The sequence below is a fragment of the Camellia sinensis genome, chromosome 13, assembly GCF_055761805.1.
Source record: "Camellia sinensis isolate YWXY chromosome 13, ASM5576180v1, whole genome shotgun sequence".
Classification (NCBI taxonomy): Eukaryota; Viridiplantae; Streptophyta; class Magnoliopsida; order Ericales; family Theaceae; genus Camellia; species Camellia sinensis.
In genome coordinates this window covers 3,044,272-3,116,360 of record NC_138973.1, presented here as the reverse complement: position 1 = coordinate 3,116,360, position 72,089 = coordinate 3,044,272, and the positions used below count along the sequence as shown (strand labels likewise).

General features: G+C 40.8%; 1 protein-coding gene and 1 pseudogene across 2 annotated transcripts; both read left to right on the top strand.

Annotated features, from left to right (window-relative positions):
- The first annotated feature begins 32,974 nt into the window (after positions 1-32,974).
- LOC114267630 (protein BIG GRAIN 1-like B) lies at positions 32,975-33,859 on the top strand. Its single transcript, XM_028208687.2, has one exon. The coding sequence runs from the start codon at positions 32,975-32,977 to the stop codon at positions 33,857-33,859; it is 885 nt and encodes a 294-aa protein (XP_028064488.2).
- An 8,289-nt stretch (positions 33,860-42,148) lies between these two features.
- On the top strand, positions 42,149-57,854 carry LOC114267631 (LRR receptor-like serine/threonine-protein kinase FEI 1; annotated as a pseudogene). The gene is made up of 10 exons (XR_014349250.1): positions 42,149-42,231; positions 42,472-42,543; positions 44,471-44,542; positions 44,880-44,981; positions 52,902-53,050; positions 53,182-53,487; positions 55,568-55,582; positions 55,967-56,227; positions 56,993-57,126; positions 57,485-57,854. The product of XR_014349250.1 is annotated as an LRR receptor-like serine/threonine-protein kinase FEI 1 (transcript).
- The last annotated feature ends 14,235 nt before the right edge of the window (positions 57,855-72,089 follow it).

Here is a 72,089-nt window from a genome sequence, read left to right as displayed (position 1 = left end):
GATAATAATCAGTGTTTGAAGACAGTATGTATTCAGCTTATTGACTGTGTGTTGTTATGCCTGGCTGTGTGTCATGCATTTTATTTTAAGCTGTTATGCTGTCCGTTTATCTGTTTATTTATTTCCTTTTCGCTTTATTTATCTTTTGCTAGGTCAGTTCTAGCACAATTGCTTCCAACCCAGCAGGCATTCCCCAAGCACCTTGGACACGAGGTCGTCGACTCAATCAATCTGAGGATCTAATCGACGGACAGCCAGTGTTCCATTCTCTACCCCCCGTTACCAAAAGAAAGCCGAAAAGGCGCAGTGTGTCAGAACAGAGGTTGTTAGAGCAGTGGGTTACTTCATCAGAGGACTATAGGACTGAGGTCTCAATTACTGCTGTAGAAATAGACATACCAGTTAGACAGATGGATCAACAAAATACATCAGGGATGGAGGCTCTAATGCGCCAGATGCAGGAGAGCATGAGACAGATGCATGATGATGCCGCCCGTCAAATGGAGTTCTCCAAACAGCAGGCCGCGATCATGGCCCAACAGGCTGAACTAATCACCAGACTGCAACAGCAGAATGCGGCATCTGCTTCACACCAAATTCCTCCTCCGGCAGGGGCTCCATTACCTGAGCAAACGCCTACTGTTCAGAACGCTCCGCCAAACACCCAGAACGCTGTGCCAAATCTCCAAAACTTACAAGAGGACAAAAATCTTCCAACGGGGCCAGCTCCGCCCCCACTTCTACCACAACTGTCCAAGGTCCATGCACCCAATCGCCCCGACTCTCCCTTCGAGTTCGAGGTTGATCATACAGCTCTGAAATTGAGCAAACTTGAGAAGCTCTTCAAGAAATCCCAAGGGGTCAAGGTTATGCCGGATATCGAAGACGGATATACCGAGGAGGCCGTGACACTCCCCGATAGGTTCAAAATGCCACAAATCGACCGCTTTGACGGGTCCGGCGACCCCATGGTCCATCTCCGACTGTTCGCAGACATCTTGCGGCCAATGGGCCTAACACGACCACAGAAGCTTTCACTATTCGGCCGAACCCTGTCGGGTGTGGCCGCCACTGGTACGCAAAGTTAGAGGATGAAGTGAAGAAGAATTGGGATGAAATGGCTGAGGCCTTTGTCGCGCAATATTCGTACAACACTCAGATCGAGATTACAACTCGTGATCTTGAAACGACAAGGAAAGAGCCCAAGGAAACTTTCTCGGACTTTGTAATCCGATGGAGGGCAAAGGCATCAATGATGACTCTAAGGCCCACGGATAAGGACCAAATCCGGATGATTGTGCGCAATCTCCACCCAAAGTTGATGCAGAGAATGATTGTAATCCCCTTTCCTACTTTCTCAGATTTACACGAGATGGGGGTGCAAATCGAAGATGCAATGAAACAAGGTCTGTTTGACCACGACAGGGAACAACCGAGGAGGACTTTCAACCGTAACAACAATGCGGGCCCGAGCGGCGCTGCAAATACAAGAGCCTCAGAAGTCAGTATGGTCACCACCATTCCCCCTCCCCCTCCAAGGCCCATGGCTGCCACACCCTTCTCCGGCGCGTCCGGAAGCAACACACAAACCAATAGATTCCAACCGCGAGGCCAAAGAACCTTTACCCCACTATATATGCCCCTGTCCAAAGCTCTAGGGGTATTGATCAGGAAAAAGCATTTGAAACCCCTGGAGCCGAAGCCACTACCGAATCCACTCCCTCCCTCTCATGACCCAGCAAAGTACTGCGCGTATCACCAACAACACGGTCACGACACCGACCGTTGTTACAGATTGCGTCATGAGATCCAGGATCTTATTGACAAGCAGGTGATCGCGCCTCCCGACAGACCCAATGTCACGACCAATCCTTTTCCAACACATAACCAAGCTCCTCCTCCCAATAGAATCAACTTTATCCAAACTGGGGTCGCATCTTACGATCCTAGTATCTATATCACCCCATCCCACCTACTCAAGCCGGAGGTGTTCCTCCCCGATTGCACTGACTTCTTGTACATGGTGGACATCTCCAAAACCCAACCAGAGCCGATGGTGGTGACCGTCGAAGATGGGACAGGGCAGATTTCGGGAGAGAATGGGGTTGTTGAATCCGGGACCGGACAAAGTTTTGCTGGGGGAGCCTATGATCCAAGTGAGTACATCCTATCAACGAGCCGAATTGGGCTAGGTATAGAATTGCCAGAGACAGGAGAGCTATGCATGATCCGGGGGGATGGATCTGGGCCAGGGGCAGATGATCTGACAGCCGTAGAGGAGGACTTTGCCAACCTGCAATTTTTCGATGACCAGGAACCGGGGGATTCGGCAATCAACTGGTTCGACTATGAGGAATCGGCAGAGGCCACTGGATGGCTCGAGGATCAACCAGATGAAGTGGGGGAAGCCCAACCAAAACAGAGCCCGGCAGGGGCAGAGGTATCAGCTGTGGCCGGAATGGCCGAAAGTCAAGTTGTATCGCCGGAGAGCGCCGGTGTTAAGAATTCCGCTCGAGACTTGGGCATTATGGATACAGGAATTGTTGAACAACCAGCTGTACTGATGCAGCTGGAACGAGAAAAGTTTGAGGATGCCGAGAGAATTAGGAAAGCTAAGGGCCCTGAGGGGACTGAAAGTGCTGTGTGCACGAAGATGGAGAATGCTGCGAGCATGTGGACAGAGAGTACTGCAAGTACAACTAAACCGGAGCCAGACAGGTGTCTGTTGGCTGCCGACGGAATGTGGTGGGAAGACGATGACTTATGTCTTGCCCACACGGATGAAGACTGGGGAAATAATCAACCGGATGACACTTGGTACCTCGATGAGGTTGACCATATGACGAGAAGTGGGCGGTACTTCAAACCCCCACACCTGGACCAACCCGAGGCATCCGGGAAGGATAGAGAAGCGGAGAAACAGAAGGAGAAACAGATTGAAGAGGAAGCTGTGCTGAAACAGTTAAAAAAGATACAAGCAGACATCTCCATCTGGGGACTACTAATGGCATCACGAGTACATAGGGAAGCTGTCCTGTCTGCTATGGACAAGTCCAAACTCTCCATAGACACCACGCCCGAACAGCTGGTTGGGCTGGTTTTTCCGGGAGGAGGTTCCCCGGCATTAACCTTTTCGGACAAGGAACTACCGCCTGAGGGCACAAATCATAACAAACCTCTCTATATTTCTGTGGAATGTAGAGATAAGTGGATACCGGTGGTACTTGTTGATACCGGGTCTGCGATTAATGTCTGCCCGACCAGAACGGCATATGCAATCAGGTTGAAGCCCGTGGACTTCGTCCCAACTACCCAAGTGATCAGAGCATACGACAATACCAGCAGAGAAGTGATGGGGACTGTTAAAATTCAAACCAAGGTTGGTCCAGGACAACACAGCATTGAATTTCATATCTTGGACGTTCCCGCAACCTTTAACCTACTTTTGGGGCGACCGTGGTTGCACCAGGTCAAAGCAGTCTCTTCCACTCTACATCAGATGCTAAAGTAGCCTCACGGGAAAGGGGTAGCGATCGTTTTTGGGAATTCATCAATCCATCCGCCGCCGGAAGTGTCCACACCTGTCTTGGAGATCGAGCATGGCACGGAGGATGTGTTTTTGTCGGGGTTCACTTTGGCCGAGGCTCAAGTGGTGCAGAATGTCATGGCTGTGAATGAAGGTATGTACGTCAGTGCTCAATCTGTCTACCTCATGAACAAGCTACAACATATCCCCGGAATGGGATTAGAAAGAAGCGGCCGGAAGGGCGTCGCGGTATCGGCCGAAGTGCCACACAACCCTCACACCTTTGGATTGGGTTATCTGCCCACCAAAGAGGACTAGGTGAGGAAAGGGAAAGAAATGGCCGGAAGGGCCAGAGCAAAGAAGGCTGGGAAGCCATTTAAGTTAATGCATAGGCCCATCTAGGGTACCTTAAACGGACGCTTCGTCCGGGAAGGGGAAGACTTTCCATTCTGCGGCTTCCCAGAACCATGGCTGAACGCGGAGAGGAAGCGCGTGCCTGGTTTCGAAATCTTCTTCGACGTACAATTACCTGGGGATGACGTTGCCGAAGCGCAGACAGACCCACCAACTGAGGTTGAGCAGTGTAAAGCAGTAGATTCTGGGAGCACCGAGCTTGAAATGGGGGTAGCACTGGCTTGTCTACTTTCAGATCCTCCGATCGACCAAGAGTGCTTGGGGGATAACTCTTCAGTTTCTATGATTGGAGATGAAATAGCTGCGGGCTTTCCAGCGCCGATCTTGGATGCATCTATCGCACCTTCTCTCATCTGGCAATATGAAGAAGGCTTTTTATCTAGCAGCTCCGGGTCAGGTAGTGAGCCGGAATCTGATTCCACCGAATCTTGTGCGTCAGAATCAGATTCCAGCTCGACTGAGTCTGAGTCCGGTATTCCTGGGGGTGATAACCCGGATGCCACTAGGGGTGCAACTCGGGCGGGCTCAACCCGAGCAACCCGAGCCCAGCCCGAGTTTTTTTAGGGCTTGGGCAACTATATCTTGTAATCTGGACGGGCTTGGGCAGATTTTTTATGCCCGAATTGCAATTCGGGCCGGGCTTGGGCAGAACCAATGGCCAACCCGAGCAACCCGAACCCGAATTCAATTTAATATATTATATAAATTATATAATATATAATATATAATATATATATAATTTAATAAATTATATAATATATATAAATTAAGTAAAAGAGTTAGTCTTAATTTTTATTTATTTATTTATTTTTTGGTTAGTCTTCTATTAAGTAAAAGAGTTAGTCTTAATTTTTATTTTTTATTTTTTTTTGGTTAGTTTTCTACCATTAGATTATCTTTTATGTCTACCCTTAGATCTACCTACAGGTTTCTGAACTCGGGCAATTCGGGCAATTCGGGCAACCCGAGTTCAAAATACAAAGCTTGGGCCGGGCTTGGGCAACAATGTTCGGGTTCATGGTCGGGCTTGGGCGGGCTTGGGCAGTGCCAAATACAATTCGGGTCGGGCTTGGGCAGACCCCCAACCCGACCGAATCCACCCGAGTTGCACCCCTAGATGCCACAGTCCTGTCTAGGTCGTCTTTTTCATTTTCTTTTGAGTCTGTTGTAACAGAGGAATTTGACGGCTTGGAAATATTTAATGAGAATGATGTGGATGTGGTTTCTGAGTATTTTTCTGTGCCTTTGATTTATTGCTTAAATCAGGATTTTCAAAATTTTGATGAAAACAACGAGGAAGAAATTCCTCCGGTTTTGTAACGATTAATTGATCAAGAGCAGGAAAGATTTGTTAAACCTTTAATGGATGAAATCACTACTGTGAATGTTGGTACTGAGAAGGACCCGCGGCTGGTCCAGATCGGGTCCACGTTGTCTTTGGAGGAACGCGAGCGCTTAGTCGCTTTATTAAAAGATTTCAAAGATGTTTTCGCGTGGTCCTACGAAGACATGCCTGGAATCAATCCTGAGATTGTACAGCACCGGATCCCTTTTGATCTTGAGGCCCGCCCTGTCAAACAGAAACTCAGAAGGATCCACCCGGACTGGGCTCTCAAAATTAAGGAAGAAGTCACCAAGCAAATTGACGCAGGGTTCCTGCTGGTATCTGTAGACACCCCATTTTTGACCGACCTTAAGACTCAGATGTCACCAGTTGAGCACTTGGTGATATTGCATAATATGCTTGTTCAGAAGTTTCAGAGTTGTGGCCGTGAGCCCTGCCTCCGGACTTCCGAACCCTCTTTTGTACCTTGCCTCAGTTTGCGAACCAGACTCGGTTTTCTCTATTTCTTTTCTTGAGGGAAGGGAGAGGTCCCGTAGACCATCTCTCAATGTCCGTAGGCTACATTTGGTGGCCGTAGGCCATTTTGCCCATTTCGGAGTCTGGTTTCCGGTTTTCGGAGCCGTCGGGCCGTGTGCCTCGGTTCGGGACCGCTTAACCATCTCCTATTGCTCCGGTTTTTGGCATACATCTTATTTACTCCCTTTTGAGGGACACTGGGGGCTGAGAAACCCACTTCGTGGCCGAACGCCACTTTCGGTGCTTAACAGCCCATTTTCGGGACCCCGAACTGCGTGTTTTGGCCCCGGAACTTTCATTTTGCAACGGTTTTCGTTCATTTTTGGCAGGTACCTCTGTTTTAGCACCAGGAAGGTCACTAAAGGGTGGGAGGCCAGCAATTGTTGCAACAACCAGTTATACATCCTCCGACGCCCTCCGGCGCCCGTTTTTCGCACTTCCGGGCTAATGTTGAACACCTTGAGCCCATTTTCTCGAACTTTGAACCACATATTTATGATGTACACACATGAGAGGACCCTAAAAGTTGGTGGCCGGCCAGTAATTCCACCTGACCCTTTTGAACCCCTCTTTCCGAGCTAATGTTGAACCCCTTGGACCCACTTTCTTGGACTTTTAACCACAGGGTTGTGTTGTACACACATAGGAGGACACCATCAGTTGGTGGCCGGCCAGAAAATCTGCTTGACCCTTTTGACCCCTAGCCGGCCGGCTAGGGGGTGTGGCCGGCCGGCCACCTGCAGCAAAAGTAACTGGCCGGCCGAAATCTTGGCACTGTGCACTTTACAGCTGTGGAGCTTTATCCCCTAGAAAAGATCTTTATCCGGAGGATATTTTGTGGGGGAAAGTTTGTCTCCTTTTCCCCCACCTTTACACCCCCTTGTTGGCCTATATAGCAAGCAAGATATATCCTTTGTTGGGGTTAGAAAACTTCACCTTCAAGCCTCCATACATAACTCCATCTCTATACCTCTCATTTCCTTGAAAAACCTTAAGTCCTTAAGCACCATTTCTTCTACACCACCAAGCTCTACCACCACCACCTCATTTCCAGCAACAAGGAAGGTTTCTCAAAGGCCAAAGAAGCTGTAAATTGATCCAAGAAGCAACAAAAGTCTTAGTCTTCAAGGGTGAGTAACCTTTCTCTTCTTTGACCCCTTTTCTTGATCCATTTGTAAGTCTCACTTGCTTTTTGTTTCAAGCTCCGGCCCTAACTGAAAAGGGCCCTCATTTGAGCTCATCTTCACTTTTCATTAAGGGCTCAACCCTGTTTGAGCCCTCCATGATACACTTTCTTCATTGATCCTCTTATATGTCATAATTTTGCATGCTATTTTTGGCCCATGAGCAATCTGTTTTTGAGCATGTTGTAAACTGATATTAGGCTTATTTTGAGCCCCTCTTCAACATTGAAGAAGGGCTCAACACCATTTCGGACTTCCATGTTATACCTACCTTTATACTCCTATTTTCTTCCCCATTCTTGCATGCAATGGCAGCCTATCATACTTTTGTTTTTGGCCATTTTACAGTTCTGAAAAAGTGCTTATTTTGGTCCATTCTTCATGTTTCATTTAGGTCCTTTCATGGTTTGGGGCCTCCATAGGTCACTTCATGTTATATCTCTCTTTTATTCCCCATTCTTGCATGTTTAGTTATCCTACCATGCTTTTGTTTTTGGCCATTTTACAGTTCTGGAAATAGTTCTATTTTGGCCCATTCTACATGTTTTATTAAGGGTCTTAGGCTGTTTGGTGAATATTTTGCATACTTCATGTTATAGTCACTTTTGAGCCTCATTTTGCATCACATTTCTATCATGTTTGTATACTGATTTTGAGGCTGCCATATACTGTAAATATTCATATTTTTGGTCCCTATTCAATGTTGTAGAAGGAAATTTTTCAGTTTGGGTTTTGCTTATATCACTTGCTTCATTACCCCTCTTTTGGCCCCTATTCTTGCATGCCATTTTTGCCATACCTATGCTTGCTGTTTGGCCATGTTTATAACTGTGAAAGTGCCTTTTTTGGGACTGCCTAGCTTCTGTCTTTGCATTGCATGTCCATGTTGTGCATGTTTGGCATAGCTATAGGCCATTTCGGGTCCCTAAATTCGCATTTCGGGACAATTCCATGCATTTGGTATCATTTCGCTTCATTTCGGGACTGTTTTCCCCCATATTTTAGTGCTGAAATTCCATTAGAATGATTGCATGCCATTTCCATGTCATTGCATCACATTTTGCCATTGCCTCGGTTTGCGTGCCCGTGTGCACGCATTTCGAGGCACCTCATTTTTATCCGACGGCATCCTATGTGAGTGTGGCTGAGGCTCACTCATGTTGGTATAAGCCCATATCATGTTTCCATGTCATTACATCGCATTCCGTCATCACCTCGGTTTGCGTGCCCGTGTGCACGCATTTCGAGGCACCTCATTTTTATCCGACGGCATCCTATGTGAGTGTGGCTGAGGCTCACTCATGTTGGTATAAGCCCATATCATGTTTCCATGTCATTACATCGCATTCCGTCATTGCCTCGGTTTGCGTGCCCGTGTGCACGCATTTCGAGGCACCTCTTTTTCATTCACCGGCATCCTATGTGAGTGTGGCTGAGGCTCACTCATGTTGGTATAAGCCCATATCATGTTTCCATGTCATTACATCGCATTGCATATACCATTGCCTCGGTTTGCGTGCCCGTGTACACGCATTTCGAGGCACTTCATTTTCATCAACCGGCTTCTTATGTGAGTGTGGCTGAGGCTCTCTCATGTTAGTATAAGTCCATGTTTCCTTTTCCATGCCATTTTAGTCATATTGTATTGCGTATACCATCGCCTCGATTTGCGTGCCCGTGTGCACGCACTTCGGGGCATTTCATTTTCATAGCATTGTGCATACTAGGTTGTATCTTAGATTGCATTCTGTCATTTTTCTCAGTTTGCGTGCCCGAGTGCACGCACTTCGAGGCATCTCATTTCCATAGCATTATGCGTGCTAGGCTGTATCTTAGTTGCATTTCATGCATATCATGCATATTGCATCGTGTCCGGAATAGGAGTTAGCCCGGGCACGGGAAACGAGGTACATTTCGTACTCCGAGTGACGGAATGTGTCTCAATTCCCCAGTCACCGACACTCCGGATTATCCATGATGGAGTTAGGTTTTAACTGTAGTTTCATGTGCATTCATCCTACATTGAGTTGTGCATTTTGACTCCTCGGCCATCATGCCTCGGTATGCGTGATTGGTGGCACGAGGATCGAGACATGCATATATCTGTGCAAATACATTGCTATGCCCCTTTCCTGCTCTCTGTTGCAGCAAAACGAAGAATCAGCAACTTTTTGGGGCTTGGCACGCATTTCAAGAACAGGTGTAAACAGAGGCTAATTGGGGCATTCCGGTGGATTTCCGCGCAAGACAATCCGGACATGCATCATCTATCAGAAGCAAGGCAGTCTCTGGCTTGCATGCCAGTTTTATTTATTTTCTTAGTTAATTTGTTAATTAATTAGGAATTTGTATATTATTCGGACTGTAATATTCTTTTATTCGGGACTGTATATTTATTTGGACCCTTTGCGCGAGGGCATAACTGTAATAAGTGTGCGTGAGTGTGATGTATGTCTTCCAACCCCACGTCTTTCTCCCTTTTATTTATCCGCTTATGATGGTTAGATTAGGGCATATTTAAATTAGCATACAGTATGACAGCATGTTTGCATTCATTCATCTGTATTGCATGCACCGGGCTCGGCGCATCATACTAACTGCATTGTATTTTCAATTTCAAAGTTGAATACATGATAGTTGTAACATTTCATATGCCATCTTAGAATAGCCGAACCTGCTATAATTGCATTTTGCATGTGTTGCATTAGGCATTTCTGTATACTTTGGATTCATGCATGATTTCTAATGTGGTTTCCATTTTGGCTTGGAGTACCCGGTAAGTTTTATGCTTTAGCATCCTCGCATGCGTGTGAGTGACTGCCATGAATAGCATGCTTACCATGAGGCTAATTGCTTATGTGATATAACTGCCTGAATGCCTGTGGGTGAAGGTTGGGTTACTTGGATTAGAATAAATCATCAACTGTTTGTTTTAAGCCCACTAGATAGTGGCAAAATCATGTTTTCTAAGCCCACTCGAGGGTGGCAAATCCACGTCTTAGCCTACTTGCGAGTAGCACCATCAAACCATTTTCAAACAAACAAACATGAAATGTTTTGTTCCAATTCAGGCGACCCGGTCTATATTTGTATGTTGTGAGCATCACATAGTAATCTAGGCTAATAACCGGAATAAGAACACACAATGTTTTCAAAAATAGATATCATGGTTAGTAGAGGCCGATCTTTGATCGGGCGAGCGGGGGTGCTCACGAAGTGACCTTCCCCAATCGTACCCAAGTTCCCGAGCTGAGGCAACTTTGGTGATGACGGACACGTGGCCTTTGGCACCGAGTCAGGGTTTCCTAAATTTCCCATTAAAAAACATTTAGGTGGCGACTCTGTATCTGGCAAAGCAGTCCATGTTTGGCACTTCTTTCAAAAAATCTGTTTTTTCTCAAAACGATTTGCCGGATTTGGACTCTTTGGTTCAGACATAGAACCGTGACAAATTTGAGAGTCCTGAGCTGTAGTGACCCCAAAATGAACAGAACGGGAGCTCGTTCCTCCCGGGCCGTTCGGGGACGTCTACAGTATCTGAATACCCAACTTGGTTGGCCAACATTGTTCCGGTGCCAAAGAAGGATGGCAGAATTCGGGTCTGTGTAGACTTCAGAGATTTGAACAGGGCCAGTCCGAAGGATGACTTTCCCTTGCCACACATTGATGAATTGGTGGATTTCACGGCAGGACACGCTTTGCTTTCGTTTATGGATGGTTTCTCAGGCTATAATCAGATAGTAATGGCACCCGAAGACCGAGAGAAGACTGCGTTCACTACCCCGTGGGGTACATATTGTTATAGAGTGATGCCATTCGGGTTGAAAAACGCTGGAGCTACTTATCAGCGGGCAGCAACTACAATATTGCATGATATGATCCATAAAGAGGTCGAGGTGTATGTGGCCGACATGATTGTCAAGTCCAAAGAAAGAGAGGGCCACTACACCGCCTTACAAAAATTCTTCCAAAGGATCAGAGAGTTTCGGCTGCGATTGAATCCCCAGAAGTGCACGTTTGGTGTTACAGCAGGGAAGATGCTAGGGTTTTTGATTACACAAAGGGGCATCGAGGTCGACCCTTCCAAAATCAAGGCCATCTTAGAAATGCCACCACCAAGGACTGAAAAGGAGGTGCGAGGCTTTCTGGGTAAAGTGCAATTCATAAGACGGTTTATTTCTAAATTAACCTTGACTTGTGAACCACTTTTTGGTCTCCTGAAGAAAGGAAAGAAATTCCAATGGGACGGCCGATGTCAAGCAGCTTTTGAGCAGATCAAAGAATATCTACAGAACCCACCCGTGTTGTCACCACCAGAGCTGGGGAGACCGTTGATATTGTACCTTTCGGTAACTGAGACTACCATGGGCTGCATGCTCGCGCAGGAATCAGAAGACAAAGTAGAAAGGGCCATTTACTATCTGAGCAAAAAGATGCTGGATTACGAGACCCGCTATACACCGCTGGAGAAGGCTTGTTTGGCCTTGGTATGGGCTACCAGGAAGCTGCGGCACTACCTGTTAGCTCACTCTGTAATGTTGGTTTCACGTTTGGATCCCATCAAATATCTTTTCGAGAAACCAGCACTTACGGGTAGGCTAGCTCGTTGGCTGCTGTTGCTTTCCGAATTTGATTTGAAGTATGTAACGCGCAAGTCAGTAAAAGGAAGAGCGGTAGCAGAGTTCCTTGCCGACCACCCGGTTGAGGGGGATGAAGCGGTTGAGTACCTATTCCCAGATGAAGCCATTCTGCACGTCGAAGATGAAACCTGGACGATGTACTTTGACGGAGCGTCAAACCAGTATGGGTATGGGATAGGGGTGTTGCTGATAGCGCCTGACGATTCCCGTATCCCTTTAGCATTCAAGCTCCAGTTCAAAGTCTCGAACAATGAGGCAGAGTATGAGGCATGTATTGCTGGCCTGGAAGCAGCCCTAGAACTAGGGGCAAGACGGTTGGACGTCATTGGGGACTCAAACCTAGTTGTATCTCAAGCAAAAGGAGATTGGAAAGTCAAGGAGGAAAGGATGATAATTTACCACCAAACCTTGGATTCGTTAATTCCTCGGTTTGAGAAGCTAAATTTCACCCACCTCGTAAGAGAGAACAACAGGTTCGCAGATTCACTAGCAACTCTATCTTCTATGATAGACATCCCGTCCGGAGTCCGGATGCGTCCAGTCATCATTGATCAAAAGTTTGCGCCAGCATACGAGTCGATTTCCGCCATAGATGAGGCTCAAGACGACAACCCCTGGTATTACGATATCTGGAACTTCTTGGAAAAGGAGACGTATCCACTAGGGGCAAAGACCAAGGATAAGAGGGCCATCAGAAGAATGGCTGCTCAGTTCATCATCTGCGGGGGTAAGCTGTACAAAAGGGGTCACCTGGGAATGCATAAGCTCTGTGTAGAAGCTGAAGAGTCGAAGCGCCTGATGGAGGCCATCCATGGAGGGGAGTGCGGTGCACATATGAATGGAGTAATGCTGGCCAGAAAGATCCTCAGACAGGGCTAATACTGGTCAACCATGGAGGAGGATTGTATTAGTTTTGTTCGGCGATGCCACAAGTGTCAAATTCATGCAAACCGCATGAACATCCCGCCGTCAAAGCTGTACAACATGACTTTGCCATGGCCTTTTTCAGTTTGGGGAATTGATGTGATCGGAGCTGTTACCCGGAAGGGGTCAAACGGGCATGAGTTTATCCTGGTAGCGATAGATTATTTCACAAAGTGGGTCGAGGCCCAATCATATGCGGTGTTGAAGGCGTCGCACGTCGCAAAGTTCATCAGAAACAACATCATCTGTCGCTACGGGGTGCCAAACGAGATAATTTCAAATAATGGTTCCCACTTCAAGAAAGAAGTGATAGACTTGTTGGAAAAATACAATGTGGCTTTCCATAAGTCATCTACATACCGGCCGCAAACCAACGGAGCGGTTGAGGCCGCCAACAAGAATATCAAGCATATACTGCAGAAGATGGTGGGAACCTACCGGGATTGGCCAAACAAGCTGCCATTTGCTCTGTGGGGCTACAGGACTTCAATCAGGACTTCTACTGGAGCAACTCCGTATTCATTGGTCTATGGAATGGAGGCTGTTCTACCCATCGAGATTGAGGTTCCGTCGTTACGAGTATTGGCTGAGTGCCAAATAGCCGAAGCAGATTGGCAGCAGAGTAGATTCGAAAAACTCATGCTCTTTGATGAAAGAAGACTGAAAGCACTGTACCACATCCAAGGCTATCAACGCAGAATTGCCTGGGCTTTCAACAAGAAGGTTAAGTCCAGGAATCTGAAAGAAGGAGATTTGGTGCTCAAAGACAACCGAGCTCCCATCCACGACCCAAGAGGCAAGTTCAAACACAATTGGACTGGTCCTTACATCATCAAAGCTATCTGGTCAGGTGGAGCTGTGGTTCTGATGGATCTAGATGGCTTGGAGTTCTCACAACCGATCAATATGGACAAGTTGAAGAAATATTACCCTTGAGAGGCTCGCTAGGCCGAAAACCCGAAAGGGCGACCTAGGCAAAAGTCAGAGCATAAAAAAAAATTTTAGAAAATATAAAAACTGAGCTCGCAAGGTTGAAAACCCGCAAAGGGCGGCCTTGGCAAAAGTTAGAGCGCAAAAGGAGAATGAAAATACTCGAGTGAACCTAGGCCTGAACTACGTAAGGCTTGATTCCCATCTTTGGGATACGTAGGCAACTTCACCTTGAAGTTCAGCCATAAACTTTTCCCCGATCAACTCTGTCCATTTTGATCATCTCAGTCATCTTTATCCATCAGCATTTATCGCGATCTCCGGTACAGTGCTGTTCAGACTAGGGGCAACTTTCTGTTGCCGCAACGGTGCAAAGTTACTCAGACTAAGGGCAACTTTCTGTTGCCATGAAGTGCCGCTTTGTTCTTCAGACTAGGGGTAACTTTTCAGTTGCAGGGACCTGGGGTTGTGCATCTCAGTGACAGATCTTCGGCGTGTCCTGTTCTGACCCACATCGAAAATAGTTTTGAAAATTTTTAATAAAAGTTGACTTTGTTCAAATTAATCTTTTTACGACTAAGACCATTTTTGGACCAAAGCGGAAAATTTTTAGTACCACAACCTTCAATTTCATTGATTTCAAAACAGAGTTCTCCTGCTCTTGCATTACAAATCGAGGTTGCTTTTTAGTACATTCATAAAGAAAACTTGAAAATGCTAAATAAGCAATAAATTTGGGGCATCGTTGAATCAAGTATCTCTGCGTCCCCTCCCAGAGCTGGACGAAGCATCTGATGCCAAGCTAGGTCCAACCTGTGCCTCCTCATTGAGCCAATCCAAGCACTCATCAGACAAAGTGCAACTGAAAGTAGAAGCAGGGGCCAAGAGCTCTCTAGTCCTCCATGCTGTGGCATATCGGGCAAGCTGTGCACCCCGGACCGGGAAAGCAGCTGGGTACTCAATCCCCTCCGGTGGGCAGGTCTGATCATGACCGAACTGACGAAGGAACTGGAACGGAAAATAGAATACGCAATGGGTTAGACCAATCAATTGGATCCCAATCAGCCAGGACATACTATAGCTCATTGCCGGGAGGTTGAGCCAAGGACAACGCCAAGCGATGCGGTCTGCGGACAAATTACACATCCAATCAAACCACCACCTTTCGTCAAGAGCATTGACTAGGCGCTGCCGAAAGAAGTAGCCTCGAGCTGAATAGACCGGGCAAGAGTCCACAACCTGCAACTTGTCCATTAACCATACCTAGGGGAGGGATGGAAAATGAGAGAATAAAGAATAGAGAGATGTACGATGAGAGAAAAGTAAGACAAGGGTTTTGTGAGAAAAACCGAGCCTGAGGGTCGAGCGATGTGAGCAAATATATATGTAAGGTTGGGTGGGAAACATTACCTGCAGCAGCAGTGGACTCCCAGCAAACCTAGTCGCCTCCCGGCGATAGACAGAATCTAAACCCATCAGCGTCTCGGCCAAGGTCATAGCGACGCAGCTCTTTTCCTCTCTCAAGCCTTGGGCAACTTCAATCAGGCGAATGCTAGCTCCGCCGAAGCCTGAGGAAGGCAGAAAGTGAGACAACAAACACAAGCAGAGGGCGTGTTGCCGAAAACCCTGCCAATAATGGTTGCTGCGATCACCGGCGTCGGAAAAACGATAGATCAAGCCGAGGATGTCCAGTTCCCCACTGCAGATCAGAGATCGAGCATCATGCGCCGTGAGCCCACACATCCGCCCTAAAGCCTGGGCGTGGCCAAAACGGAGTTGGGGCAAGATCACTTCAGAGCATTCAGACTCCATCAAAACCTGAAAATCTTCGAAAGTGGGACATACCTCTTGGCCGCCGAAGCTAAAAACGTGCGTCACTGGGTTCCAGAACCTTGCCGCGGCATGGAGAAAAGGGAGATGTAGCGGAGTGCGGCTCAGCGTGAATAGTGCATTCAAGCCGAAACCCCGGAAGTTCAGCTTTTCCGAGCCATCTAGAGAAGAGATCCAAGATGTGAGATTTTCCGCGAGAAACGCCTCCATCTTTGTGTAAAACTAAGATAAAATGAATGTTCCCAAAGTTGAGGCTTTTATAGAGGGAAAAACACTATTCACGGGGACACGTGTCAAAAACCAGGTGGCTGCAGGAATAAGTGGCCGGCTGGCCACCTTTTCTGGCTGGCCGGCCATTCTCTTTTTCAAAAACTGGCCGGCCGGCTCCCATTCTCCATAAAATTGGCCGGCCGGCTCCCAAAGGTGGCCGGCAATGCTCCAGTATATTTCCTTGGCCCTGTTTTACCCTTCGAGGGAAAGTTTCAAGCATTCCCGTGCAACGGGAGAGTCAAAGGCCTTCATTTCCCTCTGTTTCGGATGCGTTCCGGTGCCCAGATCGTCCGAAGTACACTCTGTCGTTGCTGAGTTTTGTTTATCGAGTTGTTGTTTTGATTATCGAGTTGTTGTTTTGCTTATCGAGTTGTTTGTCGAGCGGACGTGTTTCGTGTTTTCGAGTCATTGCTCTCTGATTAAACAATCTTTGTTTAAGCCTTGTTTATTTACGTTGTCAACACTGTTGTATTTTGCTTATTGAGTTGTAAACTTCCTAGGGTTCTGTTATATCTTAGTAAGTTGAGTTGCTTAGTTTGTTGCGTCGGTTCACTACCTGACTTGGTGATTACACAATGCGCATTCCCATTCAATTTCATTTTGGTGCAAAATAAAATGATGCGATACGATGTTAAAAGTTTAAAATACAAACACCTTTTCAAAAGCTGTTTCATTCCATCATGCTTTACAATGAACAAAGGTACAAGTTTTACCAAAAAAAAATATAATAATAAAACTGCCTAGCAATGTGCAAAGTGCTACAAACTACTAGCAAAAAGAGAAATAAAGCAGGAAATAGCAGCATCAATGTCCTCGGGAGCGGGAACGAGAAGCACTCCTCATCCTCTTCTGCGGGACAACCTCTGCACCATCATCATCATCCGGGTCGGAGCTGTCATCCTCAGAATCCCCCTCGGCCTCGCCTCTATTCCCTGAACCAAGACCGGAGCCCCCCTCCTCAGCAGATGTTTCCGACTAACGGTCGGTAACCTCCTCCTCCTCCTCCTCCTCGGGCTCCACCTCTACAACGCGTGCCCTACATCTGCGGGAGGACCCTCATCGAGCTCCTCGAAAAGGCCTGGATGGCCCAGCTCCTCGGAAAGGCCTGGATGGCCCAGCTCCCTGAGAAGGCCCAGATGGCCCAGCTCCGTAAAAAGGCCCAGATGGCCCAGCTCCCCAAGGAGGCCCAGGTGGCCCGGCCCGCGGCGGAGCATATACAGGAGGCATCTGAAAATGAAAAGTTCAATACATCAGTTCAAATATGAAAATCAAATACGAGTACAGTATGTGAGTGGGGTGTGTGTCAGATGTGCTCTATAATACAGAAGAATGCTCAAAACCAGTGTGTCATCAGAAGTGTGATAAATGCAAGAAAAATGAACGGTACCTGCACACCCATAACGGATAGGTGTGTCTCTCTCCGAAGAACCATGCCCTCAAGTGCGGCCATCACCCCGAGAATCTCGTCCACATACTCAGCCGGAGGCTGCAGATAAAAAGGCAAAACTATTAGTAAAGGAATAAATGTCTAAGTACTCGACTGATAAATCAAAGCTATAAATCATACCAGTAGTGAATTAGGATCCCTGACATATCTATGGTCAGGAAGCGGAGGCTCTAGCGGAATCTAGTAAGGAGTCCCAAAACGCCATCCCGTCAACTCGGACGGCATGTCCGGCCATCCAGGATGAGGATAAGTTGAAGGAGTCGAAGGAACCGATCTACCCCCACCACTCGATGTACCAGCCCTACTAGTAGAAGGGGCGTCTGCAGCCCGAGCCCGGGCCTGGCCCGAGGATGACATACCGGCAGACCTCATCATCGGGGTGCGAGCTCCCGTCAATGGAGGCATCAAATATGTGTGACGGTAAGTGGCGTAGTCCCCCTCCTCAAGATATAGTAAAGCATCACTACCCAGCATGGCGCCGACTACCTCCGAGAAAGAGAGCCTGTCAGCAGTCCGCATACTGACTGGGGGTACTGCAGGAGGATCCTGAGAAAGATACCCCCATACCTGACGCAGAAAGCGTTCCCCCAGAAACCATGCCCTGCCAACAGGTCCTTCGAGCAGGAACCTGTACTGGGAGGTGCCCGATCCTCCGGGATACTGAAATCGAAGACCATCGCCCAAGGGTGCCCAAGGCTGCCATGTGATCTGCGGATAACAAATACATAAGCCAATCAGAAATCGGGAATACACAGAACAAATCAAAGATGAAAATGAAAAGAACTGAAAGTTCTGAAGTACCTCCGATGGGCGCACAGTGTCAAAATACTGTCGCAGATAAATAAGAGTCTCTCGGGGTCTCGGCCGGTGCGGGCCCTCGAACACCAGTGAATATGGGGTCATGGGGGGTCCTACCACCTCCAACTCTGGGGCTAATGCTGGGAAGTATACATAGACCCATAGCTGAGAAAAGCAGTGCAGAATGTAAGTACAAAGTGCTGAGAGCAAAATACAGACTGTAAAGTGCGCTGTGTGTGCAATGCACAAGTAATGAAGAGCAGAAATGTAAATTAAGGGGACAGAAAAGTACCTCCCAGGCTCGCCAATAACCGCCAAGTAAGTCTCCCCGCCCGCGGGAGGTGGCGCTCATATAAAAGTAAAGGGTAGCCAAGCCGGCGCCACCCCAGTCGTATCGACTGACCTTTGATAGGTCAACCAGAGCGCTCAACAGATATAGCCCGACTGTGTTCCCTCTATCGGCGAACAGGGTAGTCCCGAAGAGGAACATAAGGAAACCACGGGCGTACTGCTCCGTCTCCTCAGGAGTCTCTGGCACCATCTCCGCCCGCCGGAAGTGGGAAGAGAACCAAGTATATCGGACTCTCCCAGAAACCCTGTCAACAGGCGGGCGAGCCCCCAGCAGATATGTCCAAGCAGCCTCCCACTCACCCATGTCCTCGTCATAGGGGATGGACCAACCTCCTATGTCTAGGCCGGTCAACACAGCGAAGTCTAGAGGGGTCATAGTCATGTCTCCGGTGGTAGAGAAATGAAAGGAGTTGGTGGTGTCCCACCATCTCTCTACCAATGCCGCCATCAGTGTCCTCCTGGCAGAACAACGTGACAACCCAATGCAGAAGGCCCCGAACCCTGCCAAGTCTACTAAATCTCGGACACCCTCCGGGAGCTCAGCGTACCAGTCCCGCACGGCGGTGGAACCATACCTCCGTACACTGCGAGAACCAACCTGCATTCAGAATGAATACATGTGTCAATAATGGAAAATCTGGGCTGTGTGCCAATGAAATGAAATGGGCTGTGTGCCGATGAAATGAGATGGGCTGTGTGCCGATGAAGTGAAATAAGCTGCATGCAAATAAAATGAAGTAGCCGTGTGTTCAGAAGTGAAGTGTTCGAACTGTGTGTTCAGTATAAGCAACTTTCAATCAGTGTGGGCTGCGTGTTCACTATTCTAATCTGGGCTGCGTGTTCAGAAAATTTAAAGTTTGGGCTGCGTGTTCAACTTTCAATCAGTGTGGGCTGCGTGTTCACTATTCTAATCTGGGCTGCGTGTTCAGAAAATTTAAAGTTTGGGCTGCGTGTTCAACTTTCAATCAGTGTGGGCTGCGTGTTCACTATTCTAATCTGGGCTGCGTGTTCAGAAAATTTAAAGTTTGGGCTGCGTGTTCAACTTTCAATCAGTGTGGGCTGCGTGTTCACTATTCTAATCTGGGCTGCGTGTTCAGAAAATTTAAAGTTTGGGCTGCGTGTTCAACGTTCAATCAGTGTGGGCTGCGTGTTCACTATTCTAATCTGGGCTGCGTGTTCAGAAAATTTAAAGTTTGGGCTGCGTGTTCAACTTTCAATCAGTGTGGGCTGCGTGTTCACTATCCTAATCTGGCCTGCGTGTTCAGAAAATTTAAAGTTTGGGCTGCGTGTTCAACTTTCAATCAGTGTGGGCTGCGTGTTCACTATTCTAACCTGGGCTGCGTGTTCAGAAAATTTAAAGTTTGGGCTGCGTGTTCAACTTTCTATCAGTGTGGGCTGCGTGTTCACTATTCTAACATGGGCTGCGTGTTCAGAAAATTTAAAGTTTGGGCTGCGTGTTCAACTTTCAATCAGTGTGGGCTGCGTGTTCACTATTCTAATCTGGGCTGCGTGTTCAGAAAATTTAAAGTTTGGGCTGCGTGTTCAACTTTCAATCAGTGTGGGCTGCGTGTTCACTATTCTAATCTAGGCTGCGTGTTCAGAAAATTTAAACTTTGGGCTGCGTGTTCAACTTTCAATCAGTGTGGGCTGCGTGTTCACTATTCTAATCTGGGCTGTGTGTTCAGAAAATTTAAAGTGTGGGCTGTGTGTTCACTTTCAAATTCGGGCTGTGTGTTCGACAAATTAGTGTTTGAGCCGTGTGTTCACCTCTAAACTAATGCGTACTGTGTGTTCGCAATTAATTAATGAGCCAAGTGTTCAGAAATTCGAGTGTTTAAACTACGTGTTTAGGATGCAAGCAAAGTACTATGTCATAAGCTAAACTGCGTGCTCAAGCATGGCAAAGGTGCGAAATGTACGAAAAATGCAGAAAATGAAGTAAATACCTCTCGGGCCTCATGAGAGAGGTGGTGCTCTGGCTCTCGGAGAAGCAGATCCCCAGGTGCTCGCTCATCAAAATCAGTGAAATGACGGAAAACAGCACAGGGAAGGACATGTGCTGGCGGGGCGTACCTCCCGGGAATAAAAGGTCGGACCCTCGGGGGCAAAGTCATAGGATCAAAATCGTCTCCGGCACCTGGAAAGCCTCCACCATGAGGAGAATGACCCGTCATTTTCAGAAAATCTGCAAAAGGAGCACAAATGAGCAAAAATGAGCCAAAGTTGGAAAAAGTCAACAAAAGTCAACTCTCGGGAAATGAAAAAGTCAACAAAAGTCAACCCCCGGGAAAATTTTCCAAATGTTGAGACAAACTCACCTCAAGTGGCGGAAATGAGAAGAGAAGCTCCGAAACCAAAATTTAATAAGTTCAAAGTGCTTGAAACTGAATATTTTTGCGGAAACAACTTGCGTGGGGCGTTGGAAAACGCGTATGGAACTCAGATCTGGAGAAGAAAGTGGTGTAGGAGCCAAGGGAAGAGAAGATCTCGGCTGCATTTATAGGCTCCAAGTCTTGGGATGAAGGAGCATGAAGAAAGGAGGTGAAAGGACCAAAATGCCCTCGGATTTGGTCATATAGCCGGCTGACCACCTTTTCCAGCCGGCCGGCCATTTCTTTTTTGGAAAACCGGCCGGCCAGCCATTCACTTTTTGTAAAACCAACCGGCCACCTCCTATCCCTCATAAAACTGGCCGGCCATGTCCCTCACAGGCTCACCTAGCTCCCTGCAAATTTTGAGGAAGATTGGAGTTCCCGGGACCTGAAAAAGTTCAAGAAAAGTACACTTCCGGTCGCGAAATTGCTCCGCCGGAACTTCAGCTTCAAGATCTGACATGTGTCTCATCATCATTCATCAAAATCAAAGTGTATCCTTTTTGAATGAGTTGTAGCCTTTCCAGGAAATGGATCGGAGGCCGTGACCTTCGCCGAAACACGCATTTCCGTACCCGTTATTTCATGACAAACGGGCACCCTAATTTATGCTCGTTTTGCACTATCATGCACATAACTTGCATTCTCATGAGCATACTTACTTTTTTATGCACATTTCTTGATATTGGCATACCTCTATGCTTGAGCATACGTTGTCACGCATGTTCCACTCTTGCATTGCAATGCGTTCACTCGCCGGCACTGCGTGTGTCAGACTTCCAGAATCACATTGGATATATGTTGGTAGTGTATTGTGCTTGTTGAATTTCTCTCTTTTGCAGGCACGATATTGTATGTACGGTTTATTTGAGGCTGGTGCGACCAGACGAATCGCGCAGGTATCGTATCTTCTCCGTGTGAGACGTGGCGAGGATTGAATAATTCTCCACATTCTTAACTGCATGAAATGTAGTTGTTGCTTTGCATTCTTGCTTAAAACTGTTGCATCTATTTGCGAATACTTGCATCATTACAGCTTGCTGCATTTGCATGATCATTGAGTTATGTTCGGCTTCTTGCATATCGCTTTGCATTTTTCCCCCCCTGCCTGCGGGCACATCTCTGTTTACTTTGTACGTTTGTCTAAGTCTTCGGCCTTGTCAAAAATGGGTCGTCTCTGGGCTTTGACATTCACTCCCGTCACTTGTGACTTTCGAGTTCTGTCAAAGAGGGGCAACTGTAGACACCCCATTTTTGACCGACCTTAAAACTCAGACGTCACTGATTGAGCGCTTGGTGATGTTGCATAATGTGCTCGTTCAGAAGTCTCAGAGTCGCAGCCGTGAACCCTGCCTCCAGGCTTCCGAACCCTCTTCTGTGCTTTGCCTCGGTTTGCGAACCAGGCTCGGTTTTCTTTGTTTCTTTTCCTGAGGGGAGGGAGAGGTCCCGTAGACCATCTCTCAGTGGCCGTGGGCTACATTTGGTGGCCGTAGGCCATTTTGCCCATTTCGGGGCCCGATTCCCGGTTTTCGGAGCCGTCAGGCCGTGTGCCTCGGTTCGGGACCGCCTAACCATCTCCGTTTGTTCTGATTTTTGGCATACTTCCTTTCTACTCCCTTTTGAGGGACACTGGGGTCTGAGAAACCCACTTCGTGGCCGAATGCCACTTTCGGTGCTTAACAGCCCATTTTCGGGACCTCGAACTGCGCGTTTTGGCCCCCGAACATTCGTTTTGCAACGGTTTTCGTTCATTTTTGGCAGGTACCTCTGTTTTATCACTGGGAAGGTCACTAAAGGTTGGGAGGCCAGTAATTGTTGCAGCAACCAGTTATATATCCTCCGACGCCCTCCGACGCCCGTTTTTCACACTTCCGGGCTAATGTGGAACACCTTAGGCCCACTTTCTTGAACTTTGAACCACATACTTGTGATGTACACACGTGGGAGGACACCATTATGTGGTGGCCGGCCACTAAACCAACTTGACCCTTTTGACCCCTAGCCGGCCGGCTAGGGGGTGTGGCCGGCCGGCCACCTGCAACAAAAATACCTGGCCGGCCATGATCCTCACACTGTTCACTTTACAGCTGTATAGCTTTATCCCCCAGAAAATATCTATATCCGGGGGATATTTTGTGGGGGAAAGCTTGTCTCCTTTTTCCCCCACCTTTTGCCCCTCTTTTTGGTCCATATAACCAAGGGCCAACACTTGTATTAGGGGTTAGAGAAATTGCCTTCAAGCATATACATTCAAACCTCCCTCTATCTCTCTCATTTTCCTCAAAAACATCCAAGTTCTATACTTCATTCCTTCATCACCACCAAGCACCACCACCACCACTCCATTTCCAGCAACAAGGAGGGCTTCTCAAAGGCTAAAGGTGCTGCAACTTGGTCCAAGAAGCAACCAAAGATTGGTCTACAAGGGTGAGTTGCTATTTCACCCTTTTTGGGCTTATTTTTGTAACTTTTCTTAACCATATATGCTTTTTGCTTTGAGCTTAGGCCATAACTGAAAGTGGCCTTGTTTTGAGTTCATTTTCACTTCTTCTTAAGGGCTCAACCCTGTTTGAGCCCCCCATATTGCACTTGCTTCAATACCCTTCTCAAATACCGTTTTCTTGCATGATTTTTTTAGCTTGTGTGTGATCTGTTTTGGAGCATGATGTAAACTGTAAATAGGCTTATTTTGAGCCCCTATTCAACATTGAAGAAGGGATCAACACTGTTTGGGACCTCTATGCTATACTTGCCTTTATACTCCCTTTTTGGTCCCATTTTTGCATGCTTTGGCAGCCTATTGTGCTTTGGTTTTTGGCCATTTTACAGCACTGAAAATAGTCTCATTTTGGTCCATTCTTCATGTTTCATTTAGGGCCTTTCATGGTTTGGGACCTCCATATGCCACTTCATGTTATATCTCTCTTTTGGTCCCCATTCTTGCATGTTTTGTTAGCTTATCATGCTTTTGTTTTTGGCCATTTTACAGTTCTGAAAATAGTCTTATTTTGGCCCATTCTTCATGTTTCATTAAGGGTCTTTGGCTGTTTGTGGAATATTTTGCATACCTCATGTTATAGCCTCTTTTGAGTCTTATTTTGCATTGCATTTCTAGCATGTTTGTATACTGTTTTGGAGTTCTGTAAATATGCTTATTTTTTGTCCCTCTTCAATGTTGTAGAAGGGAATTTTTCAGTTTGGGCTTTTCATATACCACTTGCCTCTTTGGCCACCTTTTGGCCCTTTTTCTTGCATAGCAGTGCAGCCATACCTGTGTTTGTTTTTGGAGTTTTTACAGTTCTGTAAATATGCTTATTTTTGGTCCCTCTTCAATGTTGTAGAAGGGAATTTTTCACTATGGGCTTTTCATATACCACTTACCTCTTTGGCCACCTTTTGGCCTTTTTTCTTGCATAGGAGTGCAGCCATACCTGTGTTTGTTTTTGGGGTTTTTACAGTTCTGGAAAACATCATATTTTGGGCCCCTCTTCAATTTTGTTGAAGGGTCCTAACCCATTTGGAGTTAGCAGCCGTGAGTTGCTTCATAACCTCATGTTTAGGGCCATTTTTGCATGCCATTGTTGCCCTATCCTTGCTTGCTGTTTCGCCATGATTTGTACTGGAAAAATGCTTATTTTGAGGCTGCCTTTCTTCTGTATTTTCATTCCATGTACCAATTATGCATGCTTTGTATAGCTGTAGTTCATTCTATGCGCCTAACTTTGCATTTCGGGAGAGATTCCATGCATCGGGTGTGTTTTCGCCTCATTCCGGGGCTGTTTTCCCCCACATTTCAGTGCTGAAATTCCCTTAGCATGTTTGCATAACATTTCCATGCCATTGCATTGCGTATGCCATTGCCTCGGTTTGCGTGCCCGTGTGCACGCATTTCGAGGCACTTCATTTTCATCCACCGGCCTCTTATGTGAGTGCGGCTGAGGCTCTCTCATGTTAGTATAAGTCTATGTTGCATTCTATACGCTATTTTCATGCCATTGCATTGCGTATGCCATTGCCTCGGTTTGCGTGCCCGTGTGCACGCATTTCGAGGCACTTCATTTTCATCCACCGGCCTCTTATGTGAGTGTGGCTGAAGCTCTCTCATGTTAGTGTAAGCCCATATCATTTTTTCATGTCATTTACATTGCATATGCCATTGCCTCGTTTTGCGTGCCCGTGTGCACGCATTTCGAGGCATCTCATTTTTACAGCATAGTGCATACTAGGTTGTATCTTAGATCGCATTCTGTCATTTTCTCGATTTGCGTGCCCGTGTGCACGTATTTCGAGGCATGTCATTCCATAGCATTGTGTATGTTAGGATTGTATCTTAGTTGCATTTCATGCATGTCATGCATAATGCATCGTGTTCGGAATAGGAGTTAGCCCGGGCACGGGAAACGAGGTACATTCCGTACTCCGAGTGACGGAATGTATCTCAATTCCCTAGTCACCGACACTCCGGATCATCCGTGATTGAGTTAGGTTTTGTCGTGTTGATACGTGCATTCATTCTATATTGAATTGTGCAATTCGACTCCTCGGCCATCATGCCTCGATATGCGTGATTGGTGGCACGAGGATCGAGGCATGCATATATTTGTGAAAATACATTGATATGACCCTTTCCTGCTCTCTGTTGCAGCAAAATGAAGAATCAACAACTTTTCGGAGCTCGACACGCTTTCCAAGAATAACTGCCAAACAGAGGCTAATTGGGGCATCCCAGTGGATTTCCGTGCAAGGCAGCCCAAACATACAGCATTCATTAGAAGCAAGGCAGTCCCTGGCTTGCATGCCAGTTTTACTGCTTTCTTAGTTAATTTATTAATTAATTAGGAATTTGTATATTATTCGGACTGTAATATTTGGACTGTAATATTCTTTTATTCGGGACTGTATTATTTATTCGGACCCTCTGTGCGAGGGCACAACTATAATAAGTGTGCGTGAGTGTGATGTATGTCTTCCAACCCCACGTCTTTCTTCCCTTTTATTTATCTGCTTATGATGGTTAGATTAGGGCATATTTAAATTAGCATACAGTATGACAGCATGTTTGCATCATTCATCTGTATTGCATGCACCGAGCTCGGCGCATCATGCTAACTGCATTGTATTTTCAAATTCCAAATTGAATAAATGATAGTTGTAGCATTTCATATGCCATGTTTAGAATAGCCGAGCCTGCTATAGTTGCATTTTGTATGTGTTGCATTAAGCATTTTTGTATACTTAGGATCATGTATGATTTCTAATGTAGTTTCTATTTTGGCTTGGAGTACTCGGTAAGTTCTATGCTTTAGCATCCTTGCATGCGTGTGAGTGACTGCCATGATAGCATGCTTGCCATGAGGCTAATTGTTTATGTGATATAACTGCCTTGAATGCCTGTGGGTGAAGGTTGGGTTATTTGAATTGGAACAAATCATTGACTGTGAGTTTTAAGCCCACTAGATAGTGGCAAAACCATCTTTTCTAAGCCCACCTGAGAGTGGCAAAATCTGCATTTTAAGCCTACTTGCGAGTAGCAAACCATCTTCCAAAAAAGCAAACATAAAATGTTCTGTTCCAATTCGGGCGACCCGATCTATACTTGTATGCTGCACGCATCACATAGTAACCTAGGCTAATAATCGGAATAAGAACACACAATGTTTTCAAAAATAGATATCATGGTTAGTAGAGGCCGATCTTTGATCGGGCGAGCGGGGGTGCTCACGAAGTGACCTTCCCCAATCGTACCCAAGTTCCCGAGCCAAGGCAACTTTGGTGATGACGGACACGTGGCCTTTGGCACCGAGTCAGGGTTTCCTAAATTTCCCATTAAAAAAAAAACATTTAGGTGGCGACTCTGTATCTAGCAAAGCAGTCCATGTTTGGCACTTCTTTCAAAAATCTGTTTTCTCAAAACGATTTGCCGAATTTGGACTCTTTGGTTCAGATTAAGAACCGTGACTACAAATCGAGTCCGAGCTGTAGCGAGGTCCCCCGCGGGCTTGTTACAGACACCCAATATGACAAAACCAGCTCTGGACAGAGCCTATGTAGGTCCTAAAACTCCTCAAAAATGTCCTGGAACATGATTTGGAAGCATGCAAATAAGGGCTCCTTTGTAAGGCCAAAAATGCTAGAAAAAAAAAAACAAGGAGAAAGAGGGTCACCCCTCTCTGATTTTGGCACCCAAAACAGCATTCTAGCCACTGAAATTCCACTGGATTTCAGTGGTTAAAAGGCCAAACAAAGGCCAACACAAATGCTCTAAGGCATGGCTCAAAACAAGGTGAAATGAAGCATGCAAGGGGGGTAGATGACCCCCAACAGAAAAATGATCTTAAACAAACATGTTAAGGGCCTCAAAATAAGACTTGTTTCAGTTTACACCAAAGCTCAAATATGCTTGCAAGTATGGCTAAAAGATAGAGCAAAATAAAGCTTAAAAAGGGGGATAGTGTGTTACCCTTGAAGCTCAAGAACTCCATCAGCTTCTGGACCAAAAATGCAACCTCTCAACCTCTGAAAATGGCCTCCAACAATCTTAGACTAATGGTGGAGGTGTGTGCTTAAGAGGTGGTATGCAATAGGCCAAGAACAAGCCCCTTTCTAAGCCTAAGTGTAGAGATATAGAGAGAAGTGTATGCACAAGCCTTAGACCAATTCTTGAACCCTCTACAAAAAAGGGGAGGCCTTCCTTTATAGAGCAAAGGGGCCAAACTTCTCTTAGAAGCTTCAAACCAAGGGCAAACATCCTCCATACACGTGTATGGAGGATCCAGTCTGTGCCCTCCAGCTGGCACAGCTGGAACTAACTCACTGAGACAAGACTGCAGAGAGCTGGCTGACCAGTTCAGGTGGTCAGCCGACCACTTCCCCTGGTCGGCCGACCAGTTCAAAAGGTCCAAGTTGATGAAAGGTGGTCAGCATCCCTGATTGGTGGTCTTCACCTTGAATACAAGCTAGTGGTGGTATGGGAGACCAGTAAATGTGGCTCAAAAGTGAGGAAGACCAGTTACATGACAAGAAAATCGGCCGGCGAGAGAGAAGTGGTCCCCAAGGAGAAAAGGTGGTCTCCCACCCTCGTACCACCTTCCAAACAATGAAAATAGGGTCCATGCCAAAAATGAACCAAGACGGATGCAAAACAAGGGTTCAGGGGCCAAAACGCGCAGTCGGGTGCCTCGAAAACTGACTGTTAAGCATCGAAAGTGGCGTGCGATCACGAAGGTGGTCTCTCGGGCGACAGTGTCCCTCTAGAGAGAGGAAACAAGGTGTGTGCCAAAAACCAGAGCAAACGGAGAAAGTTAAGCGGTCCCGAACCGAGGCACACGGCCTACGACTCCGAAAACCAGAAACTAGTCTCCAAACAGGAACAGTGGTCTACGACCACGAAAAGTAGCCTACGGCCACTGAGATATGGTCTACAAGACCTCTCCCTCCTTTCGGGAAGAGAAAACAGAACCTGGTTCGCAAACCGAGGCAAAGCACAAAAGAGTCCCGAAGTCCGGAGGCAAGTCTCTCAGCCGAGACTCCGTAACCTCAGAACGAGCACAACATGTGCAATCACCGAGTGCTTAATCGATGACGTCTGAGTCTTGAGGTCGGTCAAAATTGGGGTGTCTACAGCAGCCTCATTGTAGGTAGTGAACATCTTCTTGTCCGCACATATGTGACGAGTTGTTCCAGTGTCAACGCACCACTCCTTGGGATTTCCAACCAAATTAGCCTCAGACACCACAGCAGAGAGGTTGATGTCATTCACTCCGTCAGAGATATAATCTAGTTCAGTTACATATAATCTAGTTCAGTTACATTGTCCTGGTTGGTAGTCTTCTTACTTGTACTTCCGTGATCCTTCTTAGAGTGGTGGCAGTCAAAAACTCGATATCCAGTCTTGCTACAGTTATAGCATTTTCCTTTGAACTTCTTGTTGCCATTGTTATCGCCTTGTTTAGGACCATCTCCAGTAAACTTCCTCTTTTTGTTATGTGGTTTGTGAACTTATTCAACCACATTAGCCTTGAACTCAATGAGATTTTTCCCATTCCTCTTTTTAGCCTTTCAGTTATCTTCCTCAATTCTCAATCTTACAATCAATTCATCCATGGTCATCTCCTTGCGTTTATGTTTTAAATAATTTGTGAAATCTTTCCAAGCCGGTGGTAACTTTTCCACTAGAGTTGCGACATGGAAAGACTCGCTAAGAGGCATACCTTCAAAAATGAATATCATGCAAAATTATTTGAAAATTTTGAACTTGAGAAATGACCGTTTGGGAGTCTACCATAACAAAGTCCAGAAATTTACCAACAACAAATTTCTTCGTGCCGGCATCCTCTGTCTTGTATTTCTTCTCCAAAGAATCCCACAATTCTTTTGCTGACTTCAGAGGGCTGTAAACATTATACAGCATTTTGTCAAGGCCATTAAGGATGTAGTATCTACATAGGAAATCTGAATGTTTCCAAGCATCTATAGCAGCAATAACTTGCCAATCACTTTCACCCTCTTTAAGTGTTGGAGCCTCTTCATGGAGAAACCAGGCCAAATTTAGAGTTGTAAGATAGAACAACATCTTCTGTTACCATCTCTTAAACTCAGTACCGTTAAATTTTTTCGATTTTTCTCCATGATTTATTGGTACTTGAACATGGTTCTGGATAGAGATCGGTGTTGGTGTAACAATTAGAGTACCACTTCCAGTTGCAGTTTCAGTTTCAGTTGCAGTAGCCATAATATCTAATTACAAAAATCAGAAAAAAAAAAGTAGATTCTAAATTTTTTAATTTTAATTAAAAAGAATATACACCATCAAAATTTACGACATTTTTAAGTTTGAATCAAACAAAATAACTAACTTGATGTTGTTGAGTGTGCAAGTAAGGGGCTCCCACTAAGGACAAATTGTTTTGAGTTTGCATTAAAATTTGAAGAATAAAACTTAACTTATTAAAAAAAATAAAATCTGAGGTGATCTGGAATTGCCAATTGTATGCCTATCACAGTTTTTCTATTTAAATACCAATGGTGGAAGTTGGTAATAATTAAACAACAAAATCTCTCTTTTTAAATAGTTATGACTCATATCTACATTTATACCTTATGTGATATTTGTTTATAATTCATTTTTTTTAATAGTTATGAATCTCATGTGATTGAATTATGTCATAAATTACATATGGTATAACGTTACCCTTACAACATTATTGTAAACTTGGTGTATTAGTAAATCATATTAAAATGAATCTGGTCAATACATTCCAAATTCAAAATAATTTTTATGAGCGGGAGGCACTATTAAGAAATGACATCATAAATACAATCTTGAGAGATTTTACATTATTTTCTTGTTTCCAATGTTTTTGGTCTATAATCACTCTAGTGAATGCACCATAAACTCACCCTCTGACCTTCCACAAATTAAATCAAAATATTTGGAAGGTTCTTAACTTTTATTATGAATTTTAAAATTTTGAGAGTAGTTATATATGGTATAAATATTATAGTAATATAGTAAGAAAAAAGTAAGAAAAATAGTAATATAGTAAGAAACATGTTTTAATTTTTTATTTTTTAAAGAAATAAAAATCAATGGGAGATGATTAAGTTGGAGAGATATGGAATATTTTTTTATCTTTCCTTTTGAAAACTATAAATTATAGAATTATTAACATTTTGAAAACTATATTACTTTAATGGATTAGCCAATTTAAATTTATTTTTTAATTCAATAAATTGACAAATTTATTATGAAGTTTTGGAGCTCCCACAATATTCTTCACGAGTGTACAAAACAAATCAAAAAAAGAAAAAAAAAGTGTACAACATAAATTAAATGTTTGTAATTAAATCAAAATATTTTGAAGGTTCCTAATTTTTATCATAAATATTTTGATTTATTAAGTCATTTTGTTTATTTAATTTCCCTTGATATTCTAAAAATTTGGAGCGTCACATTTCCAGTTTTAAAACTGATAACATTATCAATGTTTTCATTTTTAAAGTTTTTTTTCTTTTCAGTTTTGCACATTAATGTTCCATCATCAAGGTTCTTTATAGATACAAAATTTTCAATTTTGCAGAAGAAAATAATTCAAATTTTTCAAAAAAAAAATTACTTTTTTTTTTGGCACACACGCATATATATATATATATATATATATATATTTTTATGTTTTTTCAATTTAAAAGTTGATGTTTTAAAGTTTTTAAAATCAAAATAAATGCCAAATTATTATATTCTTTTATAGGTAATCATAAATGATAAACAATTATTATTTGAAGAGCAACTTAAACTATTAAAAACTTAATGGGACTTGAATGTCAAAAAAATCTTAGCTAAAACTTAATGGAGTATAAGTTCATAAATTAGAACGTGCGTGTAAATACCCCTTAAAAAAAAAGTGAGGTGATTTGGAATTGCCAATTGTACATGCCTATCAGAGTCTTTCTATTTAAATATTGATTGTGGAAATTGGAAATAATTAAATAACAAAATTTCTCCCTTTAAATAGTTATGACTCATTTCTAGGTTTATACCTTATCTGGTATTTGTTTATAACTCATTTTTTTTTAATAATTATGACTCTTATATCATTGAATTATTTCATAAATTGCATAGGGTATAACATTACCTTTATAACATTATTGTAAACAATTTTAACTTGAAAAAATAATCAAGAATTAACTATCATCGATGCATATATATATAGTTGGTACATTATTGGCAAATTAACCAGAATCGTCTCATTCTATGCACAAAATTCATAGAATGAGACACGAATAACCATAATAAGCTCTACTCAATATTTTCTTAATTTAAAAATTATTCATAAATTATGCTTAGAAAAAATTATCAAAAAGAAATATTTAAAATATGAATTTATTATGTAAATTTAAACTTGGTGGTGTATTAGTAAGTCACACTAAAATGAATCTGGTCAAAACATTCTAAACTCGAAATATTTTTTATGAGCAGGAGGCACTACTAAAAAATATCATAAGAATTTACATTATTATTTTGTTTCCAATATTTTTGGTCTATAACCACTCGTGTGAATGCACCATAAACTCACCCTCTGACCTTCCATAAATTAAATCACAATATTTGGAAGGTTCTTAATTTTTATTATGAATTTTAAAGATTTGAGAGTAGTTATATATGGTATGAATAATCTACTAATCTAATACGAAAAAAGTTTTAATTTTTTTTCAAGGAAATAAAAATCAATGGGAGATGATTAGCTTGGAGAGATATGGAATATTTTTTATCTTTCCTTTTGAAAACTATAAATTATATTAATATTTCGAAAACTATTACTTTAATGAATTTGCTAATTTAAATTTATTTTTTAATTCATTAAATTTACAAATTTATTATGAGATTTTGGAACACCCACAATATTCCTTACGAAAACCTCATTTTACTTATATAATATATATGAATAAAAAAATTTATAATTTAGGCATAAACTCACCCTTTGACCTTCCATAAATTAGATCAAAATATTTGGAAGGTTCCTAATTTTTATCACAAATTTTAAAAATTTGAGAGTAGTTAAATATGGTATGAATAATATAGTAATATAGTAATATATTAAGAAACAAGTTTTAATTTTTTTTAAAAGAAATAAAAATTAGTGGGAAATAATTAGGTTGGAGAGATATGAAATATTTTTTTTATCGTTCCTTTTGAAAACTATAAATTATGGAATTATTAATATTTTTAAAATTATTACTTTAATGGATTAGCCAATTTCAATTTATTTTTTAATTCAATAAATTTACAAATTTATTTTGAGGTTTTAGAGCTCCCACAATATTCCTCACAAGAACCTCCTTTTGCTTATATAATATATAGATAAAAAAGTTTATAATTTAGGCATAAATAGTAGTACATATGAGTGTACAAAACAAATCAAAAAAGAAAAAAAAAGTGTACAAAAGAAATTAAATGTGTGTAATTAAATAAAAATATTTTGAAAGTTCCTAATTTTTATCATGAATTTTTAAAAATTGAGAATAGTTATATATGGTATGAATAATATAGTAATATAGTAAGAAACAAATTTAATTTTTTTTAAAGAAAATAACAATCAATAGGAGAAAATTAGGTTGAAAAGATATGAAATATTTTTTTATTATGAAATAATAACCGGTGATTTAGCACTGAAAATGCCAAACTGGCAGTGGCAATAGCTTCAATCCCGGACGCCCCACCCGCAATTCCTTTCCCTTGCCTTTATAAAGCCAGACTCTTCACAATTCTCTTCATCTTACTCACGGCATCTTCTTATTGTTCTTCTTCTTCTCTTCTTCTTTGCTTCTTCACTGTGTTCATCATATGCTACTAGTCTTGCCTCTTTTTTTTTTTTTTTTTCCTCTTTTATTTAAACTGATATATATAATGGACATGCACAAAAACACACATATGTACCCATCATTTGCTACCAGTATTCTCGACGAAATCTACCGTTCCATGGATGGCGGGAACAAGAAATGCCACGAATTGAAGTTTTACAATGAAGTCGTCAAGAAACAGAATCATGGCAGTAGTGTCATGGACGAAGACACGGCGAGCCTCCGCCGAGCATGTCTCCTCGAGAACGAGAAATCGAGGACTTCTTGTATCACCGCAAAGAGGCCAAAGCCAGTGAAGACTACTCATGTTTCGGAGAAAATGGGGAATTTGAAGAATGAAGATGGTTTGATAAAGTTAAAATTGAGAGTTTTAAAGAGTTTCAGCAATTCAAAATTGAGCTATTTAAACTCTCTGTTCAGTAATGGAAATTCCAAGAATACGAATAACTCAAGCTCATCATCAACTGGAGGTTACAGGGATGCACGTGTGGAGAGAAAAGCAAAGTCCACTCAAGCATCTACTCGTTCATGGCTATCTTCATATTTCAGGTCATGTTTATATAAAACCTCAATGAATTCGAAGGGGAAACCCAACAATGGTGTGAAAAAGACTGTAACATTCAATCCGGTGAGCGTGATCGTGGACGAAAATGGTCGTCCTTGCGGCCATAAAGGCATATATGAAAACAGTTCCGGCAAGTATGGGATGGAAGAACTAAACCGCCGGCAAGCTCTTGTGGAAAAGAGTAGGAAAATTGAAGAGGCAGCGGCCACGAGAGAGATTTTGAAAGGGTATGCAAAGAATGCTATGGTGCTCAACGAAGACGACTATGACGATGCGGTTAGTGATTCGAGCTCGGATTTGTTCGAGGTTGATCACTTGGCATTTACTGGGAATAACAGTAGTAGATTTTGTGAGGAATTTCCAGTTTATGCTACTGGCTTGATTCGTTAGTTTCATAATTGTTCTATTTTTTTATAATATCATTTTTTTTGAATTTATAGATATGCTTTTGATTAAATCAAATCTGTTATGAGTTGTTATTATCATTGTTAATTTTTTTATGGTGATTTTGATTTTGATTTTGATTTTGTATATATATCTTTCTCTAGAATAGGAATTGGAATTGGAGAGAATATTTGATTTTAGTTACCAAAGTTTTTTAATGGGAATATGGTAATTATGTATCAAAAAAAGGTAGATGAAATGGAAGGTTGAAATTAGTTACCCCAAGAAGGAAAAGGAAGTGATAAAACAACATTAAGAAATGGAAGGTTGAAATAAAGTTCGATGGCTCAACAAAAAAAAAATAAAAATAAATAAGTAAATAAATAAAACAAAATGCAATTTACCTCATTATATAAAACGTAGGGAGAAAAATACTATTATATAAAACAAAAATGTTGTGTAATTTTTAGATTCCAAAGTATTAATTCATCTTTTTTTTGAAAATTCAAAATTTACGACACATGTTATTTAATAATTCAATCATATATATTGTGATTTATATTTAGTTATTTTGTGATTTATATTTGAATGATGAATTCTTTTAGAATTATCTCTACTTTCATTATTCCAGTCCAGTGATTTTACAAGGATCTGCATCAAAATTCGTTAATTAGGCACTGTTTTTTTTATAAAAACTAATTGGTGTGATCTATTTAGAGCATTATGAATTTGACTTGGCCTTTAACAAGAACATTTAATGTGATTACTCTTTTGAAGATTGTTAAGATTTGAGATCTTTTATGGTATTGGCTGAATGAGTACTTCGTCAAATCTGCTGTGAAGCTACTTCGATTAGTTGAATCGAATCTTTATTTTTTAATTTACCAATGCTATAAGAACAAAAATTAATTGGGAATAAGGATGAGAATTTTTGACACAACTCAAGCAATATATAAAATTAACAAGTTAAGGTTGACTATTTTCAACATGATTCTAAGTATGACACAACTCAATAACATGAATTATTAGTTATATATTTGAATGTTCACTAATGGTGTGATTGGTTGGGGGATTTGGGGAGAGATTTAGAAAGGGAAAGGGAAAATGTCTGTGAAACTATGTGAAATATATACATATTTTATTCACATTTTACCTACCTTTTCCATTTTTCTTTCCAAATCCCTCCCCAAATCCCCCAACCAAACACAGATCTTTTATTTAACTCTATCTAACTGAATAAAAAAGTATGCAAAATAATAATTAAGGCTAATATATTTTTTTCATTTAAGATATATATTTTTTTGTTACCTATTTTAGAGCCAATCTAATAAAAAATATATAGTAATGAGATACAATTTTTTTAATTAGAAAAATGCAATTGAATTAAAATCAAACATTCTATGAATAATTTCATTTAGTTGAAATAAATTTTATAAAATTCAACTTATGAGAAAAATTTTAATCTCTCAATACACTTGCTAAGTTATTTTTAACTAAAAGTGAAAGTTTTCACATTAAACATCAATCGAACACGAATCAAAATAACACCACACGACAACATAAAAATAAATAAATTGAGTTAATATTAAAATAATTATGAAATAACATGACATGATACACTCTCCTAAATTTTGTTCAAAATTGGAGGCCCGAAGCGACCGCCTCAGTCGCTTCACCCCAGGGCCGGCCCTGGTTTGCACCTCACAGTTCAGATTTCTTTTGGTCGGATGAAGGTGGTTTATTATTTAAATTTTGTGCTTGTGAGAATGAAACTGAATAGGTTTTGAGCATATAGGGAGGAGGTACACAGACCAAATAAGTTGTCTGCGTCAACTTTTCTTTTATTTCTGTACTGGTTGACCTCTCTGAGTTTCAATTTTAATGTATCTTCTTTACAGATATTTTCAGGGTAACTACTTAAGTGGATTAATTCCTAGTGATCTGGGAAATCTTTTAGTGCTCGAAAATCTGTAAGTTCTTTTTCTTATACAAATTAGTGGTTGCTGTTATGCATGGTCAGGAAATTAGTTTTAGTGAAGCGGCTGACAAATATCCTTTCAATAAGGTAAGGTTGTGCCGAAACCTAGATTCAGATTTTTCCAATTTAAAAACAAAAATTAGCTAATCTTTATGGTTTTCATGCGTGTCTTTCTTCTAGAAGTGAGACACGTGGGCGTTTAAACCTAATTACCCTGTAGTCATGAACAATATGAAACTTGGTACTATGCACAATGGTTTTGAAAATCCTCTTCTCTTTTTGGGCTGTTGGAACTTACTATTGACAGTGAAAAAAAATTCTCAATGGGAATGAGTATATTTCAGACAAACTGTGAAACATCATAATCAAAAACTGAAACTGACACTCTGCTCATCTAAAGGTGTTTTTTCTTGGATTTATGTTATGGTCTTAACTCCAGTACATTCAAACGAAAAAGAAGGGAAATATACCATTTAGACAGTTTGAATTCTATGAATTTTCCCTACTGAACAAGAAAAGTTTCAATTATTTCGACTTAAAGAGAATGATCTTTTGAAATGTCAAAACCATCCAATTTATAGCCCTCTCTGTGGTGTACTAGTTTTGACTTCATTGAATTTGTTTCATATGAGTTCACAATTCGGCTTTGATCATTGTGGACCGGTACCAATATTGAGTCCTAGGCAAGTTGACCTAATTCTAACAAAGTGACCATAATAGAAATAGATGGGCACAACGAAAATGGCTCCTTCGCTGAAAAACTTTGAGCTAATGCCTGAACAAAAATATTTCATGGCTATGGCTGAAATAATAGTTTGAGAAAGTGAGAGAGGATAGAGAGAGAGAGAGAGAGAGACAATGAATTGTTGTTTGTCTGTCAAAACTATGTGTGTATTACAAAGAGAAGGCACTCTCTTTATAGAGAGAATTATGGTTCATTGGATGCTCACCGAAAGCATAAAGAATAAAGTAAAGTGCTAATAATTAAAGCTATACACTAATATTAATATTACAATTATACACTAACATCCTCCCGCAAACTCAAGGAGGGAAAGCATCAACCAAGTTGAGTTTGGAAACAAGATCACTGAAGCGGCCAGGAGGATAAGCCTTAGTGAAGATATCAGCGGGTTGATCAACGGAAGCAATAGGGAGAAGATGAACAGTACCACAGGTAACATGCTGGCGAATGAAATGACAATCAATCTCAATATGTTTGGTGCGATCATAAAAAACATCATTGTGAGCAATCTGAATGGCACTCTGATTGTCACAATAGAGAGGGGTAGGATCAGAAGAAGAAACACCCATATCAGCAAGGAGCCAGCGAAGCCAGAGAAGTTCCTGAGTAGTATCAGCAAGAGCTCGGTATTCAGCTTCGGTGCTAGAGCGGGCAGTGAGGGATTGTTTTTTGCTATGCCAAGCAAGAAGAGAATCCCCTAAGAAGAAGCAGAATCCCGTGGTGGAGCGTCGATCTGTAGGATCTCCAGCCCAATCAGCATCGGAAAAGGCACGCAGTTCAAGAGATGAGGAAGCAGAGAAGTGAAGGCCATGGAACAGAGTGCCTTTGAGGTAGCGAAGGATGCGGAGTAGAGCAGTATAGTGGGGAGTGCGAGGAGCCGACATGTACTGACTGACAATGTGAACAGCATAGGCAATGTCAGGACGAGTTACTGTGAGATAGACAAGACTGCCGACGAGCTAGCGATAAAGAGTAGCATCAGAGAGAAGAGTCACATCGAGAGGAGTGAGACGAATCTGAGGATCAACTGGAGTAGAGGTAGTTTTGCAATCAGTAAGACTAGCACGAGCCAGAAGATCGGATGCATATTTGGCCTGGGACAAATAGGAACCAGTAGAATCATGAGAGACTTCAAGGCCTAAGAAGTAGTTAAGAGTACCAAGGTCCTTCATCTCAAACTGTCGGTGGAGAAACTGTTTGAGGTGGAGAATACCAGCTTCATCATTACCAGTGATAATCATATCATCCACATACAGAAGAAGAAGAGTGGTACCATGAGAAGTAGTCCGGATAAAAAAAGCAGAGTCATAGGAGCTAGAGGTGAACCCGAAGTCATGAATGGTAGAACTGAACATAGCAAACCAACCACGAGGCGCTTGCTTGAGGCCATAGAGAGCACGCTGTAGTTTGCAAACCTGATGAGGTGGAAAAGTGGACCCAGGTGGAGGTTGCATGTAGACCTCCTCAAGAAGATGACCATTGAGGAAAGCATTTTTGACATCCATCTGAAAGAGCCCCCAGTGGCGAGCAGCAGCAACAGCAAGTAAACTGCGAACAGAGGTAAGCCGAGCAACATGAGAGAATGTATCCTCATAATCAATACCATATTCCTGGTTGAAACCCTTGGCAACAAGACGAGCTTTGTAGCGTTCAATAGAGCCATCAGAATGTGTTTTGATTTTGTAAACCCATTTGCAGCCAATCGCAGTCTTGTCAGGAGGAAGATCAACAAGATCCCAAGTATGAGCTTTGTCCAAGGCTTAGAGTTCATCAGTCATAGCTTGCTGCCAAAGGGGATTAGTACAAGCCTCACGATAGGAGGTAGGTTCATAAGTAGAGAAGGCAGCAGAGCCAACAATATAATCACGAAGATGGATAGGAGGTTGAGTTACCCGGCGTGGTCGACCCGTAGGAGGATCGGTGGAAGGAAGAACCGGTGAAGAAGGAGGTGTGGCAATAAGAGGTAGACCTTCAGGGAGAGCAGGCTGGACAGGATCAGGAGTGAGCAAGGGCGTCTCGATGAAGGAGGAATCTGTATCAAAATCAGCAGAGAAAAGATCTATGGAAGGATTAGTAAACAGAACAGTAGTGGAAAGTGCAGGTAAGTGAAAGGAGGATAGCGAGGAAAACATTTGGTGCTCCCAGAAAATGACATGGCAGGAGATACGAAGACGGTTAGAGAGAGGATCCCAACAGCGAAAGCCTTTATGTCCAATTCCATACCCAAGAAAGCAACAAAGACGAGAACGAGGTTCAAGCTTGGTGTGTTCATGGGATTGAAGTAGAACAAAGCAGGCAGAGCCAAAAACCCGGAGATTGGCGTAAGGAGGGGAAGTGCCATGCAGACATTCAAAGGGGGTTTGATTATGGATGACAGGGGTAGGAGCACAGTTGATAGTGTAAACAGCAGTGAGGGCAGCTTCCCCCCAAAAGTTTTCAGGGCAGGAAGAAGAGAGAAGGAGAGCGCGGGTAGTGTCAAGAATATGCCTATGTTTGCGTTCAGCGCGGCCATTTTGCTGGGTCGTGCCAGCACAAGAACGATGAGGCAGTGTACCATGATGTTGAAGAAAGGAAAGGAAATCTGAATCCCGATATTCCATAGTATTGTCAGAGCGAAAAATTTTGATGACTTTGGAGAATTGGGTGTGGACCATTTGGGCAAATTTATAATAAATGTGTTTAAGTTCAGACTTATTTTTCATGAGAAAAAGCCAAGTAAACCGGGAAAAATCATCAATAAAAACAACAAAATAGCGGGATCCCCCTATAATAGCAGTAGAAGAGGGCCCCAAATATCCGAATGTATAAGATCAAAAGGTGCAAGGGAAACAGAAGTACTTTTATTAAATGATAAAGCAGGTTGTTTGGCAAGTTGACAGGATATACAATCGAAATTATCGGGAATTACATGACCCAACTGACCACTAGAAACCAAAGACTTTAAGCGATTAACAGAAATATGCCCTAAGCGACAATGCCAAAGATGAAAGGGAGATAATGAGGAAGTAGATGTAGGAGCAGCGATCTGAGGAGAGGCAGGAACATGAAGGTGAATGAGTTCATAGAGACGTCCATGCTTACGGCCGATCCCAATAGTCTGCCCCGTCTGAGGGTCCTGTACCAAACAATCAGTAGCAGAAAATGTGACAGTTAGACCAAGTTCACATAATTGACCAATGGAAATAAGGTTTAAGGTAAGAGCAGGGATATGATAAAGTTGAGGTATAGATAAAGAAGAGGTGGAAACAGTACCAACATGACGGACAGACATGAGGGAACCATCAGCAGTATGTATTGGGGGAATATGAGGAGATGAAGATAAGGAAGAAAAGATAGTAGAACTTGAGGTCATATGATTACAACAGGCAGAGTCAAAATACCAAGAAGAGTTACTTGGGATTACAGACAAAGCAGTAGGAGGAGGTGTACCAGATGGGGAGAGAAGTTGTTTGAGCATGGCCTCGACATCCGTTGGAGAAAAGCGAGGGGTAGACGGAGCAGGTGACTCAGAGAACCCCGCAGAAGCGGCAGTATCAGTGTGATGAGACTGATTCCCGGAAGCAGCAGCAGCAGTGTGATGAGACTGATTCCCGAAAGCAGCAGTAGCAGTGTGATAAGACTGAGTCCCGGAACGATGAAAGCTTCCCCGGGAAGAGCTACCGCGAGAGGAGTGGCTATTGGAGGATGAGCGGGATGGATTGCGAAAACAATCCTGTTGCAGATGACTAGGACCAAGTTTGTTGCAGTAGCGGCAGGATCTAATGGGGCAATTGACCAGGAGATGGGTTGAAGGAAGGCCCCGATTCTGACAATAGAGGCAAGCAGTGGTCCGCTGGGTAAATGATGGCCGGTACGGAGGAGTGGCAAGAACAAAGTCCACATGATGAGTTTGAAGAGTACCGAGACGAGTCTCCTCTGATAGCAACTCAGAAATTGCTTGTTCAAGAGTGGGCAATGGATGGCGATGAAGCAGAGAGGCACGTACGGGCTCAAAGGAGGAAGTAAGAGCCATGAGAAAGTACACCAACCTTTGCTGGTTGCGATAGATAGTAAATAAAACAGCATCTTCGGGGTTATGCCAAGTTGGTTCTGAAAGAGCAAGCTGATCCCAAACAGAGTACATTTGAGAAAGGAAGTCATTAATGGACTGAGTGGATTCTTGGCGCATGCGGTGAAGTTGGGTCTGAAGTTGATATTGATGGGCAAGACCAGTAGTCTGGTATCGTTCTTTCAAAAAATCCCAGATGTCTTTTGCAGGAGTTGCTACAGGGTCAAGCTGAAAGCGACCAAACTGAAGACTGATAGAGGTAACAGAGGTATTACGAAACCAAGTAATGATTTGGTAATTCTTACTGTCCCATTCCTCAAGTCGGTCTTCAAATGTAGCAATAGGAGCAGTAGTTTCATTAGTGTCACTGTCTTTCACTGGTTTAGTCACATCCCCGGTGACAATTCGCCAGAGCTTCTTTCCTTTGAGGAAGAAGGACATGGCTTGGGCCCACAGAACATAGTTTGAACCATTCAAAATAACGGAAATGGGATGGGAGACATCATGACGATCCATAATACTAGTTGAATAGGGTTTAAAGTAATAGGAATAGACCTGTAGGAGCAAAATTAGGTAAAACAGAGTGTACCAGTGAGTCCAAAAGGGCGAAAATAGCAAGGAAATGTATGCTGGACAGAGATGATGTCAGCAATGATGTCAACGGCGCACGTTAGCAGAGTGCAGGGAGGAACACGTTAGCAGGAAGCGGCGGCACACAGTAGCGGTCAGGCGCAGGCGCGGCGCACGGTAGCTGTTTTGGCGCACGCGGGTGCACACTAGTGAAGCGGCACACGAAAGGCGTACAATAGCAGGCGCGGCGTACGGGAGAGGCAGGGCTGAAGTAAGCCGCGGGCGTGTGGGCGTGTGGGCGCGTGTGGGCGCGTGGCGGAAGTGAGCAACAACAGATGGCGCGTGCGGGCGCATGCGAGAGTGGTGGCGGAAGTGGTGACGCGCAGAGGACAAAGGCAGCGCGTGTGGGCGCGTGGAAGGTTTTCTGAGGACGGGCTTGGTGCCGTTGGAATCGTGAGGAAATTCCGAGCGGTTTGATGTAGTGCCACTGTGTACAGGACTAAACACCAAAATCGAAAATTGCCAGAAATGTAACACTGGGCTCTGATACCATGAAATAATAGTTTGAGAAAGTGAGAGAGGATAGAGAGAGAGAGAAAGAGAGACAACGAATTGTTGTTTGTCTGTCAAAACTATGTGTGTATTACAAAGAGAAGGCACTCTCTTTATAGAGAGAATTATGGTGCATTGGATGCTCACCGAAAGCATAAAGAATAAAGTGCTAATAATTAAAGCGCTAATAATTAAAGCTATACACTAATATTAATATTACAATTATACACTAACATGGCCTGTGAGAACCTTCACTATTACAAGAGGGGCATTCTGTCAGTACCGATAATCAGGGAGTCAATAAGCAAATTCCTGTGGATGTCTATTTTCCAGGTTGCCTCCCTAAACAAGTGGGAAGTATATACTATTGAATGAATGAAACCTAGAAAAATCAGGTCTGAGTAAATGAGAAATGCTGAGAATGAGGATTTAGTTTTCACTTCTGAAATTTTATCTGAAGACATCTGTCCTTCAAGCAAGTGTGATTGGTAAAAACCTTGAAATTCTGGAAAGAAAGAAATTCCAGTGGCTTTTTCTTGGGTTAGAATGGTTCTCTACCATTGTTAGCTGGAAGGAAGGTGCTGACCAATAATAAGATATAGGTGCCGGAAATCATTAAGGTGGTATCTCTTTAGGAAATCTGAGTCGGTTTAGCCATTTTTAAAAATACACATGATTTGACATTGCACATTAAAACTAATTCAATATTACATCTCCTGTTGTGACAGGGATATCTCTAGTAACTCTCTAAGTGGATCTATTCCACTATCACTTGAGAAGTTGTACAAACTCTTAACTCTGTGAGTAGGCCAACTTCCTTCATGATTACTGTTTGATTGATTTCATTGAGCCTGAAATTAATCGTCACAATCTTATTTAATGTATGAAGCAATGTTTTAAAATTCGGACCGGTGAGTGAACTGGAAAAATGATCGGGTGGACGGCAGTGACGGATCTAAGAAAATAAATCAAAGGGGCACTTCTTAATTACAATATTGAAAATATTTACAAAAATATTTCACATAAATTTTTATGATTGACTTCAAGAAAGATAAAAAAAAAAAAAAAAATCAGTGTGTTTGGTTTGAGTTTTTTGAATTAAGTTTTTTGAAAATTAAGTTTTTTATTCTTTATTTTATTTTGTTTTTTTTTTTGGTGAATATTTTTAAAATTTTAAGTATTTTTTTTTACTTTTTTAGATGCATGATGTATCTAAAAAAAATAAAATATTTGTGAAAAAATATTTTAAAAAATTAATAAATACATAAAAATATAAAAAAATGTACTGATTTTTTGTATTTTTTATATTTTTGGTATTTAGTGAATTTTTTAAAGATTTTTTTGCAAAAATTATACTTTTTAAGTATATTTATGTTAGGTGTATCTAAAAATTACTTAAAATATTAAAAAAAATCAATAAAAACAAAAAAATACGAAAAACAAAAACGTAGAATTTTTTGAAAAGTGTTTTTAAAAAACTCAAACCAAACAAAGTGAATATGTTATTTGGAATTAGTGTATTATGGACAACATTAAAAAAAGTCATGGATATAAAGTTTTAAAATGAATTATATAATGATAAAGTAATTTTTTATACAAAATATATGTAAAAATTCAATATAATAGTCATACCACGCAATCATTGACATGTGATATTACCAACTAATAATAAAAAAACACATGGAGGATGAATCCTGCATATTAAATGTAACTGACAATTCAATAAATTCTATACTTTCATTAAGATTAATTATGTTTGCATATCAATAATGATAAAGATTACCATTATATTGAAATTTTCATAGATAATAATATCGTAGTCTCTTTATTTTCAATCAAAATAATTATTATTGTTCTTATAATTTTAAAAATATCATTGACATTTCACTCTAAATAATATTTTTATAAACATTTTTATATAAAATATTTTTTTTATGTTTGTAAAAAAAAAAAAAAATTCCAAAACTCAAGGGGGGCCACATGACCCCCTAGGCCCTCCTTCCTTCCGCCCCTGGTGGACGGGTCACCGGTTCAACCGTCGACTTGAACCAGAATTGAACCGTGACGTTATAAATATATTAAAATTATATTTAAATAAAATATAAGTAATAAAATTATAAATTAAAAAAATTAAATAATCTTAAATATTTCTCCTAATACTTTTTTTACTTAAAAATATAAAAATATATTTTAAAATATTATTAATTTTAATTTTCGAAGAAGAAATCAAATATTCAATATTCTCTTCATATGATTTTAATTCAAATAATTAGATTGAAAGAAGAGCAAAAATTTTGGAGAGATATCAAAATTTTAACTTTTCTTCCAATAAATTGATTGAATCTCACATAGATTTCTTGAGTTTTTTTGAAAGAATTTTTTTCTTATAAATAAGTAGAGGCTTTCACAATAATTTCAAGCTCTTAATATGATTCCTCACAAGAGGAGACCCTTAAAAAAGAGTTTTCAATTAAAATTTTCTTATATAGTATATATATATATAAGAAAGAAAAAAAAAACGAAGATTCAATTTAATTGACCCGGTGAATCGCCCCCGGGTTGACGGGTTCGGCGGTTCAACTGCCGGTTTTCCCGGTTCTCGCACAATAGGCAGGTTTTTTTTTTTTATATTTTGAACGGTTTAGTGGGTGTATCTGAACCGGAACCCTGACCGGTTGACGGTTCAACTGGCTGGTCCGGTCCGGTTTTTAACACCTTGGTGTGAAGAAACGTGCCGACCAATTTTTTGGTAGGGCCAATTCTATCTGATGGTGTGCTTATCAACTTCACGGAGAGCTCGTAAGTACAAAGTGTTGATTTTATTCCCTTGTCATCAAAGATCTGTTATGTTTACATTCTGTAACTTGACATATAATGTGGTTCCTTGTATTGTTTGTTTGCATATTTTTTCAATAATTGCTTTTGTGTGGCGTGCATGTAATTGCGTAATACCGATGAGACTCCTAATTTTAGAACATCTTTTTGAGTATGTATAATTTTTTTTTTTTGGGTGTGTTTTATGGTTTTCATGGTTCATTAGTTCAAAACTTGTGATCATGATTGAACATCATTTTAGTGCCTAAAGAACTGCAAGACATTGCCATGCTATACAGTTTAATATAAAGCACTTGTGCAGCTTTGTGGATAATCGTGGTTTCTGTGGGAAACAAGTCAACAAGAGATGCAATGATGCCGGAGCTCCTGCATCAGACTCCCAACCCTTTTCAGGTAAACCTTTGTAAGAAAGTGGTTGTATAGCGTTCTATACTGTAAACTAAAAACACAGAATATGCAGCGGATAAAATAATCAGATCATACCTTCTTCAATAATAAAACCTTCTTGGATAAATCACGTGCTTCCAGGGGACTTCTTGATGAACCAACCCAGCAGTGGAGTGATATCACAGATTGAATATCACCCACACAAACCACAATGTCAAAGACTTGATCGTTGTTTTGTGGGAGAGAGTCAGTATATGGGTAGAAACAGACTATACGTTGTTTCTCACTTAGATTACCCATAACCATATATCAGATATATAATATATTATAATATCTATCCATATCAGTTAAAACTGATAACATCTGTATCTTGAGTGGTTATCCTAAATAGGTTTGAATTCAAATTCAAAACCTATTTGGATAATGATCAAATTTAAATTTAAATGGTCATGCCACATGGGCGCCCATTACTAACATCTCCCACTCGCACATGAGTTGGCATGACACTACCACATCTCTATCTCAATCTCCCCAAAAAGAACAATCTCATACTAGCCAATGCACCGTGCGACCGCTGAGAACACCTGCAAGTGGGAGCTCTATACTAGAAACTCAATATGAGTCAGCATAGAGACATCAACCCAAAAAGAACAGAAATAGTGTCTCATGTACCCAGACCCATCTAGCTACATCAGTCCAAAAAACATCTCTAATCCCTCAAAGAGCATGTTTGACTCTCCTAGGTCCCGCATTATATTCACACCCAATCAGCATCCTATAAAGAGCGATGTGAGTTGTCGACAGTGAATATAGAGCAGAGATGTAGAACTAGATGATCTTCCCTTCACCCTCATATCATTCAATTTGAAATTGACCGCTTTCCCAGTAATATCCCTTAAAGCCGAATCATACATGACCGCAGGCAACATACCAAAGTAGTTGAACATCAACTTCTCATCTTATGACATAGTCAAAGGTCACAAAAGGCACAAAGTAAAGTCATTTAGGAAAAAATGACTTTTAGGACTCACACGGTGAAGAAGCAGGGATCCATTCTTTCACCTCGCTAACGGGTCGATAAGCACATGCAGTATGAATGCATGTTATAGTGGAGTTACTCTTCCAAAGAGTGATGTTAAACTCACACACCATACAGATCTTAGTCTAGTCGCTCTTAAGCTCACGAGTCGCTTCCTAGCGTCTAACTCGAATTCTTTATTTGCTCGCCTCTCAGGCATCAAATGAGATCTCGCATCTGGCTATCCATAACAGACATATCATGGAAAAGTGGGTACTCTCATATCCATGGTCGGTCTCTAACAAGACCTCATCTTGGCTCCAACCAAGGCGACATAACTAGTGGATAATTTTAGCTTCTAGTCTCATCCTTACTCGCTACCCAGAGCTAAGGGCGATTGCTCGTGTGAGTGAGCCAATCTTGCCTGCTAACATCAATTTAATTGTTTTGTGTATGCTAATTCACAAACCATTACTAAAAGTAGTAAACATAAATGTGTGATAGAAACAAGTATGAATACTAATGGCATAAATATCCCCAAAAAATGAGTTCAACTGAATACACATAAAAAAAATATCACCACCTACGTAGTCCTAAAGCCCTAACATGAGTAAGATAAACATCTCTAGCAATGGGCTTAGTCAAAGGGTCCGCAACCATGCGACTCGTAGGGATGTGCTCCAGGATCACTTCTTTCTGTGCCAAAATATCTCTGATAAAATTGAACCTCACATCAATGTGTTTGGTTCTGCCATGGTATTTAGGATCCTTAGCGTAAGCGAGTGCAGCCATGCTGTCACAATGGATAGTCACAGGGTCTGAAGTGTGTGTGACAACATCCAAATGCTGAAGGAATCTCCTCAACCACACGGCTTCCTGAACGGCAGATGAACAAGCCACAAACTCAGTCTCCATGGTCGATAAGGCGATGCAGGATTGCTTCTTACTGCTCCAAGAAATAGCACCATCGCTAAGCATGAAAGCATATCCTGAAGTAGACTTACGCTCATCTAGGTCTCCTCCTCAGTCAGCATCACAATAGCCAACTAGATGTAGATCTGAACTCTGGTAGCAAAGTGTGTAATCTGCAGTTCCTCTAAGATATCGTAATATCCTCTTAACTGCTTTCCAATGAGCTGGTCCTGGGTTGGATTGGTAACGACTCACCAATCCGACTGCATAACAAATGTCAGGACGTGTACACATCATAGCATACATCAAGCTTCCAACAGCATTTGCATAGGGAACACGGGCCATCTTTTCATTTTCTTCTTGAGTCTTAGGACCCATATCAAGGCTTAGGCTCTCGCCTTTTGCAACAGGAGTGTCAATGGGTTTGCAGCTCTGCATCTGGAACCGCTCTAGAATAGTCTTAATGTAAGTCTCTTGAGACAAACCAAGAAGTCTCCTAGAGCGATCCCTAAGGATCTTAACACCGAGCACACAGCTCGCCTCACCCATGTCCTTCATTTCAAATGTAGAGAACAACCACATTTTAGTGGCGACAATCATCTCCTTGTCATTTCCAGCCAATAATATGTCATCTACATATAATGACAATATCAGAAAAATGTCCTTGGACCGCTTAACGTACACACAGTGATCTTCATCAATCATCGTAAACCCATTTGAAATAATGGCTCGATGAAATCTCAGATTCCACTGTCTGGATGATTGCTTTAAGCCATAAATAGATCGTTGAAGCTTGCAAACTTTGCGCTCCTGACCTACTGCCACAAAGCCTTCTGGTTGATCCATATAGATCTCTTCATCCAGTTCTCCATTGAGAAATGCAGTTTTAACGTCCATTTGATATAGCTCTAAGTCCAACTGAGCTACTATGGCCAGGATTAGGCGAATAGAGGCAAACCTTACAACTGGTGAAAAAGTTTCCTCATAGTCCACACCCTCTCGTTGGGTGTAACCTTTCGCCACTAGGCGAGCCTTATACCTTTCTATGGAACCATCCGCCTTGCGCTTGATTTTGAGAACCCATTTGTTCCCAATAGTCTTGCGCCCTTGCGGCAAATCAACCAAGTCCCAGACATGATTTTTCTTCATAGACTCAATTTCTTCTTCCATTGCAGTACTCCATTCTTTACTAACAGGGGATGAGAGAGCCTCTTTGAGATTCTTAGGCTCCATTTCATCACTCGAAGCAATCATGAATGCTTCCCCTTCAATCTCAAAACGACGACGGGGTATAGCTCCACGTTTGCTTCTACGTAGTTGAGAATCCTCATCCATTGGATCTAATCCATGGGTAGGTAGATCGCTCCCACTGTCCCTAGGAGCTTGAGGAATTATTTCCTCATTCTCTACTAAGCTACTAGGTGCGCCTTCAAGTAGATCCTCCATCTCGTAGAATTCTACTTCTCTAGTTACCTCACCTCTGCTAGGGAAATCCTCCTCTAGGAAATCCACATCTCGCGACTCAATTTCAGTCATACTTCCATCCGGATGCTCCCCAACAAACACATAGCCCTTAGAATGCTCACTATAGCGAATGAAGATACACTTCTTTCCTCTAGGGCCCAACTTCCCAAACTTATGAGAAGCGTTGTGTATGTAAGCTGCCGAACCCCAAGGCCGCAAATTGCCCAAATCAGGCTTTTTGCCAGTCCACATCTCATATGGGGTGGAAGGAACTGATTTGGAGGGCACACGGTTAAGGACGTAGGCAGCAGTCAACAAAGCATCTCCCCAATAAGAAATTGGAAGATTAGCTTGCGCCATCATTGATCTAACCATGTCAAGCAATGTGCGATTCCTTCTCTCCGCTACACCATTTTGTTGCGGAGTCCTAGGAATTGTCAATTGCCTGATAACTCCTTTTTCCTCACAGAGCACTTTAAATTGCTCAGATAGATACTCACGTCCTCGGTCAGTCCTTAGAGCTTTAATGCTCTTGTCTAATTGATTCTCAACCTCATTAACATACCGTCTAAAGCAATCCAATGCTTCTGACTTGTGAGAAATCAGATAGACATGACCAAAACGTGTGCAATCATCTATAAATGTAATGAAATAAGGGGCTCCATGCCTTGCCCTCACATTCATTGGTCCACATATATCAGAATGAATAAGTTGCAATGGGATAGATGCCCTTATGGCTTTCCCAAATGGTTTTCTTGTTGCCTTTCCAGCAAGACAGTGCTCACAAGTAGGCAAAGTGACTCTAGCGAGTGGGCCTAAAAGACCTTCTCTAGCTAATCTAGTCATCCTGTCTTGCCCTATGTGGCCTAATCTAGCATGCCATCTCATAGAATCATTATCACAAAAAGATGCAATATTAGAAATAGATCCATTGGCATTTTTATTAATACTAGAATCATTCACATCCAAAACTAAAAAACCATCTGAAAGATAACCAAAACCATAAAAAATTGTTCCCAAATAAATGCTAACACCATTATTCTCAAAACAAAAGCTAAAACCAAGGCTCATCATGCTAATAACTGAAACTAAGTTTCGCCGAATATCCGGAGCATAAAGAACATCATGAAGATACAAGGTGCGCCCTCGTCGCATTTCCAGCTTGAATGTGCCAATGCCAAGCACCTCCACACTGGACTCGTTCCCCATGTAAACTTTTCTGCTCCCAGCAGGTACTCGGCGATACTCAACGAACCCTACTCTGTCCCTCGCGATGTGGTCTGTTGCTCCGGAGTCTACAACCCAAAAATAAGGAGAATGAGCAATTAATGCTTGACTAGACACAAAGCATTGAATGCGAGAAATTAAGTAAGGGAGTACCTTCTTCTGCTCAGGGCAATCCCGAGCGAAGTGTCCTTCTTTGTTACAGTTAAAGCATGTCATCTTAGCCTTTGCCTTCTTACCACCTCTCTTGCCCCTACGCTTGAAATTTCTAGCGCCATTGGGCTTAAGCGCAACCGCTGCTTGCTTCTTAGGGGCACCTTTTGCTTTTCCACGTTTGAACTGAGAAGTCCTACGTGAGCTTGACTCAACCACCATAGCAGAACCATCAGACTTAGCCGCCTCAAGGCGCTCAGCCTCTAGCTCCAAATGACGCGATATGTCTTCGAATGTTTTTACACTCTCATTATGCATCATGTTCTGCTTCATCTGCTCCCAAGAATTTGGCAGAGAGCGTATCACAGCCTGTACTTGCTGCTCTTGAGTCAAATTATGCCCAGCAGCCGCAAGCTCACGTATCATGGCTGACATGACTCTCAAATGCTGCTTCATCGAGTGATGCGCCCTTTTCTGATATGAGTCAAACTTCATAGTCAGCCCACGTAGCTTTGCCAAAGAGGTAATACCAAACTTTTGCTTGAGAGCTTCCCACATCTCAAATGCAGTCGGGCAATGCTCAAACTCACTAATCAAGTCGTTGTGCATGCTGCTTAACATAGTAAAGCGCGCACACCGATCTTTGTTACGCCAAGTCTGAAAGGCTTCAAGATCACGACGATGTTGAGCTGTATTGCCCTGCTCTGGCTCAACCATCACTTGTTCAAGTGTGGTCAACACTTCTTGCTCATTGAGGAGGTATTGGATCTTACGGCGCCATATGTCATAATTGTCGCCATCCAATTTCTCTCCCTTAGTTAAGTCTGCCACCACTGTCTTAGCAGCCATTTCTACATACAGAGTAAATAAATGCGCAGGGGATATTAATGATAGCAACACAAAACCAAATATTTTGCAGCAAAAAAGAATCTAAATTAAATAATGATAATTTTACACATGTCTCAAGATCGAAAATTTGCTATGCTCGTAATCATCTCTTGTGCCTCTAGTGATAATTATCAAAATTTAATTTCATTCCATGCGCAAAAAAATAATCAAACAATCTCCCACTATTTATGGCATATACAAAGCATGATAAATTCCATACAATAGCATCTCAATATAAATTTACAAACAACTCATACTATATTTATTTAATGATGGAATTCAAATAAATAATTAATCATGCTTCTTTAATTGCAACATATTAAAAAACCAAAAAAAAAATGTATTTAATATGCAGATTATGTCATAATTAAAGTGTACATCATTTTTGAAATTTTCTGGAATTTTCTGAAATTTTCTGGAATTTTAAATAACTAATTAAACACACATAAAATTAGGAATAAAAAATCCAAAAACTGATAAAATGAGACAATATTACCAGTAAATAATAAAACCTTTCAGAAGTCTACAATAAATATTTCAGCCCCAGAAAATTATTTATGCAACACCAGAAGCAGTTTAAAGCATAAAACATGAATTATTAACACAGGAAAAATAATTTATATTTTCTGAAAATTTTCAAAATTTTACAGAATGTAGAAAAATTAATTCTGAGTCTAACAGTATAAGCCACGCATAAAACAAATATGTAATGAATTAATTATGACCATTTAACGCAATTCAGAATTAAAAACAAAACAAACAGTGCCTAATCGCCAGCAGCCAAGCCAGCCGAGGAAAACGGCGCGGCTCAGCACGCGGCCCAGATCGCGGTTCAGCTCTTGGCTCGGCTCGCGGCTCAGCGCGCGGCTCGACTCGCGGCTCGGCGGCGGCTCGGCTCGCGGCTCAGCGCGCGGCTCAGTCCGCGGCTCAGAGCACGGCGCGCGTGCGTGGCGCGAAGAGCGCGCGCGTCGGTTGAGCAGCTGGCGCGTGGGGGCGCGTGGAAACGGCCCACGGCGTCAGGTGGCGCGTGCAGACCACGCGCCGCCTTCCAGGGTGTTTTCTGGTCCGATTTTTGTACTACCGAACTCCTTTTTTCAAAATAAAACTATTTATGATATAAAAAAAGACATTAATGAACATAAAAAAATATTTATGCTCCTAATCTGAAATTTTTTTCTTCCTCTACAAATATTCATGTGTATAATATATACATATACATATAAAAGTATACACATAATTAAAGGAAACACGAAAATATCCATTAACATGCTCTGATACCAATGTAAACTAAAAACACAGAATATGCAGCGGATAAAATAATCAGATCATACCTTCTTCAATGATAAAACCTTCTTGGATAAATCACGTGCTTCCAGGGAACTTCTTGATGAACCAACCCAGCAGTGGAGTGATATCACAGATTGAATATCACCCACACAAACCACAGTGTCAAAGACTTGATCGTTGTTTTGTGGGAGAGAGTCAGTATATGGGTAGAAACAGACTATACGTTGTTTCTCACTTAGATTACCCATAACCATATATCAGATATATAATATATTATAATATCTATCCATATCAGTTAAAACTGATAACATCTGTATCTTGAGTGGTTATCCTAAATAGGTTTGAATTCAAATTCAAAACCTATTTGGATAATGATCAAATTTAAATTTAAATGGTCATGCCACATGGGCGCCCATTACTAACATATACAAAACCAAGGCTTTCTTTTTTCTTTTTTCTTTTTTTTAATTTAAATTTTTTTGAAGTCAATGACCATAAAAGCCTCAATTTATATGGTCAAGGAATTGAAAATTTTTCTGTATGTATGGCTACGGTGTAACCTCTTTAATACTGTCAAGTAGGACATGACATTGACAGTCCTCCAAACATTCCCAGAAATGTGTTGTATATGCCTCAAACACGTCTGTCTAGTGTTTTTTTTTATAGAACAGTCACACATGTTGAGCTTGTGGCAAATATCTTTTATACAGAGTAAGAATATTTATAGGTGTCAGAAGCAATAACGATATTAAGAGGAGTTGTAGCAGTAATATCTTTAATATACTAGTGGTGTGGCATGCAGTGCACCTTATCCTACGCAATCTTCTTGTTTTAATTATGCTGCTGTTTATGTGTTTGTAGCACAAAACCAAGGGAAGAAAAAAATACTCTGGGTGACTACTTATAAGTACATCTGCACCTTATCCTACGCAATCTTCTTGTTTTAATTATGCTGCTGTTTATGTGTTTGTAGCACAAAACCAAGGGAAGAAAAAAATACTCTGGGTGACTACTTATAAGTACATCTGCTACCGTGGCTGCACTACTTTTGGTGGCATTGATGTGTTTTTGGAGCTGCTTTCTTTATAAGAAACTTGGTAAAAATGATGGTAGAGGTCTTGCAATGGATGTCAGTGGAGGTGATTCTCTCATTATTACTACTTCATGAGTTATCATTTGAAAGCGTTCTCCTGCTGTTTTCAGTTACATCTTTGTGCTTGTATATTCCAATAATTCGACCATATACATTTACAAAGTCTTATCGCTTCAGGTGCATCAATCGTGATGTTTCATGGATACTTGCCATATTCTTCGAAGGATATCATTAAGAAATTGGAGACTTCGAATGAGGAACATATAATTGGTTCAGGGGGCTTTGGGACAGTGTACAGGCTTGCAATGGATGATGGTAGTGTATTTGCTTTGAAAAGAATTTTAAAGATGAATGAGGGCTTTGATCGCTTTTTTGAGAGGGAGCTTGAGATTCTTGGAAGTATAAAGCATCGGTACCTAGTAAATTTGCGGGGATATTGCAATTCTTCAACATCGAAACTGTTAATTTATGATTTCTTAGCTGGTGTGAGATCTGTTTTTCTCTTATATTTATCTTTATTAGACACGTGTGATTTGATAGGACATGCATACTTGAGCATACATAAATTTTCATTTTTGTTATGTTAAACATGGAATTTTTCAGGTTCAGAGGCATGTTAGCCATCTTCCAGAAAGTCAATTTATGAAGCTAATAGAACATGTTAATTGCCAATCAGAGAATTAACCTTATAAGACACATATAGCGGACCATTTATCAACAGAAGGCTAGACCATCCTGAATTCTTGTCATGATTGTTTTGAATAAAGCTTAGTGCACTGTCTACACAGCCACTGTTCTTTCTTTGAAAATTCTAAAATTGAAGTTTTGAACTCTTTGGTCATGTTTGATTCACAAGATTAATAGTGAAGTATTAATAATCCTATTAAATTAGTGTAGTATTCACTATCCAATTGGATTAATATTCATTGGATTAATAATCCCACCCCTCCCCCATTACTAATAATCCTACAAATTTGTTGGATTAATTATCCATTGGATTAATAATCCTAAACCAAAATATTAAAACAAACATAGGATAATTGGACCCACGGATTAATAATCCCAATCCCATGCCCTAATCCACCCAATCAAACATGCCCTTTGATTACTTTGGCTTGTCCATATTGTTTACAAATTTGTCAACCTTTAGACCATGATTTTTTTGCTACATGATTTTTGGGCACAATTTTGAGAACACTTCTGTCTTCATCAGAACAACATTCAAGGAGGCCAAGTCCACTTTTTTATTCTCTTCTTTGTATAGGCTTTCAGGGAACTTAAAATATTTTTAACAACTTCAGTATTTATGACTAATTCTTAGGTAGCATCTAGATGGATGTATTTGAAATGAAGGGATATGAGGTTTGAGTCTACGGTGTACAGGAGGCTGGCCATTAAATGGTCATATCCAGTCTACAGGTGTATATGTTTGAGTCTACAGAGATTTTCAGGTTCATAGGCATGCTAGCCATCTTTAACCATTTTAGCTTAGTCACCTCTCCATTTTGCTTCTCCACAGGCTAGTCATCATGCTAGTTCTTTTACCTCTCACCCTCTTGGCTAGCTACATTTAGAGAGCCATTCCACACTAGCCGAATTATAAAATTAAAAAAAAAAAATTCTTCAATGTCTCTCTTTCTCTATCCTTTCTTTTCTCATTGGAGAATGCAAATTAAAAAAGAATAATTTTTAAAATAATTAGCTAAAATAAAGAACCTTATTGGTGTACATGCATAAAAAAGTGGCTAGCTAAAACAGATATTGTACTTTTTGATGTACTTTTGCTAGGCAAAATACCTAAGGCCCCGTTTGTTTTGGGGTTAAATAGATGGGAGGGGATTAGGATGGAGGTGGGGTTATTTAGTGTTGTGTTTGTTTGTAGAGTTGGGGAGGGGATTTGGATGGAGGAGGTGGAGATGGCATTAGAAAAATAGTGAGGGAATTAGAAATTTTTTTATTTTTTTTATTTTTTATATATTGAGAAATTTTTTTAAAAATATTAATGTTTAATTTTTTTATTTGTTTTATTATTTTATATAAAAATAATTTAACAATTCCTACACTAACAACTATCATCAAGACAAACACAATTTTACTTAATCCCCTCACTATCAATCCTCTCACTATGAATCCCCTCTATTCTACCTTTGAAAACAAACGGGGCCTAATAGTGTTGGAGATGCTCAATATGATTGACTTTGTACTTTTCTTTTGATAACAGAAAACAAAGTTTGGCTTGAGTTGCTTGCCTAATGGATTACTTGTGTCAATAGATATGTCTAGAACAACTACCTAGTCTAACGATGAAATAGAAAAGCAAAAATATTGCTGATACCGTAAATAAAACAGGGTGGAAGCCAAGCTAATTTGGTGTTACACTGTTACTTTTCTATAAAAGATCAAATTAAATTCTCTGAAGCCTGCTTCTAATGCCTCTCTTTGACTAAAAATTGAGTAGACTCCTTTTGACAGCTTGACTTGCTTTGACTGTGTTGGGCTGGAAATCCTACCCATCTCATCATAAGAAAGGTGTGGTAAAAATCTTTTGTGCTCATCTCATCAGGTGGTTCTCTAGATGGATTTGAATGGAACTTCTTTATTCCGTGTTAACAATTATATTATAATTCATTTTCTGTAGCTCTGAATGAAGATGTGCAATTATTTGATACCTTTAACAAGTTATCATGATGTATCAGCAGATAACTTACAATATTCCAGATATGCCAACAAATGATATTTCAAAAATCCGAAGCTCTCAGTTTTATTTGGATACCAGATTGGCCAAAAAATTGTTATGGATTCATTTGATGCTGTTTAATTCATGTGATGCCTAGTGGAATGCATGATATATTTTGATTTTGAGACACGCAACTTTCACCACCTATGGCCTTTCTCTTCACAATATTGCCCACTGCAGTCTGTAAATTTGCTGCTTGAATATATGGAAAACATTGTTTTGTTCTGCTGGTATGTGCAGAGAGATCTGAGCAGCTGGACTGGGACACACGGCTAAATATCATCATGGGAGCTGCAAAAGGGCTGGCATACTTGCACCATGATTGTTCCCCACGAATTATATATCATGACATAAAGTCAAGTAACATTTTGCTTGATGGGAATTTTGAGGCTCAAGTATCTGACTTTGGATTAGCCAAATTATTAGAAGATGAGGAATCTCACAATACGACTATTGTAGCTGGAACATTTGGGTATCTGGCTCCAGGTAAGGCAATTTAAATTACAGCTGACACTCAAATGCTCAAAACTTTATTATTGAGATTGTTAGTGGGGAATACTACTCTTGATGTTGGTTTCACTAAGACTGATGTGGGGCAGTCTGATAGGTGGGTTTGAGGCTACCCTGCCTAATTACATAATAAAATTGGGAAAGCAAACTAGATGACATGAGGATAAAATAGGACTCAAATAAAACCAAAATTCAACCATACGAGGTTCTAACTGGACATCCTGACTTGATATCAATAAATTTTCAAATTTTGCTGCTTCTTTAAATTCACTTTTTTTTTTTAATGGTCTGCATCAAAGTTGTCAGGAAGTTGCATTAGTTACGATTTTGACTTTATGTCAATTTGGTTCTGGTCACAAAAAGTTCTCTCATACACTAACTAATCTATATAATGGGTCAGGCTAGGTAATCTCAAAGGCAAGGGAGTAGTGAAGAAATTGACTACTAATTTTTTCTGTTATTTCATTATTAGAGAATTTGAGATAATTTTATGTGCGCGCTTTGAGAAAGAAAAGAATAATGTGGGTGCCTTCTGGATTTAAGATATTGAACAATGTTACCCCGTATGATAAAATCTGCTGTTCCAGTTTTTGACTGTCAATTGAACTTGAGAAGCAGCAGGCATGTGGAGCACTGGCCCAAGTTTTTTCTATTTTGTAATGCTGTAGTATAGCTATTGTGATTTTGGTATAAGCATTCAAAGTAGTCTATTCTGAATTGAGTGTATTACTTCACTGGCAGAATAAATGCAAAGCGGTAGAGCAACAGAAAAGACTGATTTTTATAGTTTTGGGGTTCTGGTTCTTGAAGTAGTGAGTGGAAAGCGACCCACTGATGCAGCATTTATTGAGAAGGGCTTCAACATTGTTGGCTGGGTACTTCTCTTCCCTACACGTGTTTACACTGCTTTCATTCAAATATGTATGACATGATTGTGGAGCTCACAAGGCGAATTAAGCTACTTATTTTCCTTGATTAATGATTTCATATGAATCTTCAGAAGATCAGAGGTTCCAGCCTCCAGATCACCAATCTCTTGTTTTGAAGGGAAAAAAAACAGTATTCCAGAGATGATGTTAATTTAATAGATAATAGTGAGTTCACTTGGTACAGTTTATAGCACCTTGACATGACTGACTTTCAGATGTGTTTCTTCTACTATGCAAGTGCACATTCAGAGATTTGCATTTGTAACAGTCACATCTGTTAATATACTGTTATGTTTTTTTGCAGTTGAATTTTCTAGTCACAGAGAGTAGACAACGGGAGACTGTTGATCTACATTGTGAAGGGGTTCAGATTGAAAGTCTTGATGCCTTGCTCTCAGTTGCCATCCAGTGTGTGTCTTCAACTCCAGAGGATAGGCCCACTATGCACAGGGTGGTACAAATTCTTGAATCTGAGGTCATGACCCCTTGCCCAAGCGACTTATATGATTCCAACTCTGATTGATGCCCTGAAGAGACGATGAAGAATTTTTCGTGTCACTCTCTCTGCTGCTTCCTTGGAAAGTAGAGAAGTGATATAAGCAGTGAAAGGGGCTCCAATCTCTGTGAAGGTTCATTCTTTTACCCCTAATTTATTTATTCTTTCTGCATATTAATGACAGATGGCCCTTTTCATCTTTTCCCATTGTCCTAGTTGTCTATGCAGTTGGTGGTTTGTCGTGAATGGCATTACAGGTCAGTTTGGATGCATGCTCGGTTTTCTTTCTACTCATGAATGCAATTTCCATTTGTGAGAGTGATCTATTTCATCCTTTTTCTCCTTTCCTGTTCTTCTTTATATGTTTCTGTAATCCCTCAGTAAAAATTTATGTATTATTGATTGATGTTTATTGATATCTATTACAATGATTCATGATTCCTGTATATAGAAGAGGGTGAGTGTGTAGTAGGTAAGGAGTAGGTGAAGTGGAGGTGGTAGTGGTGTAGTGGGTTAGGTTTAGTGGAGTAGGTGAGGTGGTAGTGGTGTAGTGGGTTAGGTTTAGTGGAGTAGGTTTAGTGGTGTAGTGGGTTAGGTTTAGTGGAGTAGGTTTAAGTGGGTGAAGTAGGTGGAGAGTAGGTGGATTTTAACAGCCCCCCGCAAACTCAAGGGGGATAGGAACTAACCAACTTGAGTTTGGAGAGAGTAACAAAACAAGAAAATACATAAAAATAAAAGAGGATAGGAGACACTGTATGGTCGTGTCAGACCATTGGTGAAGACACTGGATGGTGGTGTCATAACGTTGTAGAGGACACTGTATGGGGGTGTCATAACGTTGTAGAGGACACTGTATGGTGGTGTCATAAAGGTGTAGAGGACACTGGATGGCGGTGTCAGACCGATGTAGAAGACAGTTTATGGGGTCATGTCGGACCGTTGTAGCAGACAATGTTGTGACAGTTGTTGTGACAGTTTACAGAGTCTTGCTGGACCCTTGTAGAAACTAACCGGAATCAATGTCGGGACAGTTTACAGAGTCTTGTCGGACCCATAAAGGAACTAACCGAAATTAATGTCGGGACAGTTTACAGAGTCTTGTCGGACCCTTGTAGAAACTAACCGGAATCTATGTCGGGACAGTTTACAGAGTCTTGTCGGACCCTTGTAGAAACTAACCGGAATCTATATCGGGACAGTTTACAGAGTCTTGTCGGACCCTTGAAAAAGTTGCACCCTCAAAAGGTGTGCCCAATTTTGTCAAAAGGCGTGCCATCAAAAGGCGTGCCCAATTCATCAAAAGACGTGCCATCAAAAGGCGTGCCATCAAAAGACGTGCCATCAAAAGGCGCGCCCATGTTGTCGGCGAGCGTCGAGCGGCGCATGATGCGCGTGTCTGCCGCTTCATCAGGGTCTTTATAAATCGAAGCGGAGGCTGAGGCTGGGAAGCATAACAAACCAGTCTGAAACCTCTGAACCTTTGCAGTCTGAAACACTCTGTAAACACTCTATAACCAACCCGTCTCTGAAACACTCAGCAACATGGCCTCTTCTTCCCGTCCAGCTACCCAAAACATGGCCTCCTCGTCCCGTGGTCTGCTCACGCTCTTTCCAGAACTGAACGAGCCCACAAGAGAAGTAACTGGTGCGGTGGCGCTGGAACCTCAACCAAGCGCCCCGGAGTTTGCTCCGTTGAACTTTCCTATGCGGTCTGTGGAGCAAAAAATGGCGGTGCAAACTGATATTGAGGTCAATCAGTATACTCTGAAGTCATGTGTGGAAACCATGACTGCGGTCACAAACCTGTCGCACCGGCTGCAGAGCAGGACAAATGAGGTGCAACAGTTAAACTCCCAACTGGCTCTGCTCCAACGCATGTATAAGGATGCGCGAGCAGAGATAAGTGTGCTAAAGACAGAAAACAAGGAGCTGAAGCGGAAGGCCACCGTGATGTTCCGATTTGGAGGTCCACCATATGCTGTAGTGGAGGAGCAGGGAGGAGGCAACTTGCTTGGTGGTCTAGGAAGCACGGAGGCAACACCGGCAAGGACCACCCAGGACGGAGGCAAGAAGAAAAGACCGGCGGCTGAGTAGAGAAGAAAAATTCCACTGTGGCTGTGGTAGTTTTGTTTTTGTTTGTGTGGGTTTTTTTTTATTTTTTTTTTATTTTTTTTTTTTTGATGTAAAAGTGTGATCGGGGTTGATCCCCTGATATGAATAAAATGACAAGGTTGTGGAATGTTGTTGGTGTTATTTTGTGGTGTTGTTTTGTTTAATAAGAAAAATAAAATAAAAGAAAATAATGGATAAAGAAAATAGAGAAAAATATTTGTGAATGGGTGATAAGAAAAAACAGCAGTGTTTTTTTTTTTTTTTTTTTTGGTGGAATATAAAATAAATAATAATAAGAGAATGGAAAACGGGTGATGCTTACTAACAAGGGATAGGGAAAATATATTATAATAAAATATATATATATATATTAAAATAAAAGAAAAAGGTGCATGATGATGATGTTGGGTCCATGGAGAGAGAGAGAGAGGGATGTCCAAGAAGCTTGTGCTTTTGACAGTTACACATTACCCAAGCTGTATGTGAAGATGCATGTTACTGTCTTACACTTCTGCAGGCTTGGTATTCTTTGTGGGGCACTTGCAACACGTGACATTGAAAATTGTATTCGAAAATGATGACATCTCCAACATGAAACGTCTTGGAAGCAGCCCAGGCCTTGTAATCAATATTCCCAATGATGGTTCAACCAGCGGAGTCCCCAACCTTGTACACTGCTGCCATTGAAACCTTCAAGCCAGCAAACATGGCTACCAACAACAGAGCCACAGCTCTACACCCCACACCCAAATCCATGGCTAAGAGAGAGAGAGCAAATCGGGAAAAAAACAGCAGTGACGAGCAGAAAAGCAGCGCCAGAAACGCCAACGACGACGACGAGTAAGAGTACAACCACGGATATGTGAGAGGCGAGGTGAACGGCGATAGAGGCTAGACGATGATGCGGGTGCCGCCGCCGACATAGCGGAGGAGGGGTGTAAGAAAATGTTGAAGAAGTCAAGGTATGTGTAGAAAATAAGCGGAATAGGTTGAGGTCCGGCGGGCGGCCAAGGCAAGGTTGCCGCCCGCCGGTGAAGCGAGAAATACTAAGGTCTTAACCTTGCTCTGATACCAAGTAAAAATTTATGTATTATTGATTGATGTTTATTGATATCTATTACAATGATTCATGATTCCTATATATAGAAGAGGGTGAGTGTGTAGTAGGTAAGGAGTAGGTGAAGTGGAGGTGGTAGTGGTGTAGTGGGTTAGGTTTAGTGGAGTAGGTGAGGTGGTAGTAGTGTAGTGGGTTAGGTTTAGTGGAGTAGGTTTAAGTGGGTGAAGTAGGTAGAGAGTAGGTGGATTTTAACACCCTCTGTAGCTGTATTCCCAAATTAAATGTACATGACATTTTCTAAATTAGTTTATGCCATGTTTCGGAAAGATTGTTTGTTGATGCCATTTTTGTATATTATTTTCGAATCACAATAATTGGTCCCCCTGGAAGAATATGCAAAATTATTTATTTATATGTTTAGTTTTGCCAATTTGATATGCACATTTTCTGTAAATATTGTATCCAGTGGCTTGTGTACTTTAGATATTGTATTGACATATTCAAACAGAGTGCTTTAGATTTTTTTTTTTTTTTTTGGTAGTAACATCTGTTGGGGGGAAAAGAGGAAAAGTTAAATTTTTATGTGAAAAGCGACCACTACCTCTACAATCATTGTCATCGTCGCCATAAGTACAGCCCTGCAACGATTCATGCTCACCACCATCTGCAGCAATGGTCACCCCCTCCTACCTCATCACCACCACCCCTCTCCCATCTATCACCACAACCATTATCCCCTCCATCGTCACTATGCCATTGTTGCATAACTGTCACTTCATTATCACAATATAGAACTTCATTATCACAACATAAAAATGTTAGAAATGGTTTGGAAATTCTGGGTTAAAAACAGAATTTTTTTCTAACTTTGGTCTATTATTTAGGTGGGATCCGTACGTCAAAGTTGGCGGGTCGAAGTGGTAACGCGTTTTATGCCGCGTTGTGATTCACATGGTATATTTGGTTGTTCAAAACCATTATCAAGTGAATGGGAAATTGAAGCCAAATGTGCTCCATGAAAATGGAGTTTTTGTGGAAAATCCATAAAGGTTTGAAAAATGGCTTGTCCCACGTTGATTTAGTGGGGAGTCTTGAGTGGTTTTATAAGGCATGGGATTGGAACTGGGGGCGTGCCCCAAGGGGTACCCAAGTTTCGTAGAGAGGGAGGTTATGGGCAAAAATGGCTAAACCCATTGGACCCAAAAATCGCTGGGGACAGGTGTGAGGTTGGGTTGGGTTGGGCTTGTCTGGCCCAATACTAATCTTTTTGGGCCAAAAACATTTGAATTCAATTTTATTTTTTGGTAAAATAAAATTGTTCCAATTTAAATTTCAATTTTTTGAATTCAAAATTGGGTTCGTTTTTCTCCCACCTGAACAGAATTGAATCTATTTAAAATTCAAAAAACTTGGACAAATTTAAATCTGGGCAAAACAGTTTTATCTGTTTGAATTTTGAACCCAACAGATTTAAACCCACCAGTTTAATTCAAAACCAGCGACCACCAATCCATCTATAAATAGGCATCCCTCATTTGATGTTTTCATTTACTATTTTCGTCCCAAATAATTCTGCTATTATTCTCTTTATATTGCTACATTAGTTTTCTGTGTGAAAGAGTATATACACTTAGTGTGTCCTCTTCACGGTTCTTTCAGAATACGGACGTCTATCTCCCAAGACACTGTGTCGAACACTGGATTTGATCAGAATATTATTCAAGAAACTAATCAAGTAACTTGGTTATTTATTTTCTGTTTTATTTTATTTTATTTAAATCAGATTTTGATTTTGTTTTTGTAACAAAATAAAAATCCGTTTTTTTTATTTTATTTTATTTCTCTGGTTTGATTTCTTGTAATCAAACAAATTCTCTCATTTCTTTTATTTCTTATGTATTCTGGTTGTTGTTATGTACACAACAGAATTTAATTTTCAAATACTGTGAAGGTCGTCCAACAATCTTAAGACAGGTTATTTTTTGTATCTTTATTGTATTTAATTTTCTATGTTTTCACAAAGTGATATTCTGGTTGGAAAATACAAATAGTATTTATAAACTATTTGACAGATAGTAGTAATATACTGTCTATTTTTTTTTTTGACAACTAGTAGTAATATACTGGTGTCATTAACAATTGCAGAATATTATTTGGTGTTATAGAAAATTATTGTGGTATTTTATTTTTCTTGTTTTAGTAACAAGGAAAATAAAATTATTTTGTATTATAATTTATTTTCTGATTTTAGTATATAAAAAAACTAATCAGTGTATTTATTTTCAGTTTTCTGAATTCAGTTTTTTGAAAATTAAGTTTTTTATTTTTTGTATTTTTTTGTTTTAGCGAGTATTTTTAAAATTTAAGCAATTTTTTTACTTTTTTTGATCCACATTACTTAGATATATCTAAATAGTAAAAAAAATATTTTAAAAAACTAATAAATACACAAAAATACGAAAAATGTACTGAATTTTTATATATATTTTTTTATATTTTTGGTATTTAGTGAATTTTTTAAAGATTTTTTCACAAATATTATACTTTTTAAGTGTATTTATGTTAGGTGTGTCTAAAAAATTTTAAAAAAAATTTGCTTAAAATATTAAAAAATTCATTGAAAATAAAAAACTAAGGAAATAAAAAAGTAAAATTTTTTGAAAATTGTTTTCTAGAAACTGAGTAAATTTAGCAGTTTTTGAAATAAATTTCTTAGTCTTCTAAACTATGAAATTTCAAATGTAATAGTTATTCAAATTGAAAAATTGAAAAATTATAAATTGTTTTTGTGTTTGAGTAACTACGAAATTTCACAATTTTTAAATAGAATCTATGAATATTTTAGAAATTGAGAATTTTGAAAATTATAATATTTATCTGTTTTTGTGTCTGTAAGAATACAAATTTCCATTTGGTTTTTTTTTTTTTTTTTTTTGGCGGGTGCATAAATTGTGAAATTTCACCGTTTCTATATAGAAAATTGTGACAAATTATGTAATTGAAAATTTTCTCATTTTTTTTTTTCGAAATTTTATATTAGACATAGCTTTGTTGTTTGATAGATATTCTTGGATAGGTTTCAAAATTATAAAATTTATGAGGAACTAATGTTATAAAATTTTGAAACAAAAGAAATAATTATGTAAAACATTATTTAGGTTCTTTAAGTTTATGTGTGTATTTCACATTTTTAGAAGATTAGAGTATTTCAATTAAATTGTGACGCATGACATTTATTGAGTATTTTTTTTTTTTTTTTTTTAATTTTTGGCTTAGTAACAGTTTCATAATATAGGAGTTTAATCCAATAGTGACTCATGACATTTAACGAATTAATAATTCTTTTGTGTAATATATATTCTACTAATACTATATTTTCATGTTGTGGGAGTTATAAAACAATAAGTCTAGGTATCACAGAAATTATTTTATAAAATCTATCTCAAAACTTCATAGATCAACTAACACTATTGATCCTGGATTGTGTCGATCAGCCGGTCAATTGATCATAACACAATTTCGGGTCAAATTTGATGATCTTAACATTGTTAGTTATCTCGTTCAAAAAAAAAAATGTTTGTTATGAAAATATAAAATAAAATAAAAACTTTTTATTTCCTTGGAAATTTTGGTGAAAAATTCAATTTTTTTGGTATTTATGGCATTAGATTTAAGAATTATTTTGTTTTGATGATAAGACATAATTAATAAAATTGTTTAGTGAGAATGACTAATTATGACAACAATGGCATGTGAAAATTCGCTAGAAGTGGTTGACAACAATGGCTGACAATAGTGATGGTGATGATATGGACAAATAAGTATGGTAGACAAATAGAAAATGACATATGAAAAAATAAGTGATATAAATAGTTAAGTGAATAATAAATAAATATACAAATAAATAAAGATGACATAACATTTTAAATTATTATTGTTCATTTGTTTCTAAAAGAATAGGCCTTGAGATTATTAATCATAAAAGTTTAAAATGAAATTAATGAGAAATTTTAATATGCACACCCTTGGAAGGGTGTACCATATTATGCATCCCTAATCATTTTCTTTTTTAGTTGTGACAATATTTTAATTATGATTTATGAAATTTTTAATTATGTCTCATATGTTGTTTGGTTATAACTTTTTTCTTTTTTTTTTCTAGTTATAACTCAAAAAGTATGAAATTATATCATTTTCTTCTTTAATTATAAGTAACATATGTACATGAGAGGGTAATTTGTGTAGCCAAATTGGGCCGAGCTAGGAAGCATTGTTTCTGAATATTGGGTCGCGTTGTGGGCCAAGTTACGAGCTCAAGATAGCTCGGTGTGGGAACAATGGTTAATAGGCCGGTCAGTGAACTCCAGCTGCGGTCAGTGGGCGAGTCGAAGTGCTATATCGGCCACATATAAGAAGCCGAGCTAGAGGTAGCCCGGCGAGAGGATTCAAAGCAATTGGTGATCGTGCGGCCCGGTCAGGGTATTTGCGCCAGGTAGCTCGGCTAGGCGTAGCGAGCCAAACAAGGTGATAACCATCTCACTTAGTTGGCAGTGAGCAGAGTGTTATCAGAATATGCATTATCCTTGGGAATGTAATTCCTAGGAGGACTCTGCTAAGGAGAGTAGAGTCCTACTTGGATTGTGCAAATCATCTCACTTGGTTGGTAATGAGTAGAGTGTTATCAGGATAGACACTCTTCATTGGGAGTGTGATTCCAAGGAGGACTCTTAAAAGGAGCGTTGGAATCCTACTAGGATTGTGCCAGGCAGAATCTATAAAAGCTCATAGCAAGACCTATGTGCAGGTATCTCAATTCTTACTCTAGAATACACAAAGCTTTTGTGTCTATTGTCAATTCGCTAACTTAGGAATTGGAGAGGTTTCTGACACACACCCGCCAGCTAGCTCACGAAATAATCTTCTCGTATAATCTTGTTGATCAAGTTTGCACTCCTTCAAACGTCGTCGCTTTGTCATAGGCAAAATCTATAAAAGCTCATAGCAAGGAGAGTAGAGTCCTACTTGGATTGTGCAAACAATCTCACTTGGTTGGTAATGAGTAGAGTGTTATCAGGATAGACACTTTTCATTGGAGTGTGATTCCAAGGAGGACTCTTAAAAGGAGCGTTGGAATCCTACTAGGATTGTGCCAGGCAGAATCTATAAAAGCTCATAGCAGGACCTATGTGCAGATATCTCAATTCTTACTCTAGAATACACAGAGCTTTTGTGTCTATTGTCAATTCGCTGACTTAGGAATCGGAGAGGTTTCTGACACACACCCGCCGGCTAGCTCATGAAATAATCTTCTCGTATAATCTTGTTGATCAAGTTTGCACTCCTCCAAACGTCGTCGCTTTGTCATAGGCAAAATCTATAAAAGCTCATAGCAAGACCTATGTGCAGGTATCTCAATTCTTACTCTAAAATACGCAGAGCTTTTGTGTCTATTGCCTATTCGCTGACTTAGGCATCGGAGAGGTTTCTGGCACACACCTGCCGGCTAGCTCACGTTTGTGTTTTTAGGTGACAAAGCGATGACGTTTGGAGGAGTGCAAACTTGATCAATAGGATTATACGAGAAGATTATTTCGTGCTTGTACAATTGGCGCCGTCTGTGGGAAACACAATCATAAAGAACGAACCTCTTGATTAAGTTTTCTTTCAACTGATTTCAATGGCGCACAATGAAAACTTGCCACACTCTGCCATTAATGGGCAAACCCCGGAAGGGGGCGGGAGACCCGATGGCTTACTTTCTATCCCACCCATGACAGAGTTAGATTCCTAGTAACAGGACCCCCAGATGGATACATGGGAAAGATGGGGCTCCAGTCCTCGTCGCTCCCAAAGTCCTGAAAGGCAGAGGCGGAGGTTAGATCCTCAGGCTCTGGAGGATCGCGTGAGGGAGCAAAATGAATTGATTCGGAGGATAGCGATAGACACAGAGACAATGAAACGCCAAATAAAGAAAAAAGGGGACGACAGAAGAAGAGGTGCGCAAGAGCAGGGTGCACTCTCGCCACTCAGAAGATCGTGACAGGCAAGTGACACCATCTCAGACGGAAAGTAAAAGCTTAAGGATAGGTGGTACACAATCACGAACCTTTAGGACTTGTTACTCAAGGTTTGAGAGAACGAGGACTGAGAGGTCGTATACTGAGGGAAGTAGTTATCGGCCCTCGCACACACACCAAACGACATTTAGGCACGCGAAGTTTTCTAGGTCGGCAGACCTGCGTACAGTGCTAGAGGAAAGGGCCCGATGGAAGGAGGACACCCAGGCTCGTGACCCTCGTAGAGTTTCAGCTCTACAACGATTGGCTCCTAGGACACATGGAAGTGTCGAGGTGGGGATGCCAATACCACGCCTTGATTACGAACCAGCAGATAAAGTGTTAGCAAGGTTGCAGAGCTCACCGTTCGTTTTGGCAATTGAGAATGCACCGTTACCCTCAGACTTCCACCAGCCCAAATTCACTATTTATGAAGGGAAGTCGGACCATTACATGCACTTGAGCCACTTCTGCCAGGTTATGGCGGTGTATTGGCGAAACGAGGCTCTAATGTGTATCATATTTCCTTCCAGCCTTGGTGACCTGGGTCTAACATGGTTTGAAAGGTTGCCGGAATGTAGCAAAGCTTCATGGGCGCAACTAGTAGAGGCATTTGTGACTAGATTCGGAACAAACACCAAGACACCTATAGAAATTGACCAGCTTCTCTCCACAGATATGGGTGAGAAGGAAACATTGAGGTCTTACAATAACCAGTATTAGGAGACTTTTAATCAGATTGGAGATTACCCAACAAACCTAGCTATCGCACAGTACAAACGAGGTTTGCCGGCTGGCAATAAGTTGAGGGATTCAATGATAATGACGCCACCCCTTACTATGGAAGCCCTAATGGGGAGAGTGCACCAACACATCTGGGTAGAGGAAGATGGGGTGCGCACCAAGGAAAAGTCTGGCACAACAGCGATACCAGACAAAAAGTCTTTGGCGAGAGTTAACACGGTTGACAAGTAAGACCGAGTGCGCAAAAGTCTTTGCCTAACTGGGGGCAAAGTGGGTTGGCATGTTTGACCAACTCTTTCTAACAAATCTTTGCCCGACTGTGGGGCAATTAAGAAGGTTGGCAGGTTTGACCAACACTTTTTTCTTCCTCAAGCCGAGATAAAGATCTAGACTCTAGAAGGTTGGCAGGTTTAACCAATACTTTTTTCTTCCTCTAACCGAGATAAGGATCTAGGTTTAGGAAGGTTGGCAAGTTTGACTAACACATTTTTTCTTCCTCAAGCCGAGATAAATATCTAGGCTCAGGAAGATTGGCAGGTTTGACCAATAAATTTTTTCATTCTTCAGCCGAGATAAGGATCTAAGCTCAAGAAGGTTGGCAGACCAACAAATTTTTGGCACTCTTTGACTGGGATGACAATTATCTCAGCCAAAGCAGGTTGGCAGGTTTGACAAACAAAATTTTTTGCACTATTTAGCCTGGATAGTAGTTACCTCAGCCAAAGCAGATTGGCAGGTTTGACCAACAAATTTTTGAACTTTTGGGCCGAGATGGTTATCTCGACCAAGGAAGGTTGACAGGGTTAGTAAACTGAGTTAGTCTACTCGGTGAGACACAAAAAGAACGACTCGTCGTACGATTGCGGACTCGAAAGTTATATACATTGAAGGCAAAAATGTGGGACTATTCAAATTTTTGGGAGGTACATGACGCTTGTAACAAGAGAACGGGGCTAATAGGGGCACGCCACGTGTCCTAGGAATGACGTCGTATCAAACATGCCAGATTAGTGGAATGACGTGCTGAGCAACTGACAAGACTTGTTGGGACTAAGCGAGTTGTGAGACTGAACAACTTCTCTAGTTTGGCAGGGTTGAGCATTTTTAGCTCAGCTAGAGGAAAGTAATCCCAATCATGCTTCGCAGATGGAATTAAGGGGCAATTGAGAGGGTAATTTGTATAGCCAAATTGGGCCGAGTTAGAAAGCATTGTTTCTGAATATTGGGTCGCGTTGTGGGCCAAGTTACGAGCTTAGGATAGCTCGGTGTGGGAACAATGGTTGATGGGCCGGTCGGTGAACTCCAGTTGCGGTCAGTGGGCGAGCCGAAGTGCTATGTCAGCCACATATAGGAAGCCGAGCTAGAGGTAACCCGACGAGAGGATTCAAAGCAATTAGTGATCATGCGGCTCGATTAGGGTATTTGTGCCAGGTAGTTCGGCTAAACGTTGCTAGCCAAACAAGGTGATAACCATCTCACTTAGTTGGCAGTGAGTAGAGTGTTATCAGAGTATGCATTATCCTTGGGAATGTAATTCCTAGGAGGACTCTGCTAAGGAGAGTAGAGTCCTACTAGGATTGTGCAAACCATCTCACTTGGTTGGTAGTGAGTAGAGTGTTATCAGAATAGACACTCTTCATTGGGAGTGTGATTCCTAAGACTCTTATAAGGAGAGTTGGAATCCTACTAGGATTGTGCTAGGCAGAATCTATAAAAGCTCATAGCAGGACCTATGTACAGGTATCTCAATTCTTACTCTAACATACACAGAGTTTTTGTGTCTATTGTCTATTCGCTGACTTAGGCATCGGAGAGGTTTTCGGCACACACTCGCCGGCTAACTCACGTTTGTGTTTTCAGGTGACAAAGCGACGACGTTTAGAGAAGTACAAACTTGATCAACAAGATTATACGAGAAGATTATTTCGTGCTCGTACAGTCCCGCCTCCAGACTAAAAGGTCATAAAAAAAATGGGTTTGTCTACAGAGGACCCCTCCCATATGTATTTATTATGGCAAGAACCCTGCCATTCTGCTGCCCAAAGTCTTAATAAATACATACACTTTACTCCCTTCGCATAGCATTGATAGCCTATACTCGTGTCCTAGCTCGTCTGAGAACTAGATTCGCCTCAATTGCTTGTCTCTTGCCCTTTGTTCATAGCTCGCGGCTTGTCTTCGCTCCTAATCCATGATCAGTCTTTCCCTTCATTCCGAGTCAAGGGGATTGGGGGAAGCTTCCCCGTTTGTTATACACACTTTAAAAGTGTGTACCATAGTCTTTTCCATAATAATCGTGTGCACTCTTTCTTTTCTTTTAAAGAAAAGATGAATTAGTGGTTGGCATACGCAATGCATGTGCAATTAAAATAAATAAATAAATAATAATAATAATAATAATAATAATAATAATAATAATAATAAAGAAATTAATATCATAATATGTTAGTTGCTTAAATAGTAAGTGTGTTTTTAGTGAAACCCAAGATTCTTGAGTTCAAACCTTGCTTTTGGATACCAAATTCAATACTCACATATATAATAGTATAAATAGATAGAAGATAAAAGGACAATATTAAAGCACCAAATTCAGTACTCACATATATAATAATATAAATGGATAGAAGATAAAAGGACAACAAAGCACAAAATATTACTATATTACTATAAAAAAAAATATTACTATATTACTATAAAAAAAAATATTACTATGTTACTATATTTTCTCCCACTAATTTTAATTTTCTTTAAAAAAATTAAATTTTTTTTCTTACTATATTACTATATTATTCATACCATATATAACTATTCTCAAATTTTTAAAATTCATGATAAAAATTAGGAACCTTCAAAATATTTTTATTTAATTACACACATTTAATTTCTTTTGTACATTTTTTGAGGGGCGAATTTGCCACGAATCATTTTTATTTTTATTTTTTTGGGGGTTATGTTGGTTTGGTTTTGGTTTTTTTGGGGGGGGAGGTGGGGGAGGGTGGTTATGTGTACCCTAATTCTAAACTCTAAAACCCTAAAACCTGTCACGCCACAAAATCTAAACGTTCTCGTCTCCATAAGGTTTAAATAAATTTCTATGCTCGAAAGATGACAAGGGATTTAAAAAAAACTAACAAAACACCAACTAAACCATCCACCATAATTTCATAACTATCAAATATCTCCAACATTAAAGTATCAACAATTAGTCAAAACAATTTAAATAATGTAAAATTGAAAAATAACCCACAATGCCTAACTATCATAATACTAAGGTCATAAAAAAATTAATAAATATATAAACTAATATCAACCCTAAGCTCAAGAAAACAAAAGAAATCCAAGAGACATGTCTAACAACTATAGTTATTTCACGTCACCACCGTAACCCCAACTAATCCTACAAAGGAAGTTCGGTTGTGCTCAAATAGAACACACCTAAGATGTCAAGAAACAAAACGGGTCAGTATACAAGTATACTGGTATGAGTACAACTATTTGACACCCACGTGTCCACCAAACACAATTAAAAATACATTTAATTCCTATTACGGGACAAGACAAGTAGCTCCATCCACACCGAAATGAAATGGTGGTTTCTCGCGATACGATGTGTCACGCCCCAAACTCGCCCCTAAAAGTTTGGGCATGACTAACCCATAATGAGTTCCAAAATCGAATAAATATATAACATGAATACCGTATATGGCAGGGGGCCTGAACGGAAGCAACGATTAGTCTAAGATGTCATCCATCGAGCTAGTGTTTAAATGTCAGGATCACAGAACTTTTCATCACATAATCCAACATGTAACGAAGCATATGCACAAGTGATAACTATATACATCCATACATATACAAATCCCAACCCCACAACTGGAGGTATGACTAAAACATTCAAGGGAGAAAGTTATACATGCTTGTCAACATTTGACAAAAGTGCTGATGACCCAAACATTATGAGTCATAAAAGGAACTCTACAAAAATAAATACTTCATTTAATTGATTGGTCACAGCGAGGTTGATAAAAGGACTGCTACGGCTGGACTAGGATTGACCTCCGAGTTGATTACCTACATAGATATACATAACATAGAGTGAGCAAAGCTCAGTGAATAATAGCAATGTAATAAAATCTCATGTGAATAAGCATAAGACACATTGAACATAAATTAATAGTTCATGTACTTGACTTGTCCTGTTCTTATTCCCATGATGGCCTCGGGCCCAATAGTGTTTGGAACGACTTTAAGCCCAATATTATACAGAATGGCCTCGGGCCCAATATTAATCGGAACGGCCTTGGGCCCAACATATTAACAGCTGTTCAAAACATTAGAGGTGGGTAGAACATCGACATGTACACTACCTTTCCCAGCCTTAGGCCACGAGTCACAATAGTTCACATCACATTAGGGTCGGTGAGACATCGGCATGTCCCCACCT

Excerpts from the sequence above, each read along its gene's own strand:
- LOC114267630 (XM_028208687.2), top strand. The coding sequence starts at position 32,975 with ATGTACCCATCATTTGCTACCAGTATTCTCGACGAAATCTACCGTTCC.